Source organism: Perca flavescens, chromosome 21 (assembly GCF_004354835.1).
Source record: "Perca flavescens isolate YP-PL-M2 chromosome 21, PFLA_1.0, whole genome shotgun sequence".
NCBI classification, from domain to species: Eukaryota; Metazoa; Chordata; class Actinopteri; order Perciformes; family Percidae; genus Perca; species Perca flavescens.
Window position 1 is genome coordinate 24,246,080 of NC_041351.1, and position 71,455 is coordinate 24,317,534.

Sequence of the window (71,455 nt, forward strand, 5' to 3'; positions counted from 1 at the left end):
CTTGTTTGTGATGGCAACTGACCTATGTGTGTGTGTGTGTTGGTTTCCTTTTGGTGTGACGACAACTAATCCATATGTGTCTGTATGTGTGTGTGTGTGTGTGTGTGTGTGTGTGTACAAGCCTGCTAATGGACTTGTGTAAGAGGCTCAGAACGTCACAGGCTGCCGTGCTAGTGGCATGTATCCCCCACCCCCCACATAAGAACAAGAAAATGAAGGTGGTGCTGGAGCCAAAACTAGCGGCTGCTGATGGATTTTCTGGTCAAGACAGTTAGCTCAATATTTGAACAGAAAAAGAAACGAGAGAGAAAAACATGTAGATGTTTGTTTTAAATCATGAAAGTAAAATGGACACAAAGCTGCGTGTATTTTACACAAAAGGTTAGATGGGATTATGGAAAAGATGATGACCAATAGGAAGCAAGTCCAGCCATGTTTGGTCTCCCCAACCAATCAACCTGTTAGCTGAAGGGTAGTCTATATCTATATTCACTTCCGGGATTGCTCCGGTGCCGCTGGAAATTCTGCTGGATGCATGTATTTTCCATTTCCCTCCGCTTTCTTTGTGTTGGAATTTTAAATTCGGACTGTTGTTGACTGCTCCTCAGATCTCTGCATGGTAAATTAAGACAGCTAGCTAGACTGTCCAATCTGACTTTTCTCTCGCACAACTTTTTTGCAGCGGCTCTGCTCGGTTCTTACTGCCGCCCATGATGATTGTGGTTAGTTTAAAGAAAGAAATAGTAGTTAATTAGTAGTTGTTGTAGTAGTTCATGATGTAGCAGGGCACTGCTGGGCATAGCAGGCTGTAGCATGGCAGCTACTTGTGGGCACAGTAGCTGCTGTTTGATTTTTAACAGTCGCCATCTTTGCTACGAAGCGGAAACTACAGGACCACCAATGTATTTTCAAACTTTTGAAAATGGCAAAACATTACAAACAATTTCTTCTCTCTTCAAATAAAGCTCCCTCAACTAGTTTTCTTGAATTTCCTCTAAAAGTGTCTCAATCTCTCATAACATTAGTACCGTGATCTACAGTAAATTTCAACTGAACTTTAATGTCACGGTAAAAAAAGGATTTTTCTCTCTAGGCTACTGTACTGCAGTTTATGAAGTAAAGACAAATGATATTTTCAGTGTTGTTTTTATCTTGCCAGTGTTTAAAGCCCAATAACTAAGCCATATTTCACAATGTATACGTTATTCCTACAGCTAACGTTAACTTTACAGCTAACCGAGCTAACGGCAGCTAACTATAGTTAGTTAGTTGTCAAACTGGTCTTATAACTTTTAAGACATCTTAATGACATGTCCAAATCGTTTAATTTTACTTGAGGTCATTATAATGCTCTCATGACAGCCAATGTAAAAACCAACCTCTTAACAACAGTTTAATACTTACTTAATACTTAATACTTAATACATGTTAAGCAAGCTAAACAGTTTATTAAAGTTTGATAAGTGGGCCTGTCATGACATATTTATGACTTCCTGTTTATGTTTTCTAGGTTAATGTCAACTTGTCATTACAAAGACATCAGGTTGTACTGTCTTGCTTACTACTGTCTGTCTTACTCCGTCATGTTCATGACAGATGTCATGTCAGTCTTATGAACATCCCTTGATGTTTGGGATATTACTCTGACAAAAATCCACTTTTCAGACAATTTTCTTGTTAGCTTTTAGCTAAAAAAAAAGATGAATCTCTTAGTAGTCATGCTAGCAGCTCTGTGAAGCTGCATTTAATCACAACTGCTAACATCAGCATGCTAACATGTGCTTAATGGCAATTTTAAGATGCTGATATAATGTTTACCCTGCTCATTCATTCAAATTTACCCTGAGGAAAACATGAATGTCTGTACCAAATTTCACAGAAATCTAATAGTTGTCAAAACATTTAAATGAAAAACTTAAACGTCAAACTCACGATGACGCTTGCCATGCCGCTAACGTGGCCAAAAATTAAAATGAATTCATTTGGAACCAGTTTCATAAATGAATGTGATTGGTGCTTGGCAGGATTATACTTCAAATGAAATTACTTTCTTTGATTGATATTTCTGCAGAGCACTGATCAATAGAAAGGCAACCCAGCCATTTGTTTCTTTTCCCCACAAGTCAATCAACCTGCCAGTGTTCAGTGACTTCTACTGATTAAAAGATTTACACGTAACAAGTCCTACATCTGTTGAATATCTCTGCAGTGTTCTTATGCAGAAGGCAGCCATATGAATATATCTTTCCAAGGCTTATAGTGTCCATTTGGCTGCGATTCTTGAAACATTCACACGCTAGGAGTTCTTAGTCTATTTGAGGTTTATGTGTAGGTTGAAATGGCGATCGGTCATAATATATTAACCTCTCTCAGCGCTTCAGGTCCTGCATACTCTGCACATGTAGGAGTGTGTGAGAAAGAGGGGGAAAGAAAGAGAGAGAGTGATAGTGGGATGGTGTATACTTCCATATAGCTCTTACATAACTTCTGACTTGATATTTCCGCGTAGCCACAATCATCTCTTTCTGTCTGTCCGGGCTTTAAATACAGATTCCAGCAGGATTAACTGAACACCCAGATCACCCCACACAAGCACACACATGCATGCATGCACACATGCACGCACGCGCACACACATCCTCCCACATTACTCCCCCCGCTTTAATCCCAAATCCCCCCGAGGTCAATCAAAAAGTTCCAGGTCACAAAGTTCTGACGCCGGGACGAGTGTGGTATCCTACTCTTCCCACTGGCTGAAGATTACACTGGCTGACAGGGAGGAGACTTTTCTCTCATGGGGACAGTTGCTAAGGGTCAAATATGGTCTAGAGAATTACCCTTCCACACACAACACAAACACACACACACACACATACTGTATAAACACACACATGCAGCCCTCCATTTCACGGATCCCTCTCCTTCTGTCTGTTTCTTTCTTTCTTTCTTTCTTTCTTTCTTTCTTTAAAGAATAATTACAATGTATTACAACTTTGGTCTTTTGCTGAGATCGTGTAACAAATAAACATGGACAAATTCGACAAGTCCTCCGGTCTAAACGACAGCGTTTTCTGATCTGCCACTTTTATGGATCAAGATTTGAACTTGTTAAAGGTTAGAGGAAGGTGTGGATATGGTTGAAGGAAACCAGTGTAGATCTTTGGTGGGAGATGTACGGTGGCCGACAGGGACAAACGCCCTGCAACTTTAGAAAACACACGCAAATAGACTAAACACAAGCAAATTAAGAAAACATCTTCATTAATTTGACAACACGTGCGCAGCATTAAGCAAACGTGCTGCAAATACACACAACGCTTGCACGTTTTTATGTTGCCTCTTTACTACACTTTTCTTCCCGTTTCCAAAACAAACCTCTCATCTGCTCTCTCACTCTCTGTCTCTCTCTCTCTCTCCGTGGGATTGTTGAAAATCAAGCTGTTCCAATTAGCGCTCCCCCTAGAGGCCTGGAGAACTTCCGTCGTTTAAACTGGATGCAGCGTTTTTCTGTTGCATTTGTTTTCAATTTTTGTGTGCTTTTCTTTTTGCATCGTTTCTATATTTGCAGCATGTTTATGTATTTGGTTGTGTTGTGTGTATTTGCATCGTGTTTGCTAAATGCTGCGCATGTGTTGTCAAATGAATGAAGATGTTTTCTTAATTTGCTTTTGTTTTGTCTATTTACATGTGTTTTTTTTAGTTGCAGTGCGTTTGGCCCTTTTGGCCACCATAGAGATGGCATGCCAACAGTGGTCCCCAGGGTCAACGTCAGACACTTTGTATGCACAACCAAACGAAGAGATCTTTTGGCATTATAACATCACACTACTTCTGCCTTTGCTTCTCAGAGACAACAGTCATGCATGATATCAACTTAAAAAGTGGATTTAAAAGGTACAATATATACTATTTCTGCATTAAAATTACTAAAAACGGCTATACCTATGTTATATATTTTGTTGAGTTGTCTACTTACACTATCCCAAATGTTTCCAACAATGTTCAAACCCAGAGAAATCTGTAATTTTATTTTAATGACACGGGACGTTTCATTTAGTCAGTGGCGTCATAAAACCTTTGACCCCTCTAGTTACTTTAACTTCAAAACATGGGAACCCAGATAATATGTTCAAGAGTAACTGTAAATCATACAATGTCATAGAAATAATAATACTCAGTAACCGTAATACAGCTTGCTTTCTGCCACACAGCATCATTTTGTCATTGATTACATGCCACTTACAACACAATAATACAGCAGGGACCTAATTTATTGATACATTTCAATATCGATCGATCCAGCTTTACGTTATGTGCTACGTTGACAAGTAGCTCATGCTGCTTGGTGGGTAACATACGGTTACGACATTGTCAACGCTCATGAAGTTATTTTAGGTATAATTGTTTTGACCAAGGTAACGTTAAACAGCACTGGGCTAACCCACTATTACGTTTGCCTAACGTTAGCTGTAGCGCTAGACGACTAATCTAATGCTAATTTATATATATTTTATGGTTTTTCTGCCTCACTCCCCACCGCTAAGGGACTTCAGTCGGGATGAGAGCGGACAACAGCCCCGGGGACATGACACATTCACAGTTAGCCAGCAGCCAGCCACTATTATTAACTTACAGCAATCTGAACCCAGCCAGCATAAACTCTAGCGCCAGGCGGTAACGATGCTAACGGCAGCAACAGAAAATTGTAATGATCCGTCAGGGAAACAGAAAAAAAAGGAGAGAAGGGGGAGCTTAAGAAAGGTCCTGAGCTTTTGGACAGAAGAGACAGAAGGAAGAGGACATGTTAAAATGATGGGTGCTCAAATTCACCTTTTTTTGTGATATTTTAAGGATATAATGCCACACTGCTGAGATGTACAATGTTTACACAAACAGAATGTGTGTGTAAGTTTGAGGGGAAGAATTATTGTGACTGGCTGGATACTTGTTTGTATGGGAGTCTTTGTGCTGTGAATTGGTTGAGGGAGAGTAACACTGCTTGAGAATCATCATTACTTTTCCATAATGTGCTTGTTCTGGCCGTGGAGGTCCAATTGGCATGTTTTCGTTTTGAGGAGCTGACAAGCAAACAAGACAGGGGCACATATCTGGGATCACCAAACATATAGAAAAAAACCCACTGACTGGTCAGAGCTTTGGGTTTCTAACTTCACGTGATTTATGGCTTGGTAAAGATCAGAGTGTGTGAGACGTGCAGCACAAGGTCAGAGGTCAGGAGAACATCTGTGGCTCTAAAAATAACTGTGACCCACTTTTACAGATCTTCTTCAAAGACACTGTCATTGTCTGCGAGGTGTGGGATTAATGGGTCAGGCTTTCCAAACTGGGCTTCAGTTTGCCCTGTAGTGCATTCATTTTGAGAGTGTTAAAATGAATGCACTAACCTTTTTTTTGTGCTGAGCTGGTCACTTGTCATGTTGACTTCATCCAGATAAAGTCAGCTACTTTCTCGTGAGAATGAATTTGTGACTGCACTCCTGTCTTTTAGTATTCAATTGAGATAGTTTCAAAACCGGTAAAAAACGTCTCATAGTCACATTCAATAGTAGTCAAATTCCGTGTTTTGGTACAGTTCAGGTTTTAACACCTTAAGTACAGGAGCACAGGCGCCGGTTTATGTTTTCCTCCGTGGGTGCTCAAGGGTGCACGCCCTTTAAAAAAAATTTTTTTGCATTTCAGAACCTTAGAAAATGGACAGCGGACAATAGAAGTGTTGAAATTAATCAAATAATCAATGGATCGGGATGCGGACATGGACGATGCTGCATCGATGCAGTGGTCCATCATAATCGATTATAACACAATGACGTCGCACACACACAGGCAGACATGCACACAGACAGACAGACACACAAACAAACAAACAAACAGACACACACGCAAAATGACACAAATCGAGAAGAGGAAAGAAAACACTGAGAAACATCAAGAGACACTAGATTAGGTAGCTAGCTTGGAGAAGATCTAAGTGGAATAACAAAGCTGAAGAGGTGTAGCTACACTACAGCACTTCCTGTCTAACAGCAGTGGTTTAGAACAAACTAACGGACTAGCTAAAGTTGGAGCTAACGGACTAGCTAAAGTTGGAGCTAAGTGGAAACTGATAGAGATTTGAGACAATAGATTTGCTGGTTAAAAGTAGGGTGGTTTATGACTAATCCAAATAAACCTTTGTGGTAGCAACTTTAAAGAAATGAACCCAAACACTTCATTATTCCAGTCTGAAGTTACATATTGCAGCTTGGACATTGCACTTGCACAATGCAAGTTTGTCAAGTCAAATATCCTATATGGCTTTAATAGGAAAATATTTCTTGACGCATCGTGATGCATTGAGATATCGAATTGAATCGCTGACTTGATAATGGTAATCGAATCGAATTGGGAGATCAGTGAAGATTCACACCTCTAGCAGCCAACATGAACACACACGCCTATTAATTTGATTTTAAATCCGTAAAGTAGCCTAGGCTTTTAACTCAGGACAGCGCCACTATATAGTGGGGGGATGGAGGGGGGTCACAGGGGACTGACAGCGGACTTAGCACCAACTGCAATGTTTAATGTTAAATGAATGTAGTCTGGCACACGTGGGTGCTCAGTATTTTCCGTGGGTGTATCGGCGCCTACGTACGGGAGTGAAAACCACAGTTGCAACAGCTTTATCAGCATTACCCTGACTAAACTGTATTTTACACTATGATTGCTCTTGCACACACATTCATTCTCCCAAGTAGGGGAGGGGCTTAGGAGACCGTTTTGGTCTTTAGCGGAAAGGGGGGGAGGGACTGAGAACTTGTCGATGTTCAAATTTTTTGGCTAAGTCCTGGATCTTCACAATCCTACCTACGGCACCTTTAAGACTAATCATGGGTCAATATGCTCTTTGTAGATCAAGAGAAGCCGGCTTACGTTTGACAGGCTTACTTTTGACAGGTGGAGAGACAACTGTCAACAAACATTTCTAAGCTAGAAAAAATGAGCAGCCTTTGTTGTACATCTGTTGCTGACATGCAGTTTAAATTAGGCAACATCTCTTTGAAGTCACCCTCCACATTTCTATCAGGAGGAAAATTTCTTCAAATGTGTTCTGCTCATCAGGCTGGGGGAAAAAAGGAAAATTGCCTTTCATTATATACTTATCCTTACAGGGCCTTGTCACATTTGTGATTCACCTTGTTGCAGCACTCTTTTTCATTTGACTACTACCACAGAAGGCTGTCAGCCTGAATCACATTGTTTGTAAGCCTCTGGGACGAGACAGAGCTTCACTCAGAGCCCCCAGGGAGCCCAGTGTTGTTTGGCTTATAAAACCATGAGTCAGCAGATATTTATTTCTGGTATTTGGAGGTGGCACTGGGAGACTGACCTAATTTAAGTATTGACACTCTAGGTAAAACCACAGAAGGTTGGACAGTACTACGGCTGTGGTTGAAATAGACCTGCTGCAGACTACCTCTTCTAATATTGTGCAATATTCCTACAACAACAACAAACCTCCAAAATCTTTGGCTGCAAGTTAAAATATTAAACTCAACTCACCTTATATCTTTACAGTTGGATTCCTGCCTCTTCTCTCTTGTCCTCCTCTCTGCCTGTCTCACCCTGTCTACATTTTCAGTATCAATGGATAACACTTGAACATGAAAAGTGAATATTATTGATGAAAAGTCCCCATAGGCTATCTTTGATGTATTCAGGCATACACCCAACATTTCAGAGAAGTCCAAGCTTCTCTGCAAAAACACTTCCAGACTCACAACTGGGTAAACCTGTGAAAAAACTTCAGAGAATATTACTACTAAAACTAAAGAATGAACTGTATGTGTGTGAACTGTGTAGATTTAATAGAATCTTAGATGATGGTTAATGTTCCTCATTACTATTAGCTGTACACTGTGCTAATGAGCTGCATTTTCATGGAAGCGAACAAATGCTAGTATGGTGGCTATAGGAATAGCAATGTTAGCATCCTCATACCTAAACGACATTATAGGTCGATTTCCAAAGACTCCTATAACGACAAATAAGACTGTTCTATACATGTCAACGTAATCATTTGACGGAAACGGTGTAGTTTTATACATGTAGTAAACGTTGTGAAACAGAACTTCCAGTAGTTAAGTTTAGGCAACAAAAATACGTAGTTAAACATCCGGGATCGGCTTAAAATTAATCTCTAATTAAAGCTACATTGTGTAAGAATTTCTCCCATCCTGCGGTGACACGACAACCAAGTGAATATTACTTTCTAGCCCTTCCTCCTACGGTGGCCGAACCCGAATTTAGCTCTCTCCATCGTTTACACGCAACTGTTCTAGCCACTCCAATATTAACGTTGGTCTTGTTGCTTTGCCTGTCGCGTTGTCGTTTTAATTCTCTTTTTTGCTTCCCTGGCGAGTAATCTCCCGCTGGCATTCGTCACGGTGCCACTAAAGAGGGCGAAAGGTGGAGGTATGTCAATTTTTGGTTAATGTCTTTTAAAGATGGAGGCACAACACGACTGCCGTCATTCGAGCGACTCGCTCGTATGTATTCTGAATTATTCTAAATGGCAGATTCTACCCTTACGAGAATACTTTGATTAGTTGGAAGAAGTAATTACAAATGAATGAGCACATATTTGTGAGAGAACAAGGGTTTTTTCCTAAGAATCAACAAAAAAAATTACACAACGTAGGTTTAAATGAGGACATAGCGTGACGTCACAGACAGCATTGCGTCATGGACTAAGGTCCATTAAACTCAAAATTACAGTTGACTTTTTTTTTTTCACATGTGACCCAAACCCAAGTCTCCTGAGTAAAAGTCCTGTTTGTTTGACCCATCCAACACCCCAACCTGCCTCGCTCTTATACTTTTGGTCAGTTCACACTGAAATATCTCAACAACTATTACATAGATTGCTAGATGAGGTCAAAATTTGTGATTTTGGTGAAAAGGGCAGGTAATGTTAAAATCACCCCACCTAACCGAGTGAAATAAATCCAGTCCAAATGGGCCTTAGTAATGTTTAGGCTTGGTCTTGCTTGAAACAAGGTAGCTGTTCCAAATAGCCACATCATAGGGATGGACGAGACACAACAATCGTTCAAATAGGGATAACAGCGAACACTTTTGAACAGTCTCTTATTAAAGCCATTTCTGGTATCGCACTCAGTCGTACACACATGAAATGACAGAGATACCAAGTTCAGACCCTGTCTCACCTTCACACCTCTGCAGATCTGGCTAATCGCCACGTGAAGTGGGTGTGATTGTTGGTTTTGGAAAGTTACAGAAATTGTCACCCTCCCCAATCGTAAAGTGTCAGGGTGTTCAGAAAGTGTCGCCAATCCAAATGTTTAAAGCAAACTGATGCCTTTTCGCTTTCAATAGCAGATGAGTACACAAAATACGAATCTAGCTCGAAAGAACTTGTGGTAAAGTAACACAGGTAACAAAGGAGGGAAAGGATACTTTAAAGCTATAGTGTGTAGTTTCTATCTCCCCCATGAGGAATTCTAAGTAATGACAACAACACTGTTGTCGCATCCACATGAGACAAGCCTTTCATAATAGTGCACCACCCCAACCCCTCCTCCACACAGTTTTGCTTGTAACCAAGGAGGACACGGAGGATTCAAAAAACATTATGGACTCTTCAGAAGAGGTCATTAACTTAACTGGAGTTTCTGCACGCAAAACACAGCCATACTGAGAAACACAGAGAGAGTTATGTGGCGCTGATATTCTTAATTAGCTTTGTATCAACTCCTTTGGCAATGGCTTGAATGTCATGGGCGCTCATTAATATAAAAAAGTTACGCACTAAAGCTTTAAACTTGAAATAGCTGAAAACAACAATAATTCCAGCTACGTTTATAGCTGAAGGGCTAATGAGCCACACGCCTGGCGGCTCATGCTGTTTGATTGCAGGAGCTTTTTTTTCTCAACCAAGACATAAAGAAATGTAGACATAACCTGAAAAACAAAAGATAGAAAACAACTGAAACAAAAACAGATAGCAATCACAGCAACAGACAAAAAATAAAAATACAAATACATGAAAAACCTATATGAAATAAAAACACAAATTACAAGGACTTAATACAAAATAAATACCTTTCCTTTTCTGATCTCTTCTCATAAGATATATATATTTGGAACACGTAACAAATCAAACACACAAGCCAATATAAACATCCCTCTGCTGCATAAAAAAATACTAAATTACTCATAATTCCCCTCGTTTGCCAGTACACCACCCACATCATTTTGTTCAACAAAGTCCAAGAATGTTCCCCAAACCTGTTTGAAAGTATTTTGTCTATCCTTAACCATATATGCTATTCTTTCCATTGTTAGGCAAGAAGACATTTCCCTAAGCCACCGACCAATATGAGGCCTATTCACACTTTTCCAAGCGAGAGGGATCAACTGGGATAACTGTCATAAACCTCATGTCCTTTTTAATGTATTAAATAGGATAATCAATCCCCCTGAACACACTGGCATTATTCCTAGTGCCATTTTGTGTGACAGATTCTGTAAATTTTTCACTGATAAGGTGTCCAATATTCGGGCATCAACATGTTGTACTGCACCAGATCCCAGCATCATACCGTTATGTTTAGTCATCTTTGAAAATTTTATGCCAATATCTTTTTCTGATTTGTTGAAGACGGTCCAATGTTTAAGAACTTCGGTCTGTTCATTGGACAGCCTTCCTGCAAAGCTTTTTAAAGATGTTTTTGACACTGTTGGGCTTTATATTTTAAATATGATAAATATGTCTCTTTCAACTGGATCTGTACCAGCAGCTTTTAAAAAGGCCATCGTACAACCCCTCCTAAAAAAACACAATTTCGACTCTTCTGTTTTGTCAAATTACAGGCCAGTTTCTAAGCTGCCTTTTTTGTCTAAAATTCTAGAAAAAGTGGCTTATACGCAACTTTTATTGCACCTTAAATAAAACAATATCTTTGAAAAATTTCAGTCTGGCTTTAAATCTTGTCACATTACGGAAACAGCTCTTTTAAAAGTGTTTAACGATCTCCTTTTAATTTCCGATAATGGTAGCTCTGCTGTGCTGTGCAGGCATCAAAGGCACAGCTCTGAAGTGGTTCCGGTCATATCTGACAGACAGATCTTTTTCTGTAAACCTTGGGCCTTTTTACTCTAGTAAAGCACCGATTAACAGCGGGGTGCCCCAAGGCTCAATCCTGGGCCCAGTCTTGTTTTCACTGTATATGCTGCCCATGGGATCGATTTTCCAAAAATATAATATTTCGTTTCACTGCTTTGCGGATGACGTCCAGATCTATTTACCTTTAAATACCAAAACAAATTCTAGTGAAGCACTGAGTAATTGTCTACGTGAAATAAAAGATTGGATGTCATTAAATTTCTTACACTTAAATGACAAAAAAACTGAAATTATAACTTTTGGAGAACCCGATATCTCAGATTTAAATAGTGCTCTTGGCCCATTATTCTATAACTATAGCCCGTGTGTAAAAAGTTTAGGAGTTATTAATGATAGTTCATTTAAACTGGATAAACAAATTAGCTCAGTAGTAAAAACGAGCTTCTTTCAGCTTAGACTTCTTGGGAAGGTGAAGTTGTACCTACCCCAAAGTCAACTGGAAAAAGTTGTACATGCCCTGATTACAAATCGCCTGGACTACTGCAACTCTTTATACTATGGCCTCGACCAGTCTTCTGTTCGCCGATTGAAATTAGTTCAAAATGCGGCTGCACGCCTGCTGACAGGGAAAAAGCGCTTTGACCACATTACCCCAGTACTATCGTCTCTCCACTGGTTGCCTGTCGCTCTCAGAATCCATTTTAAGATTTTATTATTTGTTTTTAAATCTTTAAATGGATTGGCACCTTCTTATCTAGCTGATATGTTGATTTTACATACCCCAGTCAGAGCACTTAGGTCAAATGACCAGCTTCTTTTGGACTGTCCCAGATCCAGACTGAAAACCAGAGGGGACAGAGCTTTTTCAGTTGCAGGTCCTAAGCTCTGGAATCCTCTTCCCCTCAATATTAAAGCAGCTAGCTCTATCGAGTCTTTTAAATCACTTTTAAAAACTCATCTTTTCGAAATGGCTTTTAACACAAGCTGAGCTGTGACATTGTGAATATTGTTTGTAATCATGTTTACATATGTTTTAATTATTATTGTTTCTGGGATATTATGTTTTCAGTGGGTTTTTACTTCTTCTTTTTGGCTAATTAGTTTGCTTTTTATAATGTTTACCAGTATCTAGTATCTGTACAGCACTTTGGGGCAGTAGTGACTGCTTGTAAATGTGCTCTATAAATAAACTTGACCTTGACCTTGACCTTAACTGTTTGGCTTGCAATAAACACATTTTTGCCCATATTAAATATTGACCGCAATTTTAGCAATACAATACCAACACAAACGCACACACACCCACAAACACTCTCTCAAGGAGAGGTTAAAGCAACAAAACATGAAAAAAATAAATAAATTCAACACATATATTGACTACATAGAAGCAGGGTAAATAAATCATTGCACATCACAGTATGTTTAAGCTATTATTCTAAAGCAATGCCTAGAATGACAGGAGTCCATCTTCTTACGAACGCAGATACTTTCAACTGTAAAATAGCAATCAGATTTTTTATATCCACTGAGCTATTGTAGGGAGGGGGGTGTTAGTGATAATTTTTCTTGCAATCACTAACAAAATATGTTATATGAATATTTTGTCCACTTCCTCTTTAATGTCTTTCCGGTATGTCTGTATCACAGAGCAGTCACAGAATATGTGGGTATGGTCCCCTACCCTTCCACAGTTTCTCCAGCAAATATTGGGGGCTTTGATAACTTAAGAGGGGTCCTAAAGAATCCTGGAAGAACCTTCCAGTCAAATTCTTTCCACATTTGACTTCCAATCCCTTTGTGACTCACCAGACATATATCTTCCTCTGTATCATCATCAGCTGTATTGAGTGTATTGTCTGATGTGTCCTTCATAAGACTCTTATAGATATGTGATACTTGATTTTTTGTGGATGCCACTTGTTGAGAAATATGTATTAAGTACCGTTCAACATCAGTTGGATCTCTTTTAAGACTATCCCAATCTGTGTGCTTTGTGACGTAGTGTCGTATTTGTAGGTATCTATACAACTCATTTGAGGGCAAGTCAAACTTTTCTTGAAGTTGTGAAAATGATTGCAATGTGTTGTTTTCAAACAACTGATTTATAATAACCAGCCCCTTTTCCGGCCATCTTCTGTATGCTAAGTCCGTCACAGATGGGAGAAAGTCAATGTTTCCAAGAATGGGCATTGCCCTTGATAGAGCTATAGACCCCTTTAACTGTTTCTGGGCACTGTTCCAAACCTTTAGTGTGTGTTTGACCCAGATGTTATAAATTCTTAATTTTTCCTGAGCCTGCTGACTAAGAAATTGAAGAGTAGATATTGATATCCCTTTTAAGGAATTCTGTTCAATGGATAACCATCCAGTTACTTCATCTTTGGTCATCCATGCCACTATTGCTCTAAGTTGGGCTGCCCAGTAATACATTTTAAGATTAGGTAGACCCAGGCCTCCTTTTTCTTTACTTGCCATCAATATTTTTAAACATATTCTGGGTCTCCTATTTTGCCAGATAAATTGCGATATACATTTTTCAAGAAGCTTAAGTGTCGATTGTGGTACAGTCAATAAGTATTTTACCTCTTTTTTTAAATTTGGATAAGTTGGGTACAACCCCAGGATAAATACTTTGGGATGGAGAGGCAAATTTAAAATTATAAATTTGAAATATAATTTGCGCTTCCTCTTCCCAGAAGTCGTACATTTTTTACAGTCCCAAAAACAATGAAACAGAGTCCTTTTGAAGTGATTGCACTTGTATATATGTATATATATAGTATAGATCAGGGTTTACCATATTAAACTTATGTAACTTTGCTGGGTTAATATACGTTCAAACGACGAACGCCGTGCAACCAGTAACGTCGTTCGACTGGTCGTGACTGCTTTCCCAAGATGGCGCACGCATGTATACATGAACGGTACTGTCTTTCTAAACTATCTTTTTTGTCTCTACACTTACAAAGTTCTCAATGCTTCGGTTTACATGTAGGGACCCTCATTATGCTACCGTGGAAGTGTGGTGCTATTTTGAGCCTTGTTAGTGGTGTAGAAATAGCGATTTCTTTTTACTTTACCCTCTGCCACAACAACTAGCGTTATAAGCTGATTAATGGTTTGCGATGAAACCGGTCACATTCGATTAGCATGAAAACATATCCCAGAGAACGGTCGACTCCGTACACGTGTTGTTAACCCCGAGGTTCATTTTGCGCCGGATTTGTCCTTTAAGTTTGGTATTCACGGTCTGTTTCTGAGCCTTAATACAAATGCTACTCCAATCCTCCAAAATGTTATGTCCCCCTGAATGTCTTCCTTCCATGAGTTTAATTTGTGTACAGAAGATTCCGTTGAGCTAGATATTAGCATATTGTAGAAAGCTGAGATTCTACCCTTACTATTGCATTTGGTTTATACAATATTTTCTAACATGGACAGAGAGGGTTCTGTAATTTGTTTATTCTGGGCAGTGATTATATGGCTTATTTAAAAAAAATGTTTTCTAGGAATATTGTGTTTTACAATGAGTTCTTCAAATGACATAATATTTTTATCTTTATGCAAGTCGAAGATTTTTCTCAAACCTTTGCTGGCCCAAAGTTGGAAACCCTGATCAGCCATCCCAGGAGCAAACCTCTGGTTTCCCCAAATGAAGCTCAGCTCAAATTCTTTCAGGAAGACGTCATTAACCAAAGCACTACCCATTCTTAAATCTAACAGCTGATTAGAAGTGACGCTTTCAGTTGAACCAATCAGACTTGGTCATGAAATTCATGAGCCTATCAAAGCCTTACAACTCTGCTTTAAATCTGTTCTCTCCCTGTGCTGTCAGCTGTCGTTTCAGGCAAAGCGCTCGGCCCTCTTCCTCCCCTGCCTCCTCCGGTCTTCGTGTTTCTCCCGGCTGCCCGCTCCGTTACCTCTTCGGTCCGGTTTCTGGTCTCTTTGTCCGCCGCCACCAGTGTCTGGACTCCATCGGGGGGTTTTGTTCCTGTTCTCTACCCCCTTGAACTATATTATTGATTCGATGGAGTCTAATCTCCAAAAGACTTTGTACCTATCATATTATACAGTTGTACAATAAATAATTTTGCATATCTGCAAACGAAGTCTCTCCTGATTGAAATAGGACTGAAGGCTGACAGCGTGTTTGTTTCACACCTCATACCAATCATTAATTGTATTTAAAAGAAAAGGATTCTTTGTGTGTTTTCTTAGTTACTTGATAACTGGGAAATTACTGAGGCCATCGCAGGAGCTTTTTAATAGGGACAGCGGTATATTCCATTAAAATTAAACTTGTTGAAATGAACATGACTGGACCCATTGTTATTTGAAAATGCATTTTTTTCAAAGTCATTTCCTGTCCTTGGGACCCCTGCTACACATTTGATCTCAGCCCTCTTGATTTCAGCTCCGGCAGATAAAAGCTTGACTTGTGCTGGTGGATGAATAGATCAGATGTACGGAGTGGAGTTTTGAAAATCACTGAGCTAATGTGGCCTTGGGCCTCTATTTTACTGTATTTTCCAAATATTTGATACATTTTTGTGGGTTATTTACTTTTTTTTTGCATTTTGAGAAGGAGACAGGAGTGTGAAGCTGAGGTTTGGGGCTAAAACACAGCAGCAGAGACAACATTAAAACTGTGACATGAGTGCAATGTGGGGAAGGAATCGTCTTGAGGAACACGCGGTATAGGGAAATGACAAAGAGGAGTGTCACTGTGACTTACCAGAGGAAGTGAAAAAGAGGGAGGAGATGATTTCAGAAATGTGGGCACCATTGCGGTTATGCAAAAATATGTGAGTGTGACAATGCAAATAAAACATCAACATCAACACCAACTCTGCTAATCACAGTAAAAGATTGCATAACTTTTTTGTCTCTCCGTATTTCATACTTTCTCTCACTATTTCAGTTGCCCTTAAAATATTTTTCACTTAGGTTGGAGGTTTTGCTGCAGTCAAATTGGAAAGGAATTATCTTTATAAGTCAACCTTCCTCTGCCTCTACCTAATATGTGAGCGACAGAAGGGGTATAAGCTTCAGAGCTTTCAGATGGTTTATTTTAGCCATGGTGCAATCATGTGCCAGCAGACTGGGACTGAGAAAACTCAGCAACTTTAAAACGCAAATGGATGCTCAAACAATCTGGGAGGACATTTGACATTGCCGCCTGCTATTACAGTTTGCACACAGTTAACATATGGTCATAGTGTGCTATGACATAACGTCATGAAGCCAGAGCTAATTGCTGTGAAGAGCTATCTGCTGCATTTGATTCCAGTCCTTCTGACAGAGTCAATGTGCCAAATAAACTCAGGTCTTTAGCAGGGCTGTGCTATCTGGCTGTGTCTCTACAACAGCTGGCTGCCTCATTCAGATCTCTTAGTGCGACTGGAGGCCGCTGCCATGATCTCCATTAGATCTGTGGATGTGGAGATTATAGATATTCTCAGTGGGCTTGTCCTCATCGGGCCAACCGCCGCTCTAATCCACTTCCTGTCAGAGTGTGTAGCCTGAGCCAGATGTGGTGGGTGTGCGTACATAACCGCCTGTGGGTGTTTATCGCTCAAATCTTCAAGTTTTGGCATGCAACATCAAATTATGCAACTTTTAACTTTTTGAAAACAGCCGTCACATTGTCCAAACCAAGCATGTTATCCGTTGAATTAAGCATCCCTGTTGGTACAATTCAAGGATGTTGACAAATATCTCAGCACTTGCTACTTTTTAATCCTCTGGGGAATGGAAATCAGCTGCCAGGGCCAGGCCACTCAGGTCTGTCTCTGCTAGTATTGATCAGGGTCTGCTCTGTTGGGCTGCCTACGGCACACATGATAATGCAGGATCTCACTGCTGTCTGCTTTTAACCTCTATAACTCCTGGAGACTGGAGAGATTAAGTTCCAACTCTCAAATGATTAATCAATTCCAATTACCCCCGATGTGATCAATCATATTCTCATTAATGTCTGAAGTGTTGCCCACAGCTAGCTCAGGCTTCCAACTCAAACAGCTTTATTGCTCAAGTCCTTGTAAAATATCTTTTACAGTCTCGTAAGAAGCTCAAGCGGCTGGTTGAGGGTGATGCTGCCCCGTGTTTGCGTGTCAGAGGTCAGTCGGTGGTATCTTGTGCTGTTACCCAGGAGATCACTGGCGAGAATACTCTGCTGATCACCAGGATTCCCTATCTCCATCCATCCTGCACTGTTAAAAGACAGAAATACAACACCATTATGCTCTGAAGTTAAGAAATCGCTTAGTCCTTCCATGAATTCCCTTCAAATGATGAATTTCCTCAGCTGGCGAACAGAGGTTACAATTAGTCACTGCAGAAAAGACAAGCATATTACATTACACACTACGGTTATCACTGTGCCAAATCCTCCACTGTTTATTAGCTAGTCACGTTTTCTGGGTCACAGTGATTTGTTTGACCACTTCCTGTGCTGAAGAGCAGCAAGGCTGGAATACTGTTAAGTGAGCTCACCTTTCATGTAACTGGAGCCTGATCGCGCACCTGGAGGTTCATACCAGACGTGCATTTCTCTACGGCGGTCAGAAAGCCATCCTTCTCCTCTCCACTCAACAGAACATCTCTCTCTCTCTCTCTCTCTCTCTCTCTCTCCCAGTGAGTGTTTGGTTGTGTGTGTGTGTGTGTGTTTGTGTGTGTGTCTGTCTGTCCGTCACTGTCTGTCTGTCCGTTCGTCTGTCTCTCTCTTTATGTGCCTCATCGTTTTTCTCGCTGTAGACAAAGCTGAGAAGTCAAGACAACCCAAATCACCATAAACCTGGTGGTTTTATTTTGAAAAGTCCCTTATTTTGTAAAGCATCTGGCTGCACTGTGGCCTTCCTGTATGTGATTACCTGCCTGGCTAAATAATTAAATAAATGTAAATATTCATATTCAAATGAATTAATTAGTTAAATAAATATAAAAAGTTTTTACTTATTTCATGGTACTTTTATTTCATAAGTCCACGTTTATTTATTTCAAGAGACTTTTATTTCATAAATCCACATTTATTTATTTATTTTCCAATTCCAAGAAGTCAACGTTACCGCTGGTCTTTGCCTGGATGGTCTCTGGATATTACAGGCGACATGCTGGCTAACTTTGTGTCGTCCGGTCAATCAACCCGAGAAATCGCGGAGGTGGACAAATTCATTAACCCAGCTGCTGTTTTAATCGCCGCGAGTTGACACAACATTAGCTGAGGCGTTGTTAAGTGAGCTAGCGGGCCTCGGCTGCTCTAATTCACATTAAACAGAACATTTCTGTTGATTGGGACGTGAGACAAGGTGAATTGGACTTTGGGACAATTTATGTGGACGTTTCTGTCCTCATTCATCTCGTTTCCTTCTTGCACAGCCGCTGCAGTTGACACACCTGTAAACCCGATGTTATATAAAATAAAATAAATACAGAAAGAGCCAGCGGTAACGTTGACTTCTTGGACTTCGACATCTTCCACATGAACTTCGTCGTCTATGTGTATTTCTTGAAGAGCACTTATCAACCCTAGTATTTCCAAAAAGTCTTCAATATCTGCCAAACTAGTATCTGCTGATAAACCATGTTGATCGATTTGATCTGCTAATGATAGCATGCTATCTCGGAGCCCACTGATGTCTTCCATTATGTCACTTCGCCAGCTTTTTTTTTTTTGCCCACGGCTCTGTACTAAATGTGAGAGATAGCCACGCCCCCTGATTTGCATATAAGAACTGGAAATAAATAGTGATGGGAATCAATAAACGTGGCATTAGGAAATAAAAGTCCACGGAAATAAAAAAATTTGGATTTATGAAATAAAAGTCTCTTGAAATAAATAAACGTGGACTTATGAAATAAAAGTACCATGAAAATAAGTAAAAGTAAAACCTTTTAATATCTATATTTAACCAGTTGATTCATTTATATGTGAATATTTACATTTATTTAATTATTTATGTATTTATTGCCTCATTTGTTTATTTCATGATGTATTTCAAAGGCATATTTATTTATTTATTCTTGTATTTATGTATTTATTTAATTTTTAATGAAATGGCATTCCACACTGATGTACTGCGCATGCAGGAGACACACACAAACGCGCACAGAGATTCCTCGATTTATAGTTAGATTTGGGTTCACTTAGGGTGATGTCACAACTAAAAAAATATTATATAATATCAGTTTATTCAACAAGTAACTTTTATAATTCAGGTCTGAATTAGTCTTCCATGCAATATTAAGGGAGTGCTGATTGGCTGGCAACACTGCCAGCCAATCAGTTTAAAATGTCATCACTATGCTTCATACACATACAGAACTCATACTAATTTCCACAAAAAAATAAGAAGACCCCTCCCTAAGACTAACGGTCTTACAGTGGAATCAATATTGTTTCAAATATGCATTTCATATGCATCATCCGAGAGGAGAGTGATCTCTGTGGTGTCCTGCTGATCAATGGGCAGATGGCTTCTCCAAATCTTCGGCGTCATATTTGATTAGTATTCAAAATGTTGCCTGATTGCATAGTGGGCTGCTCCACCTCACCACCGCTAGGTTTATGTGATATTTCTCAGAGCAGATGCCTGCAGAAGAGAGTCCCTTTGCTTCTGATTACACCCTTGAAGCAAGGGCTTCGCACTGGCAAGAACCCATACGTGGTTGTGTGTGCGTAACAGCAGCCATTAAGACCTGGTTCTGTATTGTGCTGGGACTGCAGTGATGGCCATTACACTCCCAGGTTCTGTCTCTCAATAATGCATGATTAATTAGCCAACTCTAAAATAGAGTGAAACTGAGCACAGGGTGGAAACTAAAGAGGGACTCAGTAGGTAGCCACAGTCTCATACAGAGACCTACACACACACACACACACACACACACACACACACACACACATACACACACATATCTCATATACACAAGAGTGTGGCGTATGCTCAGATACTGTATGCCGCCACTGTGTCTTATTTTCTAGATCCTTGAGTTGTTGTTGTATGCTCTTAGTGAAACTCTTGATGACTAGAGTGAGGACTTGAGAACTAAAATAAACTTAATGCTTCACTTAGTGCATTCTGCACAAGCCGCCCCAATACATATTTTTATATTAACAATGAAAGAAATTACTGTAACATGTAAGAGGTCATTCATAGTGACAAACCCACCGAGAATTATCACCAGACTCTGCAGCTGGCCTCAGCTCTATGGAGCGCTTTACCTTTTAGCTCATTGTTTGGGTTTTATGGCCCATGACTTTCCTGCTTTTGTCCACACTCTGTCCACTGTCATTTTTCATTTTTTCAGTGAAAAAAGCCATTTTACACTACCTGCTCACCACCAAACTACAAACGGACAAAATTAGCACATAGCTTGTGAATGTAGTGGAGCATTTAGCAGCTAATGAGCCAGATATTTCCCTCAGGAGTTGGTGGAGACCAAAACAGAGATACATTGGTAGGCCAGAAACACCAAAATGTTTCTCCGTGTCTGAGAGGTGAATTATATGCATTGGTTGGACCACTAATTCACATGAGCAGTGGGCTGCACAACACATAAACAAACCAGAAAATAAGGGGTACTGTTGCTGGGCATTGTTTAAAAGTTAGCTAGGTGGTGCATCATAACTATTTTCGGGGTCATAAGTAAACACAAATGCATGGGGACAGCTCACCTCACTAATGACTACCTCAAAAGTTGGACAACAGAACTCTGACAGCAGCCATAATTCATCACGTCACGCCACATTCCCACACTTGTCATCCACGTCATATCACTCGTCCTAAACAATTACTAACCCAACAGGGAGTGAAAACGCTGCTGAACAGTAGTTCTCATTTAAAAAAAAGAAATAGGGACATTTAAACACTAAAATATATGTTTAATAATACTTTAACTGTGCCCACAATAAACATCTATAAAGGGAGTTAATCACCAAAATAAATCGCAATAAAAATAAATTACACTAAAATTAGCTATAATAGCTGTGCCAGACTAAATAAGGCTATAGCAGCAAAACCTCTTCTTTCCAATGTTTTATAATATTCTTTTTAAAGCAAGTAAGAATTAATTCTGCCTTGTTTTAAGATACTGGCCATAAAGTTCAGTGTGTCTTAGAGTGTGTTGCAATGTGTTGGCAATGAGAAGCGATCTCATTACGTTGACAAACTTCTATTTTAAGCAACATGTATGTTTGATTTTGAATAATGCACTTAATATAAGGTTTGCAGTGACCTCTGTCTCATTTAATACATCCGTTTATTGCTCTTTTCCTGCTCTTGTGTCTGTGCCAAATTGTGATGAAAGCCCTTAGACTTCACTTCCATGTTAAACAATGTCCAAGTTTGGTCAACAAATGCCAACTATTTACATGCTCTGAACTTTCCCCCCAACTTTAACCAAAAAAACTACAACGCCATCAGGTCTGTCCCAGGCAACAGACAGGTAACATGTCACAGGGAGTCAGAGAAAGAAGAGAGAGAGAGAGAGAGAGAGAGCATATGATCCATAAATAGGGAGCATTCAGCCCTGCCTCTGCCTCATTCCCCACAGAGACTATAGGCTTGGGCTGGAGTTTCACCCCGGTCTGGCCCGGTGAAATACAAACCTCTCTCATCACAGACTCTGATTCCCACTAGAAACACATTATTGATTTCTCTCCACGACCCCTCCATATTTTATTATTGCTAAGGTGAAAATGGATAACGGGAAAGCTCAGATCAGCACGTCGCTGAACAATAACTGCATAGTGGCATCTGAGCTCCACTCCACTGAGAAGAACAACTACTCCTGAAATCACTCCCAGCATCCGTGGCTGCACACAATTATGATCCTTTGCTCAGTCTGCCCTGTGCCAATAATGAATACATGGATACACAAACACAAGATGGGATTGTGAATCAGCATTTCGATAACAGCTGCTGTTGAAAGAGAAGCTCTGCTTGCGTAAGCTGCCTACTGTCCTGCTGAGAAAGCGTGCGGCCTCAATGTTCTCTTCATCCAGCTAGTTTCCCCTAAATGAGTGTTGAAAATATGGTTATTGTTGGCTCTAGCAGTATGAAACAAGATGTAAAGTTATTACTGTTTTGCTTTTTCCTGAGAGGAGGACTCAGCTTGTGGGTTGCAGTCAGATGCAGTTCCAGAATTCGCAAGTCAAACGAACTTTAAAGCAGGGGAAAGTAGCTTGGAGTGTATTAATACAAATAAGAATAGAAAATCTTGAGTTGGAGTTGAGAGTGTGGATGATGATGTGACAATCCATCTTGCGTGCTCGTTTTCTCTCCCCCCGTGTCTCTCACGCTTTCCCCAGGAGTTTGACGCGATGACTCACGGTTGTTGGAGGTGGTTTTGGAAGCAGCTTGAGTGACATCCGTGCGTTCATTTCTTTTGCGCTTTGCATTAACGACAGCAATCTGTTTGGTTCAGGAGCACAGATGCAGGTTTGGATTTGGAGGCAAGCTGTGGCTTGCTCATTGTGATTAGTAGTCCCTGGAGCCACATTCATGTATTTCTATCATTATTTCCATCAAAATATTTTGTATTCCAGTCATATTTGCTAGTATAAAGTGAGAAATGTGAGCAAACATAAACGTATGAGTAATCATTAAAGCTTTCAGAAATACCTAGCCACTACAACACACTATACGACCCTAAACCTATCAAAAACAATACTTTGGTGATACATGTTGTGTTCACAGCAAAAATATTACTGCATGCAGCTTTAAAACAAGCCACAGCCCACTTCTTTAAAAAAAAAAAAAAAATCAGAAGCAATCTGACATATTCCATCTTGTTTTAAGAAACTTACTCATTTCTGGACAATTCTTTAAATAACTTGATTTGTTTTGGAAACAGTATCAATAATCTTTCTGCAATGGCAGACCAAACCAGAAATTTGTGCGACTCAATGACAACAACAACAACAGCAACATGTAAAAATAGATATTTATTTGCAGCATGTTGTTTGTATCTAAGATATGATTTTTAATCAATTTAAGGCATGTGGCATTTAGATTAAGTCCAATAGTCCTGCTTGGTCAGCACTAGATTATTAAAACAAACAAAGATTTTAAATCTAAATATAAAAATTTTGCAATCATTGTTTATCCTATTGATTTAGCTCATAAGCTTATTTTGGTCTTCCTGTAGATACATTTCTTCCGCTGTCTTATCACCACAACTTCTATATTGGTGAGCATGCCTCAGAGCAATTATCAATAACACAGCTGACAAATGCAGCATGTGTGTGCAATGTGTTCTAATGTTATAGAATAAGCAGACATCATACCAACCCAGTGAAAAGGAAAAGGCAGCATACATATTTGTGTTTGTGTGGTTAGTTGATCCGACCCTGTTCAAATCAAATTGAGGATGTACATGATGATCTTGTAGACACATGGCACAGTGTGCTGGACTTGGTCATGTGACACGCACGCACGCACGCACGCACGCAGACACACGCAGACACACGCAGACACACACACACACACACACACACACACACACTTGTTCTCAAAGCAGGTTTGCTCAAGCTGTTTGTAGTGGCATCGCTCCAGACTTTAGCCACTCACACTGTGACTGAGTGGAGAGAGGGAAAAAATGTTATGGAAAGTACAGATAAGAAGAGCAAACTGTCTAAGGGGAAAAGGGCAAATATTACAAAGCTAAGTGTAAAGAATACGGCACTTACACAATAGAGTGAAGAAATTGGAAAGAATGGAGAAAGAAATGGTTGGAGTTGGGGTAGTCTTTTTCTTAGACTGGAGGAACTTTTTCATAGTTCTATTACATCATATTACATTTACTTTAATCCAAGGCGACTTACAGTTCCTATATACGTTAGAGGTCACACGCCTCTGGAGCATCCAGGGGTTAAGTGTCTTGCTCAGGGACACATTGGTTGATGTATCGCAGTGGGAATCTAACCCAGGTCTCCCACAACAAAGGCATGTGTCATATCCACTGCGCCACATCACCAACCCGAAACCCCCCCCTTTTTACTGTGTCACAAGAACTAGGAACGATCGTAGTTCTTAAAACGCCGTTTTGAGGGACTATTTTTAGCTCCTGTTTCAGAGCAGCGGTTGATGCATAGATTGTATAAGTTAAGTGTGCAGTAAGTGATGCTGCACAAAGATTGTTGTTGATAACTGCCACACAAATACAACCCTCCCTTCAGAAGCTCCGCCCCCCACCCCAGATTCATGGACAGATAACTACTGGTCGGCACATTCACATGCTGCCTCCCCCCTTCCCCCCTACCATCAACTGTTGCCGATTGGCTGGAATAGTGTTTTGTAGCTTGTGCACTCCTTTCTGTTTGTTTGCCATGTACAGAGTGTATTAACACTGGATTTTTTTTCAGCGCACACAGAATAGAGCATTAGGTGACCGTGACGAGATATTCTGAATTTGACAAAAAGTGTATTGGATAAACATCACTAAGCCAAAACATTTTGATCGACCACCGGTGGCTGGCTGCAGTATAAGTCATAAACTCCGCCCACTCCGTCTTGGTGGATGGGACACATCCAAACTAAAAAATCAAAGTACACTTCAAATAATTTTTTCCAAAAGACGGTTTATGTCATTTTAGGTAGTTAGGTAGTTGTTATCATGCTGTTGTTTGTTCAAGTGTTAATTTATTCTGATAAGGTGTTTTTATTACATATTTCATGCTATAAAAACGGGTGAAACGTCATGATTGACAGCTGTGATTGACTTGCAATTAGTCGGTCGGGTGAATGGGCGGTACTTCGATACCACGACTACACCGCCTGATCACTACTCCAGACTCTAGCTCCAAAATTACAAGATGGCGGCACCCGTATCCAGGATATTTTGACTTTCACTTTTGTACAGTGGGAGGAAGTGGAGATGCGTCCATCTTTATATATAGTCTACGTTTCAGTAGGTACTCTCCCAGCACAAGAGGAACTTTGGCGACGTAAATGTACGGTGATTGTTCGAACACATGAGCCAACGCAGCATTGACAACTGCCAATTATCTTCTTTTTTTTTTTTTCAACACAACGCAATTTTGTCTCTTCAAAGCAAAATTTAAGAATTGGCCGGCTTATGTCATTTCACCATTCCTATTGGCGGTGCAAAGGCAAACAGAAAGAAAGCCCTTGAAGGTATGTCGTTCTCGAGGGAGCTCCCTAGTAGGCAGTTCCTCTCAGGGGGTCCCCAGAACAGTTTGGTCCGAAAATGGCTATAGAGAGGCATGTTTGCGTTCATTCTCTGACGTCTCATTTCAATCAGGGCAAATTTGTGATTAATGGATTTTCACACAGACATGGAATCACTCACCACTTCCCTGTGAAATTCTTCCCAATCTGTCGGCTCTTACCAGGCCGGATTCCAGTTCAGGGCTGTGTGAGTCTCGGCAGACAGTAAACACTGCACTAAGTAAATGCCTGACAGGACTCGGCTCAGAGGGAGAAGGTTGAAGGCTACACTGGGCTGTACATACAGAAGCATATTTATTTGCACCTCTGTAAGCCGAGGCACACACTAAACGCTTATTACACACATACTTGCTTTGGAGCTAGGACTGTGGACAAATCTAAGGCCAAGCAGGTTTTTGGTTGCTATAAACAAGACTAAGGGCCTTTTCACACCTGAAAGTACAAACCAAGGTTCACATTTTTGTTACATTGTATACATTTGATCAAGCTAGTTTTGGTTTTACATTGCAATTATGCAAGGAACTATACATGACATGCCTGTGTTCTGTCGTCATCAACCTACATTAGATGTGTCACCCTACTTGCAATTGATTGGTTTGTAGACGTCCTCTTGGAAAATAATTGAAAAGTGTCCTCATCTCCCCATGTGGCTCATTTTGATTTGTTGCGTTGTTCTTCCCGTTACCGATTTCTGACTGTTCATTTCTGCTTTAACTTACAGGTTGTAGTAGGGCAGCACAGGAGGGACAGTGTTTTAACCCCCTCCACTTTTTCCCAGCAGTTGAGAAGCAAGACATGGGACCTTTACTTGGGTTTTGAGGAGCTACATTGTTTATTCATGAACAAACTGAAGCCTACACCCTACATTTACTACCACTTTACTGCTAATTTGCTGTCTGCTCTGAGCGCATACACTATATATATATATATATATATATATATATATATATTTATATATCACACTCACTCATACAGCCAAACACTTGCTACGCACGCATTATGCACTGAGCTATTCCTTATTCGAGCTACGCTACTCTTATGACATGATTATAGCCTGCCAGAACTTCCTGAAAGTTTGGTTCGGATCAAACTGAGACTACGGATGGAAATTAGCCCTTGGCTACAATCCGGCATGTTTACGTGCATGTATTACATGTTTGTTCATTAACATGCACTGTCCCAATCAAATAAATAAAAAAATAAAAAAACTGAAAAGTCTGAAAGTCCAGACCAAATGTCAACCTGATGGTGGTGCTATAGAAAAGGCCAGGGGATCATTGTCAAAGTCAGTAGGATTCATCCTCTAGGGACCATGAATGTCTGTACACATGTTTATGCTAACCCATCTGATATATGCTAAAATATTTGAGGGGATAAGTGAAACCTGCTGGTGGTGAAAGTTCGGGGATAAGCAAAGTCAAATCAGCTCTGGGCACCATGAAAGTCTAGAGCTATGCTACTAGCATGGTTAAAAACTACATTTAGGTAGCTGATTTCACAAGGAATGAAAGGGTTCGACTGTTCAGTTATTAACTTTGTACTAAACCCACAGACACAATAGTGCCTTCAATATTCTAAGCTAACACTGGAAAGAAAGCAAATAAGCGTATTTCCCAAAATGTTGAGCTATTCTTTTACAGTAATTAAGAAAACATGTTCTTTGCAGTTTCAGTGAACCAACTCCTATTTTATATATGATTAGCAAGTAGTCACTAGCCTACTTGTCTTAAACAGGAAAATAATTCATGCTAATCATCAAGCTAAAATACGGATGCAGCTATCAATATTTCTGTAAGTGTTATTATTCTTCAGTGACTTCTTTTTTCACACATTGACCATAAATTGGTACATTGGTAAAATGAGGAACAAATGCAATTTTCAGTTTTACACCTAAACCAGCTTTTACAGATGTGAGGATTCTACCTCTGTTCCAGCTATAGTAAAATAAGGACACTGGGTCAGTGACTTGTTGACTATGTGGCTCACAGTTTGTCTGTAGATAAGCCTCTACATAATCTTAAATTCGAGACCTCAGTGGGTCAGCTTCCCTCCTCCTATCTCTCACCATCCAAACCAACATCATGTGTCCCGTTACGCCACCTCCTATAAGTACAATACAAAAGGCCACACAAGGCCTCTCCAGTGCTCGCCACAATAAAGCTGAGCTGTGTCAATCCCACAAAGCTGCTGGTGTTGGGAAATATCCGCTGCCTAGTGGCACACAGAGACTCAGTCTCCACACCAACAGCTTAGCTTACAATGTGAGATAGGAAAATTCCTACATCCTGGTTATTGATGTAATACGATTTGTAGTAAATACTAGTGTAGACACACCACAGAGTTGAACTCCGTTCATTCACAGTTGTTATTCACATAGAATTAGAAGGCAACAGAGATTGTATTGTGTAGTACTGTGCCACAGTGCACATCCTATCAGTTGTGTTTCCCCTTCAGACAGCAGCGCTGCAGCTGTTGCAGCTGCTGCTAAATGATTATATATATATATATATATATATATATATATATCAATCTAAACGCAATAAACTCACTATCTCTACTTTAAGCAGTTGGGGACAAGCAAGAATTATAAATCGAACACCCCCAGACATTGCCACTGTTCAGCAGTCTGTTATTGGTCGGTTGAAAGCTTGTGTTTTTTGAGGACACAGAGCTAGCACAAGAGAGACAGATGTGAAGTAATGTTAACGTTGTCTGTAGTAGTCTACCGGTTACTAACATTCTCGGTCGTGAATGACACGGTAACGTGCTGACGGATTAAGTGTTTTTGTGTTTTTAGCTGAGCTAGACCAGATAATGTTTAGTTTTAACAAATTAATGATGCTTTTTTGCCGTCATTGTTCTCCATAAAGTTTGCCGGAAATTATGTAATGTAGCGTTAGCCCCAGTGTGTTTTATGTGTAGTAAGCACTAAAAAATAGCCTTTTAAATACTGTTCAGTTTGTCAGCAACCAGTCATATGGTAACTTAAGAGGCAATTTGGCCTTGTGTGCTCTGATTCATTTGGCATGCAGTTAACATACCAGTCATAATTCTGTTCTGATGAGAAACGACAACAGTCTTTGCTGTTGCTCAACACTGTTTTGGAAGAAGAAAATAATGGGAGTAACAGGCGAACCAGCTTTAAAAGTGACATATTTTCTAAGTGATGTACGGTGGAATTAATTTTTTCCAAGCTGAAAAGTGGTTCATGTGGATTTCAAAAAAGTAATGATAAATATTTAAAGAAACTGAAATTTAAGAACAGAATTTGGTGTGGTGTTTTGTTACCTTGTTACATTTTTATAAATAGGGAAATTAGTTTGGTTTTACTGTTAAGTAACTTGCAAAATAGTCTTTCCCTGTTGGACACTAATTGATCAGATTATTCCATCGCCACATGAAAGCAGCACAAATGCCCTATCACGCAATGCTAATGAAAGTGAAAAATACTTTTTGTATCTGCCCCAGGATTCAGATCTGCTCCAAAATGTAATGGGTTCTTCCTTGGCTCAAGATACACCCTTCCACCAAAGTACATGAAAATCGGACTAGTAGTTTTTCCGTAATCCTGCTGACAGACAAACAGACAAACCAAGCTGAAAACAAGGCCTGGTAGAGAATTCAGACCTAACAATAAGTGTTCTCTGCCACAGATAACATCAGGAGGGAGCATTTGGAGAAATCCTTTTCTTTATCATTCAGGTGTATTGCAGTTAGGTGTTGCCACCATTTCCATTTATCATCCAAACCGAGTGAATTGACTGAATTGACCGCGTTGAGTATTCACCCCAATGCTTTCTGATTACTGGGCTGAATTGCACTAAGTAGCAATTCCCAGCCAAAAAGCAATGTCACAATTACTCTCCTTCTCCCTTCCCCAGAGATTACAGAATTGAGCTGCTGATGCAGTAGCATACAGTACAGCGGCCCCTGAAACACTCGTTTTTCTGCACCGCGGCTCTTTTTTGTGTTCTCACGCTCTTTTTTGCTCAGCCTATCACCTTTCTCCATTTCTATCAAAGGACATCCATCAGCGAAATATGGCTCCACCTTCTCTTGTTACCCCAACAGCACTGTGTCAGCTCTCTAAACCAGAGAGCACTTACTGCTGCTGCTGCTGCTGGTGAAGGAGGGGGGAGTTTTGTCTCCATCAAAAGATGTCCCTTTTCGTAAGTGATTCACTGAATATTCAACGTACAAAGCAAGTGAGTTCCCTTTAGGATGTTTACAAAAAAAATGTATGGAGTAAATTACCGAGCAGCACTCATTACCCTCTCCACACATGAAGGGTCATGACTTCCAGCTCATTATCCCTTCTAATCCTGTTTTCCCATCCTGGTCAGCTGTTTATGAAGGCAGAATGAAGCAAAGGGTTAATCTTAACAGAGCTGCTTCCTCTTTTTCCCCTCTCCATCATGTTTGTCTCTGTGGCCCATACACTAATCTCCCTCCTCTGCGTTTCCAACTACCAACTGTAAAAAACCTCATTGCCATTTTAGAGATGAGATCTGACATTTGTCAGAAAAATAGCACTTGAGTGCCACTCTAACCGTGAAAGAGCATGTGGTAATGTGTAAGAATAGTTGCCATGACTACATTGACATCATCTCTGGCAAACAGGATTGAAGGCTCCTCAATAGAGGGTCTGTGCAAATGCTGGCTGTGCATACACTTTGATGGGAGTTCATGTGAAAAAGCCATGTTTTGAGGATGTATTCGGGCTTATATATGCTGTAATGTGTTGTTTTTTTTTGTTAATATCTCGATGACGATGATGCATGTGGTTCGCATAATCTGACATCATCCGTTGCAATGTCTGCCCAGGGATGGATCTCACCCACACAAATGAGAGGAGAATACAGAAATCTGTTTTAAGGAGTGTGCAGCGGGCCGGCGAGAAGGTTACAGGAGGAGCAGAGGGGGGGATAAAAGTACAAATCACAATGACAGGGACAGCCTGCCTACTGTAGCATACTCCATTCACTATTCATGGAAATGTGACACATTCCCACTGCAATGGATGCCTCTCACTCTAAAACCCATTCTATCCACAAGCACTGGCTGTTCATTTCAGAGCGTAATTGAATTTCTCAAAAAGTCAATCTGACTGCAAGGGCACAGCTTTGCCATGTAGTGTGCCGTCTGAGGCAGGACGGCAGCAAAAACACGGAGTGATCTTGTCTTCGTGCCATGCATGTGTTATTAAGCTTAATGCAACTCTGTTTTGTTCAGTTGGCTTTTTCATGACACCGCACCCGGCCTGCTAAACATAATCCCCCAACATGAAACCAAATAGTAGAGCAGAATGTTATTTAAATCGGAGGAGCACAGCTGATCCCCTATTGTGTAACCTTCCTTCTCCTTCAGATGGCTTGATATGAATCTATCCAGGGGTCAAAACACCATAACCGGGCTCAAATGGGAAACCGCTGGGTGCTACATGGCATGAATACGCTCATTATTCCTCAAAAACATCCCTTCATCATCCCCCTCTGCAGATGCATAACAAGTAAGCTAAAGCTCAGACTCACCAAGAAATGTCTGTGTTTGTCCATGCATGCAGGTATGAGAGTGCGTCGGGGGTGCTGCGGAGGCAAATATTACCACTGCTTATATTAATGACATTCCTGGCACTGGTGTGAAAAAGAGCTCTCTGGCGTCCCTCTGCCTGCCAAAGCATTTGTAAACAACTCAAGAGGAAGCAGCACGTAATACACAATCCCCATGCACACCAGACTCAAGAGGACTGTCAGGTACCAGAGTAAAGACTCATTTTCTAAACTTTGAAATGATTTTCCTGCGTAAACAGCTCAAACGTGCTGCAGATATACTGCTTTCCGCCTGCTTTCATCATCGCAGTCAACTGTTTAAAGACCAGGATTCCTTTGAATTTAAGGGAAGAATAAAGCAGGTGCTTGTGCGTGTGAGCATGGAGCTATAAATTCCAGTGAGCAGCGTAATCTTAGATTGCTATCACTACAGATGGGCTTTGAATACTAATTGAGCACCACCTCCTTCTTCCATGGCTAAGACTGTATTTTGATAACAGAGCAGTAAAACCTCTGTTCCACGCAGGATCCCATTAATTCAGGTAGGTAAGTAAATTATTTGTATGCACAGAGAACTTCTTTTCAGATTTAGTGACAAAAGATACCTGCTGAAGAGAACTTTGTGTCTGGAGGGAAGATTGTAGATTGTGCTTACATCATCTTACAAAACAGGGGCGGAGTCAGACGTTGCAAACCTAGGAGGGTCCAGGGACATGCTCCATTTACGGCAGCTACATCCACCATTTTTTGTGCCATTTGATAAAAGAATGGCTAAAAATAAATCAGTCCCTCCAGAAAAACGCGATCATGCGATCACATAATTTAATGCATAATCAGCCAAAGTCCGCATATTTATGCGGGGCCCGCATTTTTTCAAATACGCCGCACTTTCGCCACATAAATTGCCGATTTCCGTGCAAAATATTTGCATATTGCATGATTTCATAATCCCCGCATTTTCGTCACATATATCTTAGCAGAAAGTTGAAAAATGTTGCGTGTTCTTCACACAAGAGCAGCCATTTTCCCCTGTTGCCATGGGAACGTTATGAAATGACGTAATTACGCGACGTGAACGTCATCGAAAAGCAGGGTGTTGGGGGAATCACTTTTTTTTCTCTTTTTCATCAAACCGCAGTTTTTGCAAGTTCCATTGACCCCAGTTTGATTTCCTGTCAGGTCTCTACTGTCCAACTTTGATTAAAAAAGGTAAAAACTCCAGCAACACAAGTATATAGTAATATACACACATGCATATATATATATATATATATATATATATATATATATATATATATATATATATATATATATATATATATATAAGACAGACGCGTTTTACCTTGTGGACTTCATCAGGGTCATGCTAATGAAGGGCCATAAGCCGAAATGTGTCAGTCCTACAATAAAGTTGTTCTATATACTACAAGTGATGCTGGAGTTTTGTCCTCTTTAGACTCCTTTCCCCTCTCCATGCGCCTTGGAAGTAGGTGAAGTTGTGCTAGAATCCCCCACTTAACTTTGATTTAAAGGCAAAAATGCGCCCCTAATACTTCAACCTTAAACCAATTGGCAACTGGCAACACAAGCTTTAAACACAACATTGACATATTTTACCTTTTAAAGGCAAATTTAGGTATTTTATACCACGTTGTATTTTTCAACCTGGACCCGTTTTTTTATCATGTATTTATGTCTAAGTGACTAATGGGAACAACTATTTTTAAAAATTGTTTCAGTATTGAGTGAGAGCCCTGCAGCCACTCTACATCTACTAAAGGGCTTGTTTTTGCCACTGACAGACTCAGATAGTTATTATTCACTCTCTTTTAGGTTTGTGTCTCCTCCAACTCCAAAGAAAGAACTCTAGCTCTTTGGCTGCTAAATGTTCTACTGTGTTCATCAGCTAGTTGCTACCTTTGTTTGTATTCCATACGTTGCTTTGCAAGTGGCATACAGTCTGATTATCAGAGCCTTTTTGCTTAACCGGCTGCATGCTGCGACACTGATGAGAGCGGTGAGAGTGAACAGTAAAGTTGCTGGTCAGAAAACCAGACCAATGAGATGAAAGACGGTAAAAGGCTCTGTGGAGGTGAGGGGAAGCTGCAAAGTCAGGTGATAATTCTCTGTAGGTTCATCACTAATATTAAATCTCCTTCAAATTACACATAGTCATCATGTCACGTCAATTGTTGATATAGAAAATAATGATTGCAGCAGCTTTAACAAGGAGACAAGATCCAGCATGGTTTGGTTGTTGTTACTGTCTGCAATAGACATAAGATGTATGCTGCTGCACTTGGTTGGAGGTCACAAAATGTTGAAATTAAAAGAAATGAGGATAAGTGAACTGAAGTTAAATGAAAAACTGCAGGAATGCTAAGAGCCTCTAGTTTGTTAGCAAGCTATTTTTTGGGAGGGCCTGTATTTTGAATTATACTTGTTCATCGTTTAAGGAAACAAACACACAGATAAGAAAGTGCTACATGAGTTGCATAACGTAAAACTGAAAAGGGTAATGAAGAAGTGTCTACTTTATCTGGAGAGATACAATTCTGAGCTCCAGATCTGAAGAAAGCCCACATGGTGAGCGTAAAAGAGTAATGTCACCTTTCGTGACACTGTTTGAGCTTTGAAGTCCACTAGAAAGAACAGGATCTAATACATGTACTTGAGCTCTCTCAGTTTTAGTCAAATAACCCAAGAAATGAATGCTGTCTTCGACAGATTTCATTATACAGCATGCTCACATGACCAGTGCCACTTCAATTCAGTATGCAAGAACCCAATTTCTTTCCTCATAAAACGCCTGTTATTTTCATTTCCTTCCTGCTGGTAGTAAGCAAACACAGAGAGACACATCATTCATATTATCTGTTACATTTAATTCCCCTTCCCCCCACGTATTGAGCATGTGATGTTACACATATCAGATTAATATCCAGTGACCGCATCTGGGAATTTAACAGAGCTTGTGTGCAGCTACAAAGCCAGAAAGAAGAGAAAAAGGATTTCACAGCTTTGTGAAGAGAAAGGGTAAAATGTCTACGAACTGACTTCACTAAAAGAAATTTGCATGAGTCATGCTAAAACATCTCACATCATTAGCTGTGTTTACCTCCAGGTCCCAGCCAGGCAGACTCACAACAACAGGAGGAAACCTTCGCCACTGACCAGATCCATACTCTGGTGGAGAATAACAAATAGGTCATTGTTAAGCACCACCTACCCACCGCCAAAACTAACACTTAGTTACCGAGCAGACACAGTGGGAGAATGAGCAGAGGGGTTCTGGATCTGCTCATGGCATTTCTTACATTGCTGGGAGAACGTATTTCTGTTGAATAGTGATGCAGCCCAGTGCGAATTGAAACATGTTTGAACATTTGGTCATATAGTCACACATTTCCTGTGCTGTTCGGGGGAAAAACAAGCCGGCCGTGCTCCGGTGGCCTTGGTATGTCTCCAAGGCCCCCATGGTGTGTTAAGTTTGTGCTCGGGTCATCCATCACACGAGATCCTCGGTGGTGGAGGGACTCATCTCTCACACCTGCTGAGACTCAATCTGGAGGCTGTAAGAACTCTCCATTGTGCCTGCAGCGTCCTGCAGCCCTCCGGCTACGATCTGACTGCATTTGATAGCACTTTGTTTATGGCACTGGGACGTGGTGGTACTGAGCTAAACAACGACCGTAGCATTGTGATAAACCACGATTTACCTCAATATCTACACATATGGCGTTAATGTATACGTTAATAATTTTTTCAGAGATCTGCATACTTGATTGAGAAAAGGAGTAATGCTATAAATAGTCAGCTCTCTTACAAATAACCTCTCAAATGTAACATTTAGAGATATGGCACACACCATTTGAGTGTGTTTTTGAGCCAGGAAATACTTTTGTGTATCAGCTCCCCCCTCCAAAGAACAGTCTCCACCTTCCCCCTGCCCTGCCACCTCACTCCCAGCTGTACAATTCATGTGGCATTGTATTTATTGTGCAAACACAGTGCGGGAGCCCATGTTAGGTAAGAACAGGCTGTGGTGTCAAACACCTTAGGCCTGACAGGGGACAGCTTCAGCCTTGCACTGCTGAAAACAAGAACCCATCATGCAGGCACCGGAGAGCGACTGTGTATAATGAAGATAATTTTATCACAGGTACACAGTGGAAAAAGAATGTCAATATTTACACATATGGCAATTATGAGATTTGATCTGTTTTTAAAGTTGTGGAAATTGTGCTGTATTATAGAACAGTACTCTCAGTAAGCAAATGCTGTTAGGTTTGGATACACAGATGCAGCTGGGTCCAGGAACAGCTAAATGTTATTGGTGAGGAGCAGGAGCACAACCATTGAGAGGTGTGTCCCTCCGCCACAGTGACTATCTAGCTCTGTTTAACCCTGTAGTGGGAAGAGCAGAGTCAAATGTGTTTTCATTTCAGTGTTTACTCTGGCTGGCAACAGTAATTATACAGACTATTGAGTATTATCATTACAGTAGACTCCTTGTTCAGCCATAGATTTCATGCGTGGCTGAGCACAAACCCTGAGGACAGAGGGCCTTTAAGAAGGCTTGGCATAACATAAAACAGAAGTGCGCAGAGTGCGGACGTGTCAGTCTTTTACCCCTCAACCATGATGGTTTTAGATTTTTTTCTATGGTGTTACAGGAACCACATTACGACCCACAAAACGAGGCTTTCAAAAGATATTTTAGTTAAAACCTGCTCCAAATAAAATAGTCCAGAGCACATGAAAGGCAAACCACTACCGTAAATAGAACCCTGCGGTTGATTGAGCACAAAATCATCCAATCACAGCGGTAGTTGGGGTGGTTGCTGATGACGAGGCCGCGTTTGGCCAATAGAAACACGTTACTGGGTGTTGACCTCTGTGAGCCGCATCACCACCTCCTCCATGTCCGTGGCGGAGGACTACTATATAAACAAATCAGCCCAAGTTTTAAAGGGTAGAGTTGTAAAAACTCCCAGGCTGTGGGGAGTTCGTTTGCAAGCCTGTGAATCGGAATTCAACTATACCCCACAGAAGCAAAATCGCCTGGAGCATAATAAAGACACGACGACAACATCATTTTGTATCTCCTTTAGAAAGCAAACCTAGAGGCTGTACAAGCATAACGTTTGCTGGAGCGGACTCTGGCAAGAAGGACCTGCTGTGAATTTCCATGTAAGTAAATATGAACTTAAATTCGCCATAACAGTCGTTTTATCGTGAACTGAAACACTTTGCATTATTTTGTTGGTATCCTATTGATTCTCAAACTGTCACTTAATGGTGTTGTTGCATGTCGGTTTTACAGTCGAATATTCAGGCTGTAGCCTACGCTAATTCCAATGCTAATGTTACGTAGCTTGCTATCGATCAAAACGGTCCTCAGTCCAGATTTATGCGAATTTTTTTCTTTTCTCGCTGTTAACAGTGACCTTACCACTTGCTGTACGTGTCCGTAAAACGTTATCTTTGGCTTGCCGCGGGGCAACACTGATAACCAGCCGGTCGCGATAAACCTTAACCGTAACGTTATCTGGCTTATACATGGCTAGCAAGCTACATTTCTGTTCACACCCTTCATTAGCTAAGTTTTCCAGCTAGCTAAGGCTCGTTGGTCGGCTATGTCAGAGCAGAACGTGATGAAAAGAGACGTTTTTAGTGTGTATTGTCACTGTCGTCAATGTAGATTGGGCTTTATAGCCGTGGCTAGACTCTGAATGTTGATTATGTAACGGCAATCTTCGTCACAAGCCTGTGCGTGCTCCTCTCACGTTATAGCTCAGTCGGTGCACGGGAAAGGACTAGAATAACGTTAGCCTTGTTAGGTTGAAAAGGAAAAAACAATTCTCCCCACTTGGACGCGCGAGGTTGGTGTTTTGCTTTAACATGTCCGCGTGCCAAAATGAGGCAATCGAAAATCATTGTGACACCTGCCATCAGACTCGCCGCCCTCCGCAGAGGTCAACCATGCTCGCGTATTTCTGTCACACTAGACCGCTGGGGGACACACACTGCTGACACCGTCTCTGAGTCAGTGGCCTCGTTTATTTATAGCTGTTTATATTGTACAGCTGAGATACAGCACTGCTGCAGGGGGGGGGGGCGAGTGGATGGTGACTAAAGGGTAATGTTACTTGAAGCTAATAGAGATGGAATGTTATTGATCATAATGTTTTTTTTTTTTTTTTTTTTTTTTTTTAATTTCTTTATTTAATGGCTTCATATACTTATACAATTTCTTTTTTTGTTATTTCAGGATCCTAAACTTAACCCTGTTGCAGAAAGGATATTCATTTTGGCAACAAACACTCAATCCCAGTTTTCCTAAAACTGCTGCCGTGGAGGTTTTTGCAAAGCTCAGACAAAGCAACTCCGTGACGGAAAAAGAATCTCCCTTACCACCGAAGCAGCTATGCAGCTTGAAATTCAAGTAGCACTCAACTTTATTATTTCCTATTTATACAACAAACTCCCTCGACGACGTGTGAATATCTTCGGCGAAGAGCTCGAGAGGCAGCTGAAGAAGAAATATGAAGGCCACTGGTATCCCGATAAGCCATACAAAGGTTCAGGGTTCAGGTGCATCCATGTAGGGGAGAAGGTGGACCCTGTGGTGGAGCAGGCAGCCAAAGAGAGCGGCCTGGACATTGAAGATGTCCGGAATAATCTCCCTCAGGACCTTAGCGTGTGGATCGACCCGTTTGAGGTTTCCTACCAGATTGGGGAGAAGGGACCGGTAAAGGTGCTATATGTGGATGATAACAATGAGAACGGGTCAGAGCTGGACAAGGAGATCAAGAACAGCTTTAATCCTGAGGCCCAGGTCTTCATGCCAATCAGTGACCCTGTTGGGGCTTCCTCAGAGTCCAGCTCCCCCTCCCCTCCTTTCGGGCAGTCTGCTGCCGTGAGCCCCTCCTTCATGCCACGCTCCACCCAGCCCTTAACCTTCACCACAGCCACCTTTGCTGCCACCAAATTCGGCTCCACTAAGATGAAGAGTAGCGGCCGCGGCAACAACACTAACGGCAGCAGTAGCAGCAAGGTGGCCCGCAGCTCCCCTACCAATAACTTGGGCCTGAATGTCAACACCCTACTGAAGCAGAAAGCCATCTCCACCTCCATGCACTCACTGTACGGACTGGGCCTGGGGCAGCAGCAGAAGGCCTCTGCTCTCTCTCCTAATGCCAAGGAGTTTGTGTTTCCCAACCTCCAGGGCCAGGCCAGCCCTGGAGCCGTGTTCCCCGGGGAGGGCTCCCTGGGTCTCGGCCCTCTGCAGTACAACAATGCCTTTGACGTGATTGCGGCCTACGGAAACCTCAACGACAAGTCCCTAATGGATGGCCTCAACTTCAGTCTGAGCAACATGCAGTATTCTAACCAGCAATTCCAGCCAGTCATGGCTAACTAAACTCATCATGAAGATGTTATTTATGAATGATGGTGGCTCAAAGAGAAGGAAAAACAAAACGCACACTTAGAAACTGGACTTTCAAAGAGATATTGTCTAGTCAGTCAAGCGCATGTGCCCAAGGGTGTTTTTTACCGTGCCCCCTTGAGTTTGTTTCTACTAAAAGCTTGTTGTACAAACACATCCAAGCTTGGTTACTTCAATTAACATGCATCATTGTTTTTCTTTTTCCTTTTTGCCAACCAAGCACAAACATTTTTTACCATGTTGGAAAGAATTACTTCAAAAAAATGTTAAATACAAACTTAAAGTTTTGGCCTCCTACAGTATTTTACAGGTGGTAAGATGAGGCAGATTTTTATGGATTGGCACTAAGTGGGGTAACTTGGTCTTTTTCTAATTGTATAATTTAATTTAGTACAGAGTTTGTAAGATATCAGAGTATATATTGTTTCTATGACATGGTGTTGCATTTATATCTTTTTACTACTCCAGTGATCTGTGATGGCTGCAGCAGCTCTTTTTGTTTTCTTTTTTTTTTTTTTTTTTTTTTTTTTAAAGATAATTGTTAAAGAAATCCATCTTTAAAAAAAAAAAAAAATATATGCATCAAATATTCTAAAGATTGTGTACAGAGTATACCTTTAGTGGTGGAATTCAAGTGTAGGGAGTATTTGCTTTTTCTGAAAGATGAATTGTATTTTCTGTTATGAGGTTAAAAGATTTTGCTATACAATGGACAAAAAATGTAATCGTATGAATATTAATTTTGTACCTACATTGTGCAATACTTGATAAAAAAAAATACGGTATAACAAAGTATTTTGAGTCAGTGTCTTACATGTCAAGAGGGACTGAAATAGTTTATATTAAGTTTGTATTAAATGCTTAAAAATTATATGCTTGTCTTTATTTTTTTTAATTTCATATTTGCACCCTGGTCTTTTTAATAAAATAAACTACAGTTGAACATGATTTGTGGAATGCTGACTTATTTATTGCATGTTTAAACTTTTAATTGTAATATTTAACCCTTGGCAGACTTGACCATTGGGCAATCCTCCCCCTGAGCTCATAATAGTATTGATGGTCACATGCTAGTAGTTGGCACTCTGTGTCATGAGGGCAACTTGAGATAAGAATAGACTTGACTGTGAAATCTATGTAGCGATTCCTGGAGTGTACTGTAAACTTTGGCACTGTTCCGGCTTTAAAGGTGGTAAGAATGTCCCAGTAATCGGTGGGAGTAGCCACATTGACATCATGGCTGTGGGGAGACAGGTGGACAGCTCTTTATTGATGGTGGATCTGGGATGTTTCATGCTTGGAAACCGCAATTCCAGTAAGAGTATGGGAGTGTTTACAATGCCACTGTTTGACTGGTCCTTCACATGACAACCAAACATTCACCAATGTTTAGAGTTCAGATTAAATCACCCAAGACCTAATCACATTTGCAATGCTGTATGACTCAAAAGGCCTGAGGAGGAAATAGCTTGTGTGTTTTTATGCTTTCACGATTCCTCCTCCCTTTTTTGTCATAAGACTTATGTATGCAAAAATGTCATGTCACCCCTGCCAGCTGAACACCTAAAGCCTGTTACAGATGCTCATAAATTACTATTGTATGAGTGTTTATTTTCTTAAATGCCTGACTTAATGACAAATACTGAAGTGCCCTTTATAGCACTGTTATGTAATTCCTTTGATTCTGTAATGAAAACTTTGACATTTTACCGTTGTATCTGGTTGACATGGAGCTAGTTTTTAACATTTTATACAGTTGCTAGTTAGAATAAATCTGAGGGTTCGTGAGATTACTAAATCTGAAAAAAGAAGCAACTGAATATTTAATTTGCAAAATGTAACTATAATGTTGCCATTCAATGGAATAGTTCAACACTTTGAAAAGTATGCTTATTCGCTTTCTTGCCGAGAAATGAATGAGAAGAGCGACGCCACCCTCATGTATAGTAAATAAATATGAAGCTGGAATTGGTTAGCTTAGCATAAAGACTGAAACAGCTAGCCTGTGTCAAGGTAGCTAAATGTGCTTATACCTCTAAAATATAAGTATTAAAAAATATTTTTTTTAATTTGTATTTATTTCATGGTTGTTTCACTAATATTTGGGCCGCACACTGTTTTTTTTTTTTTTTTTTTTTTAATTAAACCATCTGAAAAGTTTAGAGGGGAAATCACTTTTTGCTGCCAACTACTCATAGACATCTAAAGGTCCCATGACATGGTGCTCTTTGGATGCTTTTATATAGGCCTTAGTGGTCCCCTAATACTGTATCTGAAGTCTCTTTTATATAGACCTTAGTGGTCCCCCTAATACTGTATCTGAAGTCTCTTTTATATAGACCTTAGTGGTCCCCTAATACTGTATCTGAAGTCTCTTTTATATAGACCTTAGTGGTCCCCTAATACTGTATCTGAAGTCTCTTTTATATAGGCCTTAGTGGTCCCCTAATACTGTATCTGAAGTCTCTTTTATATAGGCCTTAGTGGTCCCCTAATACTCTATCTGAAGTCTCTTTTATATAGGCCTTAGTGGTCCCCTAATACTGTATCTGAAGTCTCTTTTATATAGGCCTTAGTGGTCCCCTAATACTGTATCTGAAGTCTCTTTTATATAGGCCTTAGTGGTCCCCTAATACTGTATCTGAAGTCTCTTTTATATAGGCCTTAGTGGTCCCCTAATACTGTATCTGAAGTCTCTTTTATATAGACCTTAGTGGTCCCCTAATACTGTATCTGAAGTCTCTTTTATATAGGCCTTAGTGGTCCCCTAATACTGTATCTGAAGTCTCTTTTATATAGGCCTTAGTGGTCCCCTAATACTGTATCTGAAGTCTCTTTTATATAGGCCTTAGTGGTCCCCTAATACTGTATCTGAAGTCTCTTTTATATAGGCCTTAGTGGTCCCCTAATACTGTATCTGAAGTCTCTTTTATATAGACCTTAGTGGTCCCCCTAATACTGTATCTGAAGTCTCTTTTATATAGACCTTAGTGGTCCCCTAATACTGTATCTGAAGTCTCTTTTATATAGGCCTTAGTGGTCCCCTAATACTGTAGCTGAAGTCTCTTTTATATAGGCCTTAGTGGTCCCCTAATACTGTATCTGAAGTCTCTTTTATATAGACCTTAGTGGTCCTCTAATACTGTATCTGAAGTCTCTTTGATATAGACCTTAGTTGTCCCCTAATACTGTATCTGAAGTTTTTTTCCCGAAATTCAGCCTTGGTGCAGAATTACAGCCACTTACCAACTGCCACTTTGCTCGTTTGAAAGCCATGATGTCTCTCTCTGTCTCTCATGGGTGGGCCAAATTCTCTGGGTGGGCAAACCAAGAAAGGGGAGGTATTACTCCTTATGACCTTATGACCTCATAAGGAGAAGATTCCAGATTGGCCCATCTGAACTTTCATTTTCTCAAAGGCAGAGCAGGATACCCAGGGCTCGGTTTACACCTATCGCCATTTCTAGCCACTGGGGGACCATAGGCAGGCTGGGGGAACTCATATTAATGTTAAAAAAAAACTCATAAAGTGAAATGTTCGTGCCATGGGACCTTTAAAAGCGTATCATATATTTCTAATGTAAACTCTTAATCTGAAAAGTACAGCTGTCAGATAGATGCAGAGTGAAAAGGACAATAATACCATTTGAATTAGTGGAATAGTAGTATAAGTAGTATAAAATGGAAATGCTCAAGTAAAGTACAAGTACTAAAACATAGTATATTGCAGTTCTGGTGTAAATGTACTTAGTTATTTACCACTACTGCATTTCTGTATCTTTATGTCAGTCATGGCTACGCAATAAGGCCTCAGAAGTGTGTGATGCAGCCATTAGAAAGCTAAAACACATTCAGCCTGAAAGTATATGTCTACTTTGGAATTCTCTTTGCAGTAAACAAAATCTCACTTGAGATTGGTGTGGCAAATATATTGCTCAGAATCTAAGACGTTGGAAATGAATTCCTCCGGTGCTCAGGGGAGTAGCTCGCGGAGCATTAGATGGAAAAGCGTTTTTTTTGCAAGTTGCAAATTTCCCCTTGTAAGACACACTCACATTTAAACCATTCCTAGTTAATGCTGTGTGTAACGTCAGTGCCTCTGTGTATAGGGATTCCAGTCTTTGCTTTCAAATCTGGTTTATTGTCAGATTACACACCCGTTGTGGTTGATTGTCTACTGCCTAGAAGTGTGCCGATTTCTCTGGGATGTATTAAAGTGAGTGTAATGTCAGTATAGTATGGTATCAAGGTGCATCTCCAGTCAGATGCTATGTTTGGAACTCAACTTCTCAAACCAAAGTCCATTTTGCATCGTATGCACTGCTGTGACTAAATAGGTCAGTCTGTACCAGATAAACTATTTTAGTTCTCATCCCAAATTGTGACTTTTTAATAGGTATTGAAGTCTTGCAAGCCTTGCAGCCTGAGTGGAAAGCCATATTCAAAACGAGCACACACACACACACACACACACACACACACACACACACACACACACACACACACAGTTCCACATGACCACCTCAGCTCTCTGGGATAAACAGGCCCACAGATGGTCTGGTGTCACCCCAGCTGGGAGACTCCCAGGGTGTGGGGTGTTGCCTTGCTGTGACTCCATCTTGTCTGTTCCAGAGTGTGCTCTCCCCCTGCCTCAGAGAGATACATTCCTGACGTGAGCGTCACATATTACACACAGATCCTTATTATACCGTATCTCTCACACGCCCAGCGGCAGTACGTGTGTTTGTTCTGAAGGGTGTTTCTCTGCTAAGGGCAATGCTGTGTTTACAGTAAAGGTAATGTGACTACTAAGCTGCAAATTATATCTATGGAAGCACAGACAGGCCATAATAACTTGAACTTTATAAATATCTAATTAGGAAATGTGATAACAGTTTTATAACAAGTTTGAATTTGACATTTTTTGGGGAAACGTGTTTATTCGCTAAAAACCACTGTCAAATTTTTACGACAAATGTGAAAAAATGGCTTAGCCAAATATTTAATTGCAAACTTTTACCACAATGTTGCCATTTAAAGGATTAGTTCAACATCTTGGAAAGTATGCTTATTCTCTTTCTTGCCGAAAGCAGCGTGTTGTTTTTTGCATTATGGTTTTTGTACAAATTAAACAAATGAGATATAAGATATTTAAGAATAACTTTTTTTTGATTCATCTTTTGTGGTTGTTTCTCTAATATTTGGGCCTCACACTCTTTTTTTTTTTTTTTTTTTTTAAATGAGTTTAGAGGGAAAATAACTTTTTGGTGAAACTGCAAACTACTCATCTGAACCGCAACTACACCCTGCTTGTTTATGTAAGGGCTCACAGGCCACTGGCTTTAGTTTCAGTTTTTTTTAAAGGTTTAATGGAAATGTCAAGGGGAAAGGTGTAGGTGGAAGAAGGATGTCGACTGTTGGACTGGTCTGGGAGCACGTACTGAAGAGACTCAAGAGACTCAGTGTGGGTGTTCCGTCTCAGGCGTGTTTCCACCCAAGGTGATCAGAGGCCCCCAAAAGAGTCCGATTTAAAATTGAGCTGAGTTGAGTGTGAGCTTGACGGAGATCATTAAGATTGTTGTGGATGTAGCAGTGATATGCATGAGATGACCAGTGGCCGAGCACCTGTATGGTTTAATCTGAGATGCACGGTCTGGCCGAAGTGGACAGTGTTGTGCCTGAACGCGTTCATTGAACGATAGTTCATGAACTCGGTCATATTTTGGACGAACGTGAACTGAACGTACTCTATTACTGCCTGATGAACGTTACTGTGAACTCGTTCCTTGTGGTGTCTGTGAACAGCACGCTCTCTCAGTTTAACCTCGTTTAATAGGGGGCCAGATTTCTATACAGCCTTCCAGGCGAAAACCAGGCTAAAACACACTGTAAACAGGCCTTGATATGGAGCGGAAAGAACACCCAGTCTGGCAACACCAGCCACCAGTGTCACACAGCAAACCTGAAATGGCACATTGAACTGAAGCAACATATGGAAATAAAGAACTATGAACTAGTTCATATTTGGAACTGTGAACTTAGTTCAAAATTTTGAAGTATGAACTAGTTCATTTTAAAATTTGTGAACTGAACTTTGAACTAGTTCATGTCGAAAGGGAACTTTCCCAACACTGGAAGTGGAGGCTGTGCCAATGCAGAAGAAATGGCTCGAATAGTGTTCTGAAGATAAGCCTGTGCTTCTGGAACCAGAATTGAACGACCGTTTTCCCTGTTTCGGTGAAAACGAGTAGGTGATGAGTTGATGCCGTTGGCGACATATCTAAAGCTGATGTATTTGGTCAGTGGCATGTATGGGCTACGATAGGAGTCGAGGTGGGAAATGTAGCTAGGTAAAGAGACTCCCAGTTGGTCTGTTTTGAATAGAGAGTGTGAATATGAAGGAGTCAGAACATTGGATAGGGATGTCTGGGATTGTAGGCAGATGAAGTCGAGGCAAATTCGGAGCACCTCAGGAAGCCAAAGTCTAGTGAGTGGTAAGCGTATAACTGTGAGAGCAGGTTCCTGTTCTGAACAAGCCTTTCATTAACATTGTACCATGGGAAAGGGGTGAGGCTAGTGATTAGTTTGATGAAGAAGTTGATTCCTACTAAGTAGGTCTGGATGAACACCAGATTTTTTTCTCTCCTTAGTCTGCGCTAAGCGAGCTATACCTCATTGACTCCGAGGCGATAGATTTGAACTCTGAGGGCCAAGCAGAAGCGAACCATCTCTCTCCACGTAGTAGCTACCGGAACCTATAGTTTAGAAGGAGCCACGTCCGTGTGAAGTTGACGGTCCTCGGGTTGAGTGATAAAGTCGTCTTAGAAGAAGGATATGCCATTCAAAGAAGAGAGAAAATGTTACCACAGATGCATTTCAATTTCTATTCAAAATTGACCCCGAATTGACCCTCAGGTATGTAATATGTCTATTTCATTCATAAAATAACTTAATGCGAGATGTGGTTGTATGTCAGTAGCCTCCATGAAATTATGTCCCCCTTCCATTTAGCGCCCAGTTTTTATTTCTTTTCAGTCTGTGTTTGGGTTAGCCTACGATTTTCTTTTTGTCCCCTGTTCTTGTAAAGCGTCCTTGGGTTTGGTGAAAGGCGCTATATAAACGACTCACATTGCTGCCGCAGTCCGTCGGGAGAGACTTGCGCCAGGACCCCGTTCATAACTGCTTGCAGTACTAGTCATTAGCTCTGCACCAAGGTAACTCGATCTACCTTGGTTTGACAGGAAGGGTTTCGCTTCTTCTTTAGCCAATGAGGTGTCAACAGTGTGAGGTACTGTGAGAGTGGACTGAAGATTGCGGCAGACGTGGGAAGTGTCAGAAAGTACTTCTATGCCTGGGTGGAAACCATGTGTAAAGCCACTGATGAGAACGTGAACAAACCGTCTATCTGGATGGTTTTGTAAAGCGGTGGCAGGGACTTTTACCTCAATGGGTCAGCCGAAGTCTGGTTGGAATTTGGTGACAAATGCTCCTGGCGTGAGCACCTCCGCAGAAGGAGTAGATCGGCAGGAGGCGGAAATTAGAAAGTGCAGCCAAAGTGGTACAAAGTTATTGCACACCAGCTTTCCTCGTCTGTCGACTCATTTGGTATTAACTGGATAAAGGAAAGGAAAGACCAGTTGGAAAAAAAAGGAGGAGTCCGAGAATTACCAACTTGATTAGCCTGTGGTGGGGGCCCTTGCTGGACGAGGCTCCCGTGCTGCCATTTGGCTACGACAGCAGCTACTAGGAGTAGCAGAAGCCATGTTGCCGGAAGTGGCTGAAGGAAGGGATATTGAGATGAAAGCATGTATGTGCACAGGAATTTTGTGAAGCCTGCAAACAAAGGAATAATAAAAAAAGAAAGCTGAGATCACCTGAGAAAAGTTGCAGTGGTTGTTGTTGCTGAACTGATGATGAAGGCTGAGTAGAAATGAGATGTCCAATGTGGCATTATTATCACTGCAGTGGAAGGGGAATGCCTTTCCTTTTCAGAAATCATTGGAGGCAAGTGACGGTCCAGTCTCTGATCTCGGGCTCCATTTGTGGATGTGGAGCCCGCCGAATTGAAGGGGAGGGCCCGCTGGAGCGCGCTGTGGTGGATAGCCGGAGACTGTACGCGAGAGAGGGTGCCGATGATGAGGAGAGGGTTGGTCCCTGAACTTGAAATGACCTACTGGAAATTTCAGAAAGGCGAATTTAGACCACATGAATCCAGATAGATTGTTTTCTAAATTAAATATTTGAATGCAATAAATTAAAGCCAGGGTTGGCAATGTTGAAAAGCGAGCGAGATATGAAAGTAGCATCTCCTCGGGGGTTCGGACCCACACACAGAGGTGCACGAGCACCGATGCCTCGCTGCTTCAGAGCAGAGCGGAGAAAGGACGCGCAGTTTTACTTCATGCCTCACCGGTAAGCAAACACAGAGTATTCTCACACCGTATGTTTAAAACAAACATGACTACTGTTAGCGATGCCTGATGCATTGGGTCAGGCAGAGTACCCACAGCGGGGCAAGGAGGCATTTCATTGGTTCTTTCCAAGCGGACCACGCGGCAGTGATCGGTGGACGTTTTTACAGGATCACAGCAGCTAAAGATGCCGGATCTTTTGTCGCTCCTTTTTTCAGAGCTGTCAGGGTGTAAAGACCATTTCAAACAATTCACAAAAATTGAAATTATAAGTAATAACAACAAAACTGTCAGCACGTCCACATGATACAAGCCTTCCGTGATCGCCAACGCCCCCACCCCTCCTCCACGCAGTTGCTAGTAGCCAAGGAGGACACGGAGGATTAAAAAAAACCTGATGGACTCTTCAGAAGAGGTAATTATCTTCGCTCAAGTTTCTGCCCGTGAAAGTCGCCGGAGGACACCATTTTCTGAACATAGCCATACTGAGAAATCCAGAGAGAGTTGTGAGGAGCTGATAGTCGTAATTTTTTCGTAAACTTTGTAGCAACTCATTTGGCAATGGCTTGAATGTAACGGACGTCCATTAATATCAAAAAGTTACACACTTTAAATTTTAAAGCTGAATTATGTCGCCAAATTGGCAAACTCTTTTCACTGGTAGAGTCATCCTGAAGAACAGATGATACATTTTAACACACAGCTGTGAATTACAAGGCTTCCAGCAAAGAAAGATGGGTCCAAGTATTTCAGCATAATGCCAGGGAACATATAGATGAGCTGGCAGGGCAAACCCAGCATTTTTGGGTTTGTAGTTAATACCAAATGGTGATTTTAGATCAGTAGGCCAGAGGTGAATTATGTAATCTGGTATAAATCATTACACATTTCCCATCCTGTCATTGAGTGTCGATAGGTGCTGGTGGCTTTTGAGCTTGATCAACACTCACACTTCTATATTAAGCCTGTGTTCGGAGCTGGTACCTTCATGAATGTTAGGAAGTGAGGTTAGCACCTATTCCTGGTTATGAGTTTGGCGTACAGTATGGGAGTGACATTTCAAAGGCTTGCGGGCCAGAGATACCGCCACGCGAGCGGGAAGCACATCTGCAATTCAAGGACGCTCAACATTTCACCTGATTGAAAAGAAAAAAAGACCAGAGAGAGGGGAAGATAAAGCAGATATAAAAGACACTCTGTGTTATTTGCTGATAAACCCGGAGCTGAGACTTTAATGAATACAGGCTGTGCTGTGTTTGGCCAGCACAGAACCTCAGTCAGTAGCTGCTTTCAAGTGCTGCCAAGTCATTTTAGTGGGGATCATCCATTCGACCCTATTCTTATTCCAACCCAGACAATCATTCAACCTAAAAGCACCGCATCTCAGCAATATGCAGTCATAATCCATATTTCATTGTGGCTCTATACGCTTGAGAGGAAAAGAGAGAGCTGGATTTATTGTTGCCATTGCACTCTCTCTCCTCCTCTGCCTCGCTGTCTCTGTTTGTTTTGGTTTGACGGCGCAGTTGAAGGTTACGGTACCGAAAGGGTGTTGCACACTTCAGTAGGTTTAAAAATAGACCTTGCAGGGTTTCTGCGTCATCGTAGGAGAATCCTCTCATACTACCCCCTCCTCCCTCCTCCTCCCACCAGCCAACCATGCCTGTCTTCACAGCAGGGACTACTTGTATGCTAATACAATGCATGGAACATTTCTTTCTGCTCACACCTGCATCATAACATGCGCTGACGTAGCGCCTGAAGAGGAATGAATCACCTTTTGAGGAAGCTGGGTGCGTCCTGCTCTTGAGTTATGTATTCTGCCCTCAGAGGCATGAAGAGAAGCAAGAACAGCAGGCAGGTCTGCATGAAGGAAAGGGTGAAAACAGGGCACAGACAAAAGGAGTGAGATACACAGATGTTTTCAGACTACATTGATGGCAAACCATGTAGCCATGACAACAAATTTCCTTCACCTTTTCATGCTGATAATGGCTTGCTGGAGCTGGAGTGCACTAGCTGTTAAATTAGGCCCAGGCAATTCACCAAAGGAAAAATAAATGCACTGAAAATGTCTTGCCTTCCCAGGTATAAACTTGTTAGAGGTTGAGAAAACACTTCAGGGTACCTCAGGTATTGGCTCCTATACAAATAATCAGTGGGAAAATGGCAGTGTCAGGAGTTTCCACAGATCTCTGTACTGCAGCTAGATGTTTGAGCTGTGAGCTATCAGAGTTGGTTTTACCTCCATTGTTTCCATTAATCTGAAAAAAAAGGAGTTGATGTGCCTGTTAGGTGTAATTTTAGAGTATCTTTACAATCATCTGATCATTTGGAAAGCCCAAGTGAGGCACAGACAAAAGGTATTTTGACATGCAAAAGGTCTAGTGCTGAAATGATTGATTAGTCGTGGTCAACAGAAAATGAACCAAAAACACATTTTTATCATCGATTAATTTTTAATCAAGCAAAAACATTCACTGGTTCCGTCTCCTCAAATGATTTGTATCATTGATTACTCAGTAATAAAAAACTGAATGACAAGTTAGTCAATAAAGAAAGAAATGGTTAGTTACAGCCCTCGTTGTAACACACTTTCAATATTACATACACCTATTAAAGTAAATGTAACAATATGTTTTTTGTTGCTTAGGTGAACTGCCCATTTACCCTTTAAAGGTCCCATGACATGCTGCTTTTTGGATGCTTTTATATAGGCCTCAGTGGTCCCCTAATACTGTATCTGAAGTCTCTTTCCCAAAATTCAGCCTTGTTGCAGAATTACAGCCATTAGAAGCCAGTCCCACAATGAGCTTTCCTTAGGATGTGCCATATCTGTGTCTGTAGCTTTAAATGTTATTGAGGAGAGAGGGTGGGCAAGGTGGAGGGTGGGGGTGTGGCCTTGCCCAACTGCCATGCTTCGCTCGTTTGCAAGCCATGATGTCTCTCTCTTTCTCATGGGCGGACCAAATTCTCTGGGCGGGCAAAGCAGAGAAAGAGGAGGTAACCTTTCCCCTTATGACGTCATAGAGGGAAGATTCCAGATCGGCCCATCTGAGCTTTCATTTTCTCAAAGGCAGAGCAGGATACCCAGGGCTCGGTTTACACCTATCGCCATTTGTAGCCACTGGCGGACCACAGGCAGGCTGGGGAAACTCATATTAATGTTAAAAAACCTCAGAAAGTGAAATGGTCATGCCATGGGACCTTTAAGACATTTGAAAGACTGCTTCTATAAAATTACAGCCACAAAATTGACTTAAATATTCGCTGAGCCCCTTTTGTGATGAGGCACATTTGTATAGTTTCAATAGTACTCTAGTAAGGCTTTGCTTGGTGGTGTATTTGAGGACAACCGAGCGTAGAGGACTTGATGGAGATGGGTTTGGTGTAGTACATCTCTCTCTCTCACACTGCTCCGTTATCTCTCCCTCTTTATTCCCGACTCATCCAAACCCCATCGTTCTCTCCAGAGCCTGGGAAGTTTCTCCTGTATTTGATGTTCTCTGTCTGTGTAATTTAATCTCAGTGATTCCCTGCAGCTCTCTCCGACCATAAACCTCTGCTCCAATAATAGGAAGCCCAGGAACAGTCTCCTCTCTAATCTCTGCCTGTGTGTGGATGTTTGTGTGTAACTGCTCTTGCCTCTGCACCATAGAGATAAGACTGCATTTGTTTTGGCCAGGCTAACTTCCAATCACAAATTGCAATAGTGATACCGAATCAGGGAAGAGGGAGGTAGGTGGGGAGGGGTGGTTAATATAAGGAATACCAGACCTGAAAACATTCATGTTAAGTGCAACTTTGCTGTTGCTATGCAAACTTTCTGTTGTGTGTGTTATCAGGAAACTGATAGGGCACAAGTGCAGCATTTAGACATTAGAGAGGAATTTAACTAGTTAAACAGTTAAGAAGTGGCTCTGTTGGCTTTCAAAGCTCTGTCATACGTGTCTGGAGCAGCCTACTTCCCACACCCAGCTGTGGCCTATTTGGGAAAAATAAAAACAAGGTTTCCTCATGCTATATTTTTTGTACTAACATGGAACTGGGAGAATAGAACAAGGAAAAAACGTAATATTGGTATATGTCTCTGCATGGAGATAAATAAACACCATCCATGGTGAGCTTTAGGCCAGAATTTTATGAAAGCATCATCACACTTTTGGGATTTTGGAAGGTTTAAATTTCTTGTTATCATAATTGACTGTTCACTAACCCCTACGAGAGATTGTCTGCCTGTGAAGCTTTGGACTTAACCACATGCCCAAGCTATGTACTGGGCTCTAGAGCAATATTTGAGAGTTTGAGTAGCACCTAGCAACGGCTTTCCAAAACGAAAATCAAAATTGCCAAATTGTACTGTAAGCAATGGATTAAACAGTGTTTTTGACTGCTGTAGCATTAACTGTAGCAACTACATTACTTCATAACTAGCTTAAAATCTACAGTAAGCATTCTTCCAAGGCCAAACAGTAAGTCATTAGTAACATTATTTTGTGGGTCTAAAAAAATTCAGGACAGACACATCCACTGCGTGAGAGCCAAAATGCTACTATATCAGAATTTAGGCTAACATCAGCAGCTAATGCTAAGCCTGACCAGTGGTGGAAGAAGTATTCAGATCCTGTAAAAGTACAAATACTACTCTGTTACAAGTAAAAGTCCTGCATTGAAAATGTTACTAAAAGTATGTAGGCCTAAGTTACACCAGGAAAATGTACTTAAAGTATTAAAAGTAAAAGGACTCAATATAGAAAAATCCTAACATTTTAGAAACTGGAAATGATCAAAACAGTTCTGTCAATCAACTCAGTGTTTAATCATCTAATCATTTCATTTGTACTTGTAGGTCTCTATATATTGTTGGGTAATTTAATGTATAATAAAACATTGTATTTTATAAACTACATGTGCTTTGTGTGCAAAAGTCTAGTTTAGTGAACGGTCACTTTATAATGGACTTTTAAGATCACCTCTTGTGTGTGTCAAATGAAAGGGGCGGATGGATTTCTGTATTTTGTGCTGGTTGCCATATGTTTCTGTATGTGACATGAACATGTATAGACAGAGAGCCAACCACCCCAAGATGACTCACCACTGGAGAATGCCTCTCTCCGATAGATAGATAGAGGCCAGTTAAAGTGTGGTCAGTCAGTTGCTCCAAGGAGTATAAAGAAAACCATCCACCACTATTCCTCTGCCTGTGCTTTTCCTTTCCCTCCTTATTATTTTAACAGCTGATGGAATGAGAAGTGATTTGCAGGAAAGATAAGCTGAGAACAGATGTAAAAGCTGCCTGCTTTCAAACATAATCAGTGTTTGCTTTTGGAATAGAGTAGGTGAGGTTGTTTAAGTTTTGATTGCAGAGGCAGTAAATCATAAATGTAAAGACTACCAAAATGCACTTTGTTTGTTCAGATTGAGGTTCCATCACCCCATCGCCATGTTTGATTAATGGCTCGCATCAAAATATATGCGGTGCAGTTGGTTCCTACCTCTGTCATATTTCTTTCAGAAAAGAGAGGCGCGGGGAGTCGGCACTGCACTTTAAGCAGCCCTCTCCCACGTTTTAAATATTTCACTAGCCGAGAGAGTATATGGCATTCTGATGCGCTACATGATATTCAGCAAAAGGTCAAGGTGGAATGGAAAGATTCACATCTGTGCCGTTTTTAGGACTCCTCAAGAGCAAGTGCTGCTGGGAAATCTGTCGGCTGGAGTAACATCAGCCTCAGATCATTGCTCTGCGGGTCGATACAGCTTTCATTCCACTATTCCAACTCCAAGCCTTTCAGCAATATCGACCTATCTGATGTCTTCTTAGACTTGTGGCCCTGAGGATGTACAAAAAAATCCTTCTATTTAGCTTTTAACTTTGTAATATTATTTCTCATATTTAACATTGCTGTCACATTCAATACATCATCATGTTGTTAGTTGCTAGTGCTGACAACTGAACTGAAAAAGGGTACTTTAGTATCTAACGTATCTCAGGATACATACAGTGCCCTGCTACGCCCTACAGTGTCCTGCTACACCCTGTAATGCCCTGCAGTGCCCTGCTACGCCATGAATTACCACAAATACTATTTCTAGTCATAGTTCCATTGTCTTCATTGTGACTATTGCCACTGTTCATCACACCCCCAACCGGCACCGTCAGACACCGCCTACCAAGAGCCTGGGTCTGTCTGAGGTTTCTCCCTAAAAGGAAGTTTTCCTCGCCACTTGTTCTTGGGGGAATTACTGGAATTGTTGGTTCTTTGTAAATTATAGTGTGGCCTAGACCTACTCTATCTGTAAAGTGTCTTGAGATAACTGTTGTTATGATTTGGTACTATAAATAAAATTGAATTGAATTGAATTGAATACATTATGAAAATGAGATTCAAAGTCCTCTCCACCTAATCCTTTGTTGGCCTGACAATGACGTTTACTCCTGACTCTAAGTTTGTTGGTTACAGTTACTAACACTTCTGCATTCTTCTGATTCCTGAAAGGTGATTGTTTGACACACTGCAACACACATTCAAGGCCAACACTCACTTGTCCTCCCACATGATTTGGATTAGAACCTTTTAGCAACCACACAATGTTTGACTGCCGCTGGGAACCACAAGGGACACTATTATTCAAGAGCGAGATAGGATGACTCAAGTGCTGCTACTGTGTAGAAATGCTAATGTGAAGTGCATCTGTGTGCTAATTTAAAGCACAATTCCAGTTTATTATAACTTGGATCACATTTTTATAATCAATTAGGATAACATTGTGTAACTGCTAAGATCCGGCAATAACCATGACATTACCATAGGTGGTGAATTCAGATTATTTTTTGGGCATTTTGGCCTTTAATTGATAAGACAGTTGTAGACAGAAAGGGGGTGAGAGAGAGGGGGAAGACATGCAGCAAAGGGTTACAGGTCAGAATCGAACCCTGGGCCACTGCGGTAAAGACTGAACCTTGGTACATGGTGCGCACGTTCTACCAGGTGAGCCACAAGCACCCCCCTCGTGCATCTCACACCTTCTGTCTTGAATATATGGATGTGATCAAGGCCAAATTCATAGAACCTGTGATGCAAGTGGATTTGTTCATGCCTTAGGAGTGTGGAGTAAATGTGTACTAGTTTCCAAGCCAGGCTGTGCTGCTGGTATGAAATACTGCAAAAGATACGTTGTTGTACTGGTTGCAGCTTTCACTAGATAGCAGCCGAAGGTGATCAAAAATGGTGGAAGGTTGGGCTTTGGGTTAGCAACCCCAACCCAACTGTATGCTACAGAAACATTGGTGAACAAAACAAGCCCGTTAACTCCCATCTCACTTGTTTACGTCTGTAAAAACGCCAGTTCTGGCATTTGAATGCAATCCATCCGCAACAAGCGAGAGTGATACTTTGAAATTGCATAACCAGTTAAACTCAACTTTCATGCGGCAGCAGAATTTCAAAATAGCTCGCATTAGACATGCAGCCGAGCTGTGAGCAGAGTAGCAATGTAAAATTCACTTTTTTCAAAGCCTGCGAGTGTGTCTGAGCTGTGTGTGTGTGTGTGTGTGTGTGTGTGTGTGTGTGTGTGTGTGTGTGTTTGTGTGTTAGAGCCAAACAGTTTCTCTGCATTAAGATTCTCATTACAGGATCAGCTCTTTCATCCTTGGGTTCAAAGCGCCGCCCTAGCCAACGGCAGTGGGCGAGCAGATACGTACTACCATTTGATGAAGGGAGAGGAGAGGGAGGAGAGCAGAAGATCAGAGGGGAACGGAGGGACACGACAGAGGGGAAGGACAGATGAGGGAGGAATATGAGGTAAGGAGAATGAGGGAAACCCTGTGCAGGCTACAGGAGGGGGTGAGAGAGGAAGTTCAACAGGAGGCAAACCATTGGGTGAGGACTAGTTTCTGGATTATGTAACCAAATTGGTAGGGATGAGTGCCCAGGTCGGCCTCATGCATATGCTGCCTCGCAAATTGCTAAGTTGCCGGCCGGTAAAGAACCAAGCCGCGTACCGGACACCATCTGAGAGGCATTTTAAATACAAAATGGCATGACTCTATTATTCTCTCGGTGGTGGAAGAGCGCTTGCAGACTCAGGCAGCGCTCCATGTCCCTCACTAGTGGGCTTTTCATTAGCAACTTGGTGAGATCACATTGCATATCAAGTGTTTTCATTAAATTGGTGTTATTTCCTCTCCTCCTCATGTGTGCTGGTCTTTTCACAGGGCCAAATATATTTTCTCTTTTTAACAGCCTACAGTTCCTGCAACAGCAAATCAATAGTTATATACTGCTATCAGTGGGAAAATGAGCAGCTCTGTGCACAGCTGCTGACATCTGTCTGACGATGTAATGGAGTGGACTGGATTTCAGCTCTACATCAACCTGAGACGTGAGAGCATGTTGAGATGAGACAAGGCTACTGATTGGGACTACTGGGTTGTGTGTGTGTATCTGTACCTCATCATTGTCCGACTCCTTTGTGAACAGGGGACAGAATGCTGCGATGAAGGGGGTGGGGTCTGTGGCAGGAGGTGTCACCTTCCATCTTTCCATATACTGACCTTCTGAGGTGACGTGCTCAGCTTGGCTTGGCCCAGCTTGGTGTGTGTGTGTGTGTGTGTGAGTGTGTATCGTTCTCACTTTGCAAGCCAATGAATCATTTGCAGTGGCGGCTGCTAAGATGCCTTTGAGGTACAGAGAGCAGCGAGAGAAGGTCAATTCTCTCATGATTCTGTCAACTGTAGGTTTTCAATCAAGACCCAAGGCCCATCTATCTAGCTCTCAAACTTCTGTTCTTACAGAAGAGACAAAACCAAAGGTGTGGATGTAGGTTTGGGTATCTTTTGGATGTTTTCCGATACCGATGCTAAAAGGATACTTTTAAAAAGGTGCCGGTGCCTAAACAGTGCCTCAACCAATAAAAGAATAATAAGAAAAAGAGCACAAAATGACAGTTGGCAACATTAGAGAATGGCTTGTTTATTGCTTAGGCCATATGGTCAAATTTTATTTAAAATTGAATAACAATAACTTATTTCACCAGGTATTTGCTGCACTTCAATCCACCATGAGCTTACGAGGTGCAATTGAGCGCACCACAGACTCCTGTCTCTGTTGTTTCTTCGACAACTCCGACTCGGGCAGTGGCCATGGTGTTTAAAAGTGCAGCTAGGCTACTCTGTGTCTTTAGCTGCAGACTCTTTTCATATAGACTCTTAGACCGTTTAGCTTTCAGTATTTTAACCGTGTTAAGGCCAGCTACTAGCTAACATTACTTGCTGCAGGGCGTAGCGTCTAGCGTCACATGCAGTGATGCTTTTGTTGCCTATAATGTCTGTTTCGGACCACCAGACGGCAGCGCAGACATTGAAGTGGCATCAAAGTGAGGCACCGAAATTTGCGTTCGGTCGTCTAGATACAGGTCGTTTAGTAACCGGTGCCATATTGGCATCAGGTTTCGGTACCCAACTCTATGTGGATGCCAACATTAAAACTTCCCTTATTTCATCTTCCTTTAATGGTATTGATTGTTGGATTGCCAGGTCCAAAAGTGAAAATTTAAAGCTGAGTAAATAGCTCCTAGATCTATCAACCTATCTATCGCTTTCCATTGTGGTTTTGGTATTTATTTGTCTTTTAATATACTATACACCTTTGTGTCTGTAAGCAGATGCTTCCATACAGGGCACAAAAAGTCACTGAATGGTTTGATGTGAATCATATGCTTTCACAGTTACCAGATCTCAATCCAGACGAACACCTGAGAATTTGGAGTATTTAAAAGCTCTCCACCACCATCATTGAAGCACCAAATGAAGGAATATCTTTTAGAAGAATGCTGTTAATTCCTCCTGTAAAGATCAGAGACTTGGAGAATGTATGCCTAATACTCTGTTTTGGATGCTTGTGGTGGAACAATCTTACTAAGACATTATGCTGTTTTCTTCTTTAATTTGATATGCATATTGATTGGTTTTGTACGTCACAGCGTTTGGAACACCAAATACCACTGTTATGTTGTATCTTTTAGTATTAATAGTAGGAAACAGCCTAGATGTTTATTTGCATAAAAATGACACGGATGGAGAAATAAAATCCCCACGGTAACTCTGGAGAAGGGTGTGTGTGCCTTTTCATTTCCTCATAGCAGGAGTGTGTCTTTATTTCCTCTATGTTATTAAGGTTCAAGCCTAACCGGACTGCAGGAGTACACACTGTACTGTACGTACTTACAAACGTGAGAATTTATATCACGCAGCACACACCATTTATGATGATTAACTATTGTATTTACTTCTGTGTGTGTGTGTGTGTGTGTGTTTTTATCTGCTGGTCTCAGCAAAGTGATTGTGTTAGATATTGATGCAATGCTCTTCACGCCTTTACGGAGTGTAAAATTAACGAGCTGTCGGCTATGCTGATGAGATTAAATGTTGTATTTTTCTGTGTGTGTGTGTGTGTGTGTGTGTGTGTGTTTGTAAGAGTGTGCATGATTCACTGATGGTGGGCGTTTGGAGAGCTGCTGCTCTGCATGCTAAACTGACGCCACAGGCTGTGAGGGTCAGCAGGCACCAAGCTCAGGAAAAGGCACCAGGGATGAGAGGAGAAGCTGGACTACTGTCCCTCTGGCCGACAATAACACTCCAAGCGATGCATTTATATCAAGATCCCTTCCCCCTGCATTTATAAGCAGTGGTGGAATGTAACTAAGAACATTTATTCAAGAACGCTACTTTAGTACAAATTTGAGGTACTTTCCTTGAGTCTTTTCTTTTCATGCCACTTTCTAATTCTACTGAGAAATATTGTACTTTTTACTCCTCTACATTAATGTGACAGTTTTAGTTACTTTGCAAATTAAGACTTTTGCAAACAAAAACACATGTAGTTTATAAAATACTATGTTTTAATATAAATGAAACTAGCCAACAATATATAGGCCTACAAGTAGAGCTGAAATGGTTAGCCGATTAAACACAGAACAGTTTGGATCGTTTCCAGTTTCTAAAATGTGAGGATTTTTCTGCATTGAGTACTTTTACTTCTAATACTTTAAGTACATTTTCCTGATGACACATACTTTTACAGTGGCTATATGTAACTTTCAGTTTGTGTTGATTGTAGCGGCCGCTTTGGACAAAAGCGGTAGTGTTTTTACCACACCTGCTGTCGTAAACAGTGCTGTATAATGCCCACTGTAGATTACTGGGTTAGCGTTACAGGGAGGTCATGTAGTTGCGATGAATGTTTTGCTTTGTTTATTTACAATGAAAGAATAAGTAACAGATGCATCGTTGCATTTCATGGATGCAGCAATATATATATCATATATTTGGATGTTTCCTGAGCTAAACCGGGTATCACTGTCACTGTGTCACGAACCAAAGCAATAATAAGAGTTTGTTGTAGCCACCACCGTAATAATAACTTATAATATAGCGCATTTCATGAAACCCAATGACGCTTCAGGGAGACAAGGGAAAAGAAAATAGTAAGCCAACACAAACACAGACTGAAAAGGAATTTAAAAAAAAAGTGTATATTGGAAAATGTTACCAACCCTACCTTTAATTGTTTATTTACTGGTTATAAATGCCTAATAGGTGGGGTTAAAATACAGTGTTGCGCTACATAAATGACTTGAGTAATATTTTTCATGTCATGTACCTTGGTCATTAGGGTTGATGAATACTTCAGACAGAATCCCTTTACTCAAAGCTGTCACCATTTGAATTATTATTATGATATTATTAATCTTTCTAAAGAGCATGTTCACTTATCAGAACGTTGCAGTCCCTGTGCAGCTCTATTAGCTTATAATTAAAATCACACCAATCTTTCCAAATATGAAAATTGCTACCCCTCTAATTAGAGTCCTTAAAGGCAAACTGCAGGGGGAAAAAAAGGCTCCAGACTCTGAAGCTAAAGCTGGCTGCTGCTGTTGTTTAATGCAGGAGGTATTTTGGGGTGTGGGATGAATAAAACATCAGAGCACCTTGTTTATTTCCATCCTTCAACCGTAACTCGTTCTTTACATAATTGAATTCAAGTCCGTTCGAGGCAGTGCATCTAATTGAACCTCTACGCATTGGAATGATTTGTTTCCATGCTGACTCCAAACCCTGATCCTTGGAGGGCTGCTTCTTACCGGGGAGAGGGCCTCTAGATCACAAAAAGGGTTGGGGTCAGTGTTTCAAAACTGTTTGTGGTAAAAAAGAGGACTGCCGTGCCTTGCCTTCTTGCTGGAGGATTTTAAGCTCTTCCTGCTTGTGCCTGTCTCTGTCCTCATGTATTTCAGTTTGAGAAGCTGCCCTCCTACATGGCAGCCATTCAACCTAGTTGATTTACACACTAAACTGGATTGCCCCCCTTCCCTTCTCCAGTTCAAAGTCCACCCTCCTTCCCCCTCTTCCTCGCCTTCTTTTTCCACACTATGTTATTTTGTTGCCTAATCTGTCATGTTGCACATTACATTGGAGAGTGCTTCCCCCCTGACAGGCTTTGTGCACTGAGGTTCTTTATGCACGGCCATGCCCTCTCCATATGGACACCATTGTGGCTCGCAATTAATGATCACATTCAGCTCCACTTCCGCTTTCTCACACTGAACAGCAGCACATTAACATTCTGCCCCAACATGTAGCCAGTGGAGCAGAAGGGTTACAGGTAGTGGGCATGGTCAAATGTAGGAAAAGGAAGTAATTCTATATAAAGGAGATGTGAATAAACCATTAAGTATTAAACTGATCATATTATGCTCATTTTCAGGTTCATAATTGTATTTAGAGGTTGTACCAAAATAGGTTTACAATGGTTTAATAAAAAAAAACACCATATTTTTGTTATACTGCATATTGCTGCAGCTCCTCTTTTCACCCTGTGTGTTGAGCTCTCTGTTTTAGCTACAGAGTGAGACATCTCACTTCTGTTCCATCTTTGTTGGGAGTCGCACATGTGTAGTACTTAGGTAAGCACTACTAGTCAGTCAGAAGCAGGAGTATGAGGGCATGCTAGCAGCTAGTCGAGCATCGTAACGTGTGTTACAAAGTGACGCACATTCATCACAGAAGTAAAGGCTGGACTACAATAGAGCAGTTTGGAGCAGTTTGTGAACAGTGTTTCCTGTTGGAGATGGTAAGTCCCTTTGGGGTGGACTTTGGGCTTTTTCACTTTGTAAACCTATTACATGCACAAAAAGATATATAATACAATAAAGGAAAGGGAAAAAGCCAAAAGCATAATATTAGCACTTTAAGATGCAGTTATATAGCTCTATGTCACTGTGGTTGTTCTTAGCTCAATTAACAGATGACGTTTAATGGAGAGAGCTAGGTCTGCATACCGTAGGTCCTGTTAGGCCAGTTCAACAGCCTGACCTAAATGGATATATGACTCACTTAATGGACAAATGCCCTGTTTGAAGACACAGAATACCAAACTCTGCTTCATAACTGCATGCAGCCAAAAAGCATTTTGAGTATCGATGAATAGCCTTGTTCTTTGTATTTTACCTCAATGTCATGCTGATCATCCTTTATGCTGTACATTTGGACATTCGTCTTTTGTCATGTTTTTAGTGGTTGTTAACAGACAAATCTCACAACTAGAAAGGGCCAAAGTTTTTGAAGATTTGCAGTGACCTGTTTTTACAGGATTACAGCAGCTACAGATGATGGATCTTTTTTAGAGCCCATAAGTTATAGCTGTCGGGGTGTAAAGACCATTTCAAAAAATATATTAAAGTGTATATTGGAAAATGTTACCAACCCTACCTTTAATTGTTTATTTACTGTTTATAAATGCTTCATAGGTGGGGTTAAAATACAGTGCTGTGCTACATAAATGACATGAGTAATTTTTGTTGTACTGTCCTTGGTCAGTAGGGTTGATGAATACTTCAGACAGACTCCCTTTACTCCTTTATGCTGTTCTTTTGGCCACTGCGTTGAGGAGAAAACCTCTATATATGGGCACGCTGACCAGGCGCCCAGGCTAAAGTTTTTGAAGAAGATTTGCTTACTGGTGGAGTGTTTTAAAGGGGTGATAGAATGCAAAACCGATTTTACCTTGTCATAGTTGAAAAATGACAGTTTGGACGGTAAATAGGACATACATAGAACCTCAAAATTCCATTGACACCTCTTGCCTCTGCAAATCTCACAATTTGAAACTGCCTCTGAAAACGGGCAATTTGGAAAACTCCTCATTTGGCTCTAGTCTCTAGTCTTTGTCACGCCCCAACATTTACATAGGCTACACAACTGACCTGAGATCAGGTAGTCTTCTGAATCTAGGTTGGGCAGATCTCTGCTATTCCATTACAAAATTCACTTCTGAGACTTTTTTATGCGAAAAATCATCATGTAAAGCTCAAATGGGCCGTTTTAAGAAAATGTATGGGTAATTGCAAATTTTGTCCGACTGTGTGTTGGAGTTCAGCACCGGTGCTGCCTGGGTTGCTGCGATGCCGCCCAACCTGTCCTCCTTCATAGACCCTGGCCTGCTGTCAGCCCGCGGTGCTCAATACCCGCGCAGAGTCCCCCTTTCTGGGTTACTGGACTACCAAACACCACCGCCCTGACAGAGCTCCAGGGCCTGCAGCTCGCTGTTCTCCCTCCCCTCTTCCTGCTAAATGGCTGGTGTGTGAACGAGAGCGCGGTCACAGCGAGCTTGTTACGCCCGCAATCTGTTACCGCAGGTTCCAGTTAATCTTATAATGGATATGTGTGTTGAGTTATTTAAACAAACGATCGGGGAAATCAACGCATCTTGTCCGCGAATCTTTGCTATAGCCCGCGGTGAGCTGGAGTCCATCAATGAGAGCTAGCTAGCCTCCTCCTAACGAGACGTCTGAAATTCACAAAAATGCATTAAATTGAAATTGGACAAATGTTAGCTAAGCTTTGTAAGAGCTTTTGGTAGCTGTGATATACATGCCATGGCGAAATTCAAAGTGTAAATATACTATAGTTATGCCGAAAGTGTAGCTAGCTAGCCACTATCTGTACCCATTAGATTGAAGGAACACTAGCAGCTAAAGGAACCTCTCGTATTCACAAAAATGCATTAAATTGAAATCGGACACAATTATTAAGACCTTGGGGAACCTGTAATATAAGTGGCGTGACAAAATTCAAACTGTAAATATACTATAGTTATGCCGAAAGTGTAGTTAGCTGCAATCTTTTCCCATTGTATTGAATGGGACACATAGCTAGCTAGCTGCTCCTCCTAACGAGACCCCTCACGTTCACAAAAATGCCTTAAATTGAAATCGGACACAACTGTTAGCTTTGTAAGACCTTGGGGTAGCTGTGATGTAAGTGCCGTGACGAAATTCAAACTGTAAATATATTATAGTTATGCAGTAATCCACAAACGGTGACTTTGCCCTTTTGCTCTCGTCAGACTGTGTGGAGCTCCTAAAGTCTGACACGTCTTACCAAATTTGCAATTAGCCATCAATTTTCGTAAAACGGCCCATATTTGATCTTTATATAGTTGATTTCTTGCATAAAAATGTCTCAGAGGTGAATATGGTAATGAAACATTGCAGTTTCTGAAATATGAGTCCTACTGTCTCGTCTCTAGTGTGTATGGGGATTCGCTCAACCAATCAGCGCGCAGCTCATCTAAATATTCATGAGCATACCATATTTGGAAGAAAAGCTCTTGTTACAAATAGGGCCAAAACACAGGGATGCATAATGGCCAATAAAATATCAACCAGACCATTATCAGCCCAACCAATGTTACATACCCCATTAGGAGACCATAAGGAACAGTGTGAAATACCCTATATAATCATTTTATCACCCCTTTAAAGTTTAAATGGTGAAATGTGAAAGTATGCAGAAGTAGCTGAAGGACAAAAAAGTGAGGGTAGGTACACTGCAGTGAAATGTACTATACTGTGAGTAAGGTGAACTGCGGAGATTGGTTGTGTAGCTGACCTGAGCTACTCCAGTCAGCTGGACCCTAATACACTGACCAGGCCTTGTCGCTCCCAATTAGCCCCACTCAGCCTCTCACTGTTCCTAATTCAATCCTTCTGCTGAGCTCAGCCTGGAGTACACTACTCACACATGTCACTACTTACTGCTAACCTGCTATCAGGAGGTTTGTACACTCTGCTAACATTTTGTCATTAATTGTCACCAGCAAACTGTTCATGTCATTCTCAAAGTAACACAGCGTGTCTCATAAATTGTCATCGCTTACTTGCCTCCTCCCTATCATAGCTCCAGCTGACTTTTTTCTTTGTTTTCAAGGTAGATATGTAAGATTGGATGGTACTAAATCAACCACAAAAAAATTATACGTTATGTTGAAAATTCTAAAGGAGGTTTCACGTTTGATTTACAACCATATTTGAAGTGATTGTTTTGTGGTTGGGTTCAATCATCCACATTCCAGTCTTATAATGTACCTTATTTAATGTAAAAGACTATGAACATGTTTGTGATTTTTGCCATTGGCCTGTCTTTAGAATAAGCTTTTGCTTTGTTTGCTGTACTAGAAAAGCTTCCTAACCTTTTTTGTGCTGTAAAGCAATCTTTTTTGTTGCTAATCCATTAGATGTCTAAACTAACAAACTAACATAATATACTTTGTTAGTTTAGTTTTTTTCCATAGTGCCTACATGCTACAGAGCTGATTGGGAACCATCTTCATTATTCGTCGTCAGTAAATGACCTAATCATATCTCTGCTACGATCCCAAAACGGCACACTACGTAAAATGCAGAAAGCAGTAGAAACTGTGCAAGCATTCTCTGCAGTGGTCTCTTTTAATAATAATTCTGATCAACTTAACCCCTAAACATTCAGTTTCTTATTTTTTGTTAAAATCATCTTATTGCTTTGTTTCACAGTATCATATAGTGTATATATATCTATATGTCAGTATATACAGTATATTGTATCAGTCAGTACATATATGGCAAGATGTTCCGTGGACTTTGGCTGCATAGCATGAGTTTGTAATGACTGATTATGATATACACGATTTTAGGGTACTTTCAAACTTCAAAAGTCAGCTAAATAGCTTTTGAAGATGAAGGGAAAAGCAGAAACTGGAATGTTGCACGTTGAAACCCTATTATCTCCAAAATGCATCCATCAAAAGTCAGTGTTTCATTAACAAGGCCCAGGATCCTGACATACTATAACCTGTCCATGGCACACATATACATATATATATATATATATATATATATATATATATACAGTATACTGAACTTTTCCACATACCTCAATATCTTTACTCATCCTGCACCTAGCCATACATGTTTTTTCCTTATTGTTAAACAGTTATATTGTACATATTTGTTTATTTACTGTATATTATCGTTTCTTTTACATTTATTGTGTATTTCCTTATATATATGTTTATTTATGCACCATCCACCAAGTTAAATTCCTTGTAAGTGTTACTTAATTGGCAATACATCCGTTTATGATTCTGATTTAAACTGTCAATAGGCAAAATACCGAACCTCTCTGCTCACTAATTGTAAGTCATTATGCATAAGAGCAACTAAATGCATAAACAGTGAATTGCATGCTGGGCTTGTTGTCAGGGAGACAGCAGAAGGTCAGAGGTCCACAGCTTGCAGTGATAGCAATGTGTCCATCAGCAGTCATATATCTTGTAAAAGTGTCCTTGGACTAAAGCACTGGCTCTCTATCCGCTCACTTACTGTAATCTGCTATCAGGAACACGGCCAGCCTAAAGCCTGAGATGTAAATATTGCACACTTCATTTTTTTTTACAACTTCCATGGGCTCACATTTAAATTTCTCTCCCTTGTTATCCTGACTGTGGAGGTGGTATAGGTCTGTGATAAAGAATAATATAGGCCAGAAAACAAAGCGTAAGCTGATCTCTTGTTTTGGAAGAAGGATGTGACGAAGGTAGAGGTTACAGTCACAAGTGGAATGAATGAGAGCGGCCTCCTCAGCAGCAGGACATATGGGGATCATGCATGTGTGTGTTCTCGTTGTGCGGTGACTGACAGCTGGTTTCATGTGAACAGGAGGAAACCAGAGACGAGGAGGTCAACAGACACTGGGCTCACTGGCTCAGGTTGATTGGGTCAGTGTTTCCACTCACACCTTACCATCCCTCGACAAAAAAAAACACCCATCTGAACAAGTCACTTAATCTACAGGGTTAGAGAAGAGAAAAAAGCTGCTACTCAGCTTGTTCTAACAATTGCTTATGCTTAGCTTTCATTTAATATAAGTTAAATAGATTATAAATTACACAATATAGATGTCAGCCTATAAACTCCATAGATGGTTTGTTTACCTCTTTGTGCAATTATTCCATAATGCCAGGCTTACGGAAAAGAATTGCTATAGAAACTGAAACCTACACGGCTGTGATGATTACAAGGGATCTTTACAGGGATACATTCACAAGGATTATGCAAATGTGTTCTCACTCAGCAGCCAAGGATAAGGATACAGGATCCTGGGGAGGTAGTTACTTCAGCTGGGGCGAGAAGCCATGGGCAGCAGCAGTAAACAAACTGAGACGTGGCAGTTAGACACCCACAGGTCACATCTGAAACGATTGCCTTTTTCTATTGTGTTATGTGTATCAAACTAAGATTCCTGCTATTGATGTTAGCTAGCTGCAGATCCTGCCAACCTGATTAACATACAGACACAGAAATAAAAAATGAAATCACTGAAGAAATACAGAAATAAATATAAGTAGTAATGCATACATGCATATATTAATCATGTAGATTTGTAGAAATGAAGAAATAAAGATTTATTTTGTATTGTTTAAATATGCATGTATTTATTTATGTACAGTATGCACAATATTAGCTCTTTATTTTATTATTTAGTTACTTACTATAGTACTATACACATTGTACTAGTAGGAAATGCACTGTTTTTTTGGTTCACTTGCTATATTAGGGTCGGATCATGTTCTCACCTAAAATGAACCAAACCTAGTATACTTGGAAGCGAACTGAGGACCATGTTTTCAGGCGGTCCGCACCAGAATTATATTTGCACAAATACAATAAAACTGAATACGTCTTTACAGTTCATCAGGGTGGAAATGTGTCTTTGAATCAGCATTCACAACACCCCTACTCTATATCCATGACATTCCACTTCCGGTTATGCTACTGGATATTCCACTGGAAATTCTGCTGGATGTCCTTCTTCCGCTTTCTTTGTGTTGTAATTCTAAACTCCGGTGGATTTAATAAGACTAACTAAGGTTAACTGCTCCTCAGATCTCTGCAGGGTAAATCCAGACAGCTAGCTAGACTAGCTGTCCAATCTTTGAACGTACACGTTCCACCAAAACAAGTTCCTTCCCGAGGCTATTTTGCAGAAACACCATGGCTCCGTCCGGCGCTTTGCGCCACCCAAGATGATTGGTCTTGGTTTTAACAAAGCCAGACTAGCCAGACCCTCCCAGCGGCGCTGTGGAAGAAGGTCTGGCAATGCGAGACTACACCACCCCCAACCAACTGGACTAGCCAGCAAAGCGCTGCAGGGTTCAGTTAACCCTGTGAGTAAACCCTTAGTCATGACATTCTAAAAGTTCTGAGCTCAAAGGCAAACAGGCAGATTGTAACCAAGAGCATAGGCATATTCATGTATGCATTTTTGTAACCGTGCTTGAAGGTGCACGCACTCACACACTCACTCTCATCCACAGAAACAAATAGTATCTCATTATATCTCAGTTGTGCCCTGCAGCAGGTTGAGTATTTAGACAGTTGGGTTGAAAGAGTTTGCAGTCAGTTACTGTGTTAGATTGCGAGCAAATTAGTTTGGACCCTGAGGGCTAAGTCAATGCCAGCCTCAGGAGCTCTGTGTGTGTGTGTGTGTGTGTGTGTGTGTGTGTGTGTGTGTGTGTGTGTGTGTGTGTGTGTGTGTGTGTGTGTGTGTGTGCGTGCGTGTGCCTGTGCATGTGTGCATGCGTGTCAGGTCCAGCTCCCGCTCTTACCGTGCGTTCATGGACATGGGAAAAACATTTTTCCGAGTGAAAACGTCATCATTCATGTCACTTATCCGTGTCCTTTCCCGTTTATTGTCCTGCAGATAACACAAACAAGCACCTGTCCACGTGCTGTTTCTATGCTCGCATAAGAAAACAGCAGCACATCTTTTGTTATTGTGACCTCCATGTTTTCACACACCTGATGCCCTAGGCTACGCCCAACAGTTGGTGGCAGTCATGCAACAAGTTGTTATGCCAAACGCCAATATAACAGAAGAAGAAGAACACGCATGCCGACTATGTGAACGCTGGCAGTCGTAAAAACAACGTAATCACGGGGGCGGTCCCTGTTATTCCCAGGTGGCATGAACGCAGCAGTCGTTCATGTTTGTTTTGTTTGTGTTGACTGCCTGTTTCTGTTACAGGTAATTACCCTCCCTTCCCTAATGGGTGTCACCTGTGTGTAATCGTCTCCACCCACCTCAGTGTATATATACTTACCTTGTGTCCCTTGTCTGTCGCCAGATGTTGTATGTTGTAGTACCTCGTGTCTCACTCTCCAGCGTTATTCCTAATGTCTCTTCCCTGTGTTTTTGTATGACCTCTTCCCTGCCTTTGACCACGTTTTTGCCTGCCGTTTTTGTACCTTTGCCTGCATTGTACCTTTGTACAATAAACTCCATTACCTTTTACATCTGTTCGAGTCATGCTTTTGGGTCCTTTTGAGTCCCGTGACAGTGCGGGCGTGTGTGTGTGTGTGTCTCATGCAGAGCAATGCCTGTAAAGAGAGTGTGTCTGAGTTTCCTGGAGGTGGAGGACATAACACTGTGTATCTCTGCCAGTAAATAAATGGGCTATGTTTTCCCCTTGTTAATGAATTTATCTGAGGGTAAAGTTCACCAATATGTCAGCTATGTGTATCACGTTTGTCTGCCTGTGCAGTGTGTGTCCTCCTCTTCAGTCTTACATTAACTTTAATACACTCAGTTCCTCTCTCATCTTCCTCCTCTCCCTCTCGCTCTGTATTTGCTGCGGCAGCTGTTGCTCTTTTTAATTTTAGTAGGTCTGTTGGCTGCCTGGTGATTAATTGGACAGTGGGGCTGAGGTTGTAAATAGATGTTCTATTCTTATGGTTGTTTACCCCGGTTAGGAGACCACCAAGCTGATTAGAATACTCACTGAATATGAAACACAGCAGGTGCTAGAAAGCCCGGAGTTAACACAAATAGCACACAAATACAGTTGTCCGTGTTTCCTCTGTGTGTGTGTGTGTGTGTGTGTGTGTGTGTGTGTGTGTGTGTGTGTGTGTGTGTGTTTCCAATAACAGACTGGAAGCATGTGACTGTAAGTTGAATACACAGATGTGAGCAATGCACAAGGATGTATTTTTGCCTGTGCCATATTGTTACCAAATATGCAGTCACCAGAAGGCCCAAGATGTTGCTCCTCAGCCATGGTCCTTAATGTTCGCTACAATTTCATCATCCCATTTCAAAAACGGTAGGTCACAACAACATAACCCACAGCAGATGTAGTCCTGCTGTCCATCAGCAGGCAGCCATGTGTCCCGAGAAGAACAGTGGCTCGTGAGGGACATTTTCAGCCACCAGTGTGAAGGTTGTGTGCAGAGCCCCTCTACGGAGAGCCAGTTCACTCCCTATTAAGCCCCATTGTACCAAATTTGGTTGCAGTTCCACCAGAGTTCCACTGGGGGTGATCGCGGGCGAGTGCAAAATGAATGGGAGTCTATGGAGCTAGACGGCTAAATTTGTCTCTTTTGCCTGATTGTCGTTGAGAAATCTCAGATTTGATTGTAGTTTTTGCAAGTTCAACATGGATTATAGGTCAAAAGTTGAATGAACAAGTACTTATGTCCTTTTGATTTCTTACAGGTTAAGTCGTTGTTGCCCATAACACGCTAGAATTCTGCTAATGAATGCTGATTGGTCAGTGAAGGACTGATTACGACCAGAGATCCCGCTTGATGGCATCCGAAGCGGAGCCAGAATGTCAGATACTATATATTTCAGCGTGGTCTTTAAAACATTAGCAAACCAAAACACTTTCTAGCACGTGTATTGACAGGGAGAGCCTAACCTGTCAGCTGTGTTGTCGATGCCTCGAGAGAAGAAAGGAAGTGACTCAGAGCTTAACGTAAAGCAGTATCTCTGGCACACACGATGTATATGACATCATTGACATTTTAAAGGCTTTTAAGAACAAAAAAGCAACTTTAAAAAACACCCAGCAGTGTGTATTTTCTTTGCCTTCCTTTTCGAATGGCAACATTCAAATTACTAGACAACAAAATGATATCCTGAAAAAAGTGTATTTTGAGGGGTATAGCTCCATAGACCTCCATTCATTCTGCACTCGCCTGTGAGCACCCTCATATGGAACCAGAGTGGAACTGCAACCAGTTCAGAAGCTGGAAGTTTCCCGAGAGTGGAAGTTCTCCCCTTATTAGACATTCTCTGGTTGTGTGACTGACCGTAGCAGCCAAAAGCATTCGTTGCCTAATATTTGGTAGAATTGCCCGCTATGCTACAATTCTAGCTAGCTAGCTGAATGCCATTTAAGTCTATATTAAATAAATAAATATGCTTATGAAATATATATACTGTATGCATAAATGTATCAATATAGTTCAATAAATAAAATAGGGGGGGTTTTATTTATAAAATGAAGTTTTTCAAAAGGACTACTTATTTTTATTACCGGAAACTTTTATTTCCTAATACCACATTTATTTCCCAGCTCTTTTTTTCTCTATTTTATAATCAAAATGAATGGGGTGTGGCTATCTCACAGATTCATACCAAAGCAAAAGCACAAGAATTAGCTAGCTAGCGCACCCCGTGGTCCCTCTGATTCACCCCCCACTGCTAGGAGACTACTTTGCCGGAAAGTAGAGCAGTCCGGGATCAGACCCCCGGCGCTGGGGTTTGCACTGGCTGAATTTGAGTTGCTCCAGCCGCTAACTGAAGGTCCATCTCCGGAGCTGCCGTCCACTCTTCTCGTAGCAAAGTAGTCTTATAGCAGCTAGAAAGCTCTAGTCCTCATTTGTCCCTAAATAGATGGATTATCAGATTAAGGCAGAAACAGCTGATACAACTTTATAACATTACGTTACTGTTAACATTACTGGCTTACAATCATGAGCTGATCGCTACATTGTCGAGCTTGCAACTGAATATGTATAACTTGTTAAAATCACACATCTAACACAAATCTTCTACAGTGAAGATGATGATTTAACACAAACAACAGTATGGCCACAACACATGTAACGTTAAGTTATAACTTATTTGCCAGTGGTTAAACTGTGCCACTGTTAGCTAAGGTTAGCTTGCTAGAACTTTACAGTATGGTACCAATATATGTTATAATTTGCGGTACCAAAATCATTACTGACTGCAAAATTATATGTTATACAAATATAGCAAAAAGACTCAACTTACATTTGTATTGCTCTGTTGCTGGACTCGCCACCGCGTCCTCGGCCACCGCGTCCTCGGCCACCGCGTCCTCGGCCATCGTGTCCTCGGCCACCATTGTTGAAAGTTTTGGAAAGATGGCGACCGTTGAGGGTGGAAAGTGTCAACATTCTGACCGTTATGAGTGCACCATCGGGCTACTCGTAGTGCGCTGCATTTGACCACACTTCGACAATGTGAACACACTATGTGAGACACACCACAGATCTTTCCCTATGGCCATACAGATAGTTCAGGTTTTGAGATAGATTCGTCTCTCTGAATCCTGTTAACATTACATAACAAAACTGTTGTCCTGCTGCTGCCATTTGGTTGCAATATCCCATTATGGATCGCAACTACCAGTATTCATAACATGCTGTTATCATAATTGTCTTGTTTCAACAATTAACTATATTTTTTGGAGAATTTTCAGCATGATCAATTAAAGCTATGGGGGGTAATGGTAAATTTAGAAAGTACAAGGGGGCATTAAATGTACAAAGAAATGTGTGCAATGACAACAAGCTCAGTGTCTCTGAGGCCATATTTGCATTGGAAAAAATGCCCTGGGGATGTCCAGTGATTTACTGTTATTACTGATATCATATGTGAAGTTGCTAAAATTATGCTTATCAGAATTTTGAGAAGACGGTGGTCTACTGGTCAAATGAACGCTATTAGAGTGAAACAAGTTTTACGTTGAGATGTGTTAACTTCCTCTTCTTTTTCCTGGACACATGATTTTTATTTTCAACCTGTCCAAAAATTTAGGCAGTGGTGGCATTTTAGAAAAACCCTCAGTTGTGGTTATTGCTGGAACGGAAGTTACAATTTTTTTATTAATGTAAGGGGAGTTTTCTCAAAATTTGTTATTCTCATACTCTGAGCCAGAAATCTCCACTCCAGTAGCACTTCCATACACCACATGTTGCAGTTCCATTCCTATCTACATGTATATTCTGAAGGATTTCACTCTATATCAGGGATCTTCAATAGGGGGTCCAGGACCACAAGGGGGTCCTCAGAGTCAATGCAGGGAGGGCTCCAAATGATTGCAAAAATGTTTCAAAAATTAAAAAGTCTTAACATGAATCAAACATTTTATTAGCAAATATAAATCCCCACTGATGATAGGTTTACTGGCCTATAGGTAAGGTAGTTAGTACTTAGATATCCATCCCCAAATACAGTTCATCCTACGGATTCACTGTGCCACATTTATCTTTTAACATAAAAACGTGATTTA

At 41.0% G+C, this 71,455-nt stretch overlaps 1 protein-coding gene and 1 long non-coding RNA gene across 3 annotated transcripts; both read left to right on the forward strand.

Moving 5' to 3' along the window:
• Nucleotides 1–35,848: 35,848 nt before the first annotated feature.
• Nucleotides 35,849–39,291, forward strand: tob1b (transducer of ERBB2, 1b). The gene is made up of 2 exons (XM_028568618.1): nt 35,849–36,083; nt 37,165–39,291. Exon 2 carries the CDS (start codon nt 37,321–37,323, stop codon nt 38,314–38,316), a length of 996 nt encoding a protein of 331 aa, XP_028424419.1. The 5' UTR covers nt 35,849–36,083; nt 37,165–37,320; the 3' UTR covers nt 38,317–39,291.
• A 3,761-nt stretch (nt 39,292–43,052) lies between these two features.
• On the forward strand, nt 43,053–56,821 carry LOC114548439 (uncharacterized). 2 transcript variants are annotated; one of them, XR_003691359.1, is made up of 3 exons: nt 43,053–43,139; nt 54,391–54,559; nt 54,973–56,821. It is a non-coding gene; the product is annotated as an uncharacterized LOC114548439 (long non-coding RNA). The 2 variants fall into 2 exon arrangements; XR_003691360.1 differs by having other exon boundaries at nt 55,001–56,821.
• The last annotated feature ends 14,634 nt before the right edge of the window (nt 56,822–71,455 follow it).

Excerpts from the sequence above, each read along its gene's own strand:
- tob1b (XM_028568618.1), top strand. The coding sequence starts at position 37,321 with ATGCAGCTTGAAATTCAAGTAGCACTCAACTTTATTATTTCCTATTTA.